The sequence below is a fragment of the Lontra canadensis genome, unplaced genomic scaffold (genome assembly GCF_010015895.1).
Source record: "Lontra canadensis isolate GAN:19392208 unplaced genomic scaffold, GSC_riverotter_1.0 scaffold93, whole genome shotgun sequence".
Lineage (NCBI taxonomy): Eukaryota > Metazoa > Chordata > Mammalia > Carnivora > Mustelidae > Lontra > Lontra canadensis.
Window position 1 is genome coordinate 2,647,074 of NW_022631087.1, and position 72,089 is coordinate 2,719,162.

The following is a 72,089-nucleotide window of genomic DNA, read 5'->3' on the forward strand; positions in this document are numbered from 1 at the left end:
ATGACTTCCTATATTCTTTTAGCTTTATCTGAAGACCTCCATGTTGGTTAGGCTAGAGGCTAATCTACCGTAACAGAGAAATTCAAAATGCAGCTCTTTAAACAATGTAGGAGTGCTTTTTTCTCTCATGTGAGGTCCAGAGTTGAGTGGACTTTACTGGCTCAGAAGTAAAGAGACGTGGGAGTTGCACTACTCATTACTGCTCACATGCCATTGTGTGCAGTGGACCCTTGGCTCACATTCTGAGCTCTGGCTGGGTGATTAGGTGCCCAGATAAAATTCTATGTGCTTGTGTGGGCGGGGGTGAGGGGAAGACAGCCTCGAGGGATTAGTTTCGGCTCCATCACTCCCCCCAGGAATATTTCTCTTCCTTCTGACTCTGAGTTTTATTATGAATCAGCATTCACCCACCAGGGGCCAGATTGCTATCTTGCCATTTGCTTTATATGTGGCTGAGAAATAGATGTTGTCTCTTGTTTTTTTTTATTTGTTTGTTTTAAGATCTCTTGTATTTGTATGAAAGAAGGGGGTATAAGAGAGAGCACAAGCAGGGGGAGGAGAGGGCACAGGCAGAGGGAGAGGGAGAAGACTCCCCACCAAGCAGGAAGCGTGGTGCAGTGATTAATCCTAGGGCCCTGAGATCATGACCTGAGCTGAAGGCAGATGCTTAACTGACTGAGCCACCCAGGCAAGACACTTAACCAACTGAGTCACCCAGGTACTCCATCTCTTACTTTTTACAAGTTCTCATCAGTTTCATTTCTTCTCTCTGTCCACAAAAGCAAAGTCATTATGTATATAGAAACTGGGAGCTGAAAATGGGTTTCTGATTTTACAGATGGAGAAATTGGAATTCATAGTGAATGGTTTGCATAGAGTCATTCCAATAATAGCAGAGGTGGGACTTGAACCTGGGTGTCCTGCTTCCATCCCACCACATGGATATAAGTCCCTCCTCACCTAAGCCCTTCCTTTGCCATTTTCCCACTGGAAGTCCATGCCAAGAAAATAAACAGCACATCTGGAAAGATCCAAAAGCTCTGAAGTTTCCCTTAGAAGATCATTAAAGGTGAGGCAAATCAAAACACAAAGTCTTCCATCCAGATAAAGCACAGTAATGCTCATTTAAACACTGGTAGAAGCACTCTAAAATCACTCCTAGCAATTTCCAGGCTTCCTATAAATCTTCCTGACACCCCTGAAAAGATCTCTCCTAACCAAACTTGTAACATTTTCTGTTCGTTGACATGGAAGTATTACTTATTACTTATTACTTATTACTTATTACCACTACTGGGTATTTACCCCGAAGACACAAATGTAGTGATCCAAAGGGGCACATGCACCTGAATGTTTATAGCAGCAATGTCCACAATAGCCAAACTATGGAAAGAACCTAGATGTCCATCAACAGATGAATGGACAAAGGAGATGTGGTATATATATACATACAACACACACACACACATATATACATACACATACATACATACACACACAATGGAATACTATGCAGCCATCAAAAGAAATGAAATCTTGCCATTTGCATGACATGGATGGAACTAGAGGGTATTATGCTAAGCAAAATAAGTCCATCAGAGAAAGACAATTACCATGTGATCTCACTGATATGAGGGATTTGAGAGGCAGGGCAGGGGCTCATGGGGGGAAGGGAGGGGAAAATGAAACAAGATGGACCAGGGAGGGAGACAAACCATAACAGACTCCTCTTAATCTCAGGAAACAAAATGAGGGTTGCTGGGGGGTGGCTGGGTGGTGGACATGGGGGAGGGTATGTGCTATGGTGAGTGCTGTGAATGGTGTAAGATGATGATTCACAGACCTGTACCCCTGAAACAAATAATAGATTATGTGTTAATACAAAAGAAATTAATAAATTAATTAAAAGAAAAAAAAAGGAGTTCCCAGTCCTGTTAACACCATGAGTATCCAGGACAATAAACATCGCTTTTTCTCCTTTTCTTTTAGCTCAAATTCAATGCTGCTTGAGGGGCTGGAGGAATTCCAGGAGCTCTAGAGTCTGGGTGAATTAGCCCCTCAACAGCATTGCAATCAACAGGTAGGCCATCAATAGATCTGCTCAGCCTGGTTTTCCAAAGGCTGGTTTTTCTTCACTGAGGAGGAGAGATGAAGAACAGAGGAGGGATGCAGAGGGCATCCCTTTTGTGTGGTGGGTACTTGTTTTAGGAATATGTGTCTGAAGGGATGCATGTGGAGGTAGGTAGGAGGGCTTGTGAGTGGATGCGGGTGTGACCTAGGTATATTGTCTGGAGGGAGAGGAAGAAGAGAGGAAAAAAGGAGAGGGGAGAGAGGATAAGAATTCTAGAATGTGTTTCCACCAAAGCAAAATTGAGGAGGAGGCAAGGTGGGTAGAGAAAATGAGACAGAGACCGAGAACATGTTAGAATGTGTGTTGGAAAGGAGGATAAAGCACAGGTGGAGAATTCTTGATGGGAAAGGAGTGACTTCAGAGCAAATACTCGTCCTTACTGGGTGTTTGTCAGTCCATCTGTCCCAGGGTCAGTCTCCGGCAGTATTGTACAGGCTGTAGGAAATTCAGATGTCTAGAGGTCATGGCCCCACCCACGAGGAGCTTATAAGGAGTTGGGGAGACGCAAGAGAAAGACCCAAGAACCTCAAGGAAGGGGGGGAAGTGAGAACCAGTAACTAGCTCTGTTTGCTGGGAGGCCTGACAGGGAGGGAGGAGGACCCTCGTCTATCACTGAGTTCAGCAAGAGGAGACTTCAATAAATTGTAATAGTCTACGACATAATGCACCACCAGGAACAAAGACTTAGATACATACTGACAGACAGGGAAAGAGATCTACAGCTTATTATGAAGTGGGAAAAAAGGAGGAAATAGTACATATGGTATGAGGCCATTTAAAAAAAATTACATATTTAGATATGTGAAAAAATGGGAGGGTATACATAAAATTGATAACGTGGTTATTTTTGGATAGGAGGATCTTGATTTCTTTATTTATTTTCCTCATTTTTTTTCTTCAGTGAGCATGTATTTCTTTTACAGTCAGGGAAAGAGGAATGAGAATGTGTGTCAAGAGAGCATGTGGGGATGTGAGCAAGACAGGAGCAAGCACGTTTACCAGTTCTGTCTTGGATGGCGCAAGAGGCTCTGCCTGGAATCCAGAAACTAAGAGTGACCACACGGGCTGCTCCCCGGGGGCTCCTCTCTCCCCCTCCCTGCCTTCATCTGCTCTTTTCCCCTTCCCGCCTCCCCTGTTTCTCCCCAGTCCTTGGCCAGCTGACCCTTGGGAAGCTTACCTCCTCCACCCCGGGCAGAGCTGAACTTGGCCAGAATGTGCGATTGACCCCAGAAGGGGCAGGAGGAGGAGAAGGGAAGAACAGTGGGGTTTCCATTCAGGTTTTCCCCTTTCCATTCCCCAGGCGGTAGAACTGAGTCAGGCCTGAGGGACAAGACCACACACGTTCTCTTGCTCAGATGGACTTGGAAGATGACTTTGTCTTGCCCCACGTGACACCCAGATTGGGAATTCTTTTTTTTTTTTTTAAAGATTTTATTTATTTATTTGACAGAGAGAGATCACAAGTAGACAGAGAGGCAGGCAGAGAGAGAGAGGGAAGCAGGCTCCCTGCTGAGCAGAGAGCCCGATGCGGGACTCGATCCCAGGACCCTGAGATCATGACCTGAGCCGAAGGCAGCGGCTTAACCCACTGAGCCACCCAGGCGCCCTCAGATTGGGAATTCTTATGGAGAAAACCTGAGGAGCTCCATCTTGGCAGCTGACTAATGCGATTCATACCCTGATAGATTCTTTTAAAGTATGGGTTTGAAGTTTGCTCACACTGCTGGGGCCACCTGCCACCTGAGCAGGGGTAGCTCAAAACAGGGAGATTGTGATCAATACCCTTCGGATTTAAAACAGATCGCAGCGGGTGGACTGAACATGGACTTTCTTAGTCAAGTCCATCTTGCTCAAGCCTGTTACTGGACCTGCTTCTCCATACAAGTGAGTTTTTATACATTATGCACATCAAAAAGAAAAATCAATGTAAACTACTATTTAAAACACAATTGCTGACAGCTGCTCTGCTCACAAACAGTGATATAATTTCTCTCTAGAGGAGATGGCTTTTTGTTCAGCACAATTCAGTTTAATTAGGTGCTTGAGCAACCATCCCTCCCTGTGCCCCCTCTCACCCCCTACCAAGGACGGTTGAGAAAGTGACAAGAAAGCAGAGAGTGCCAAACTCACTGATAACAAATGAATGGAAACTCTGGGGTTTGGAGAAAGGAAGGATTTTTTTCTTTTCTTCCCCCCCCCCCCCCCTTTTTTTTTTTTTTTTTTTTAAGGAAGGGTTTTTAAAAAGTAAGTGAAATGGTGGCAAGGGTAGAAGATCTAGAGAAACATGGATAGAAGGTCCTGGTGTCTTTGGTAGCTTAAGGACAACTAGAACAGACATTTTTATATTCAGTGGTTTTGTTTTGGGTTTTTAAATCAGTTCTGACACTCTGTGGCCCCCTCAATTACCTCATTATGACGATCATTATTCAAGAGGAAGAGTGTAGCATCCATGATTAGAAACCGGACTCTGGATCTGGCTGCCCAGTGGGACATGTGGGCTGCCCACATGGCACAGCTAGAACCTTGAAAAGGTTCCCTGATTTCTTTCTTTCTTTCTTTTTTTTTAAGATTTTATTTATTTGACAGAGAGAGATCACAAGTAGAGAGAGAGAGGGAGAGGAGGAAGCAGGCTCCCCGCCCAGCAGAGAGCCCGATGTGGGACTTGATCTCAGGACCCTGAGATCATGACCTGAGCTGAAGGCAGAGGTGTAACCCACTGAGCCACCCAGGCAGCCCCGGTTCCCTGATTTCCTGAAGTCTCTGTCCCTTCACCTGGAAAATGAAAGGAATGGTATTTGCAAGGATTAAATGTGTGAGAATTAAGTGAGATCAGCAGTATAAAGCACCTAGGACAAGCCACAGCCACAGCGGGAGGGCTCATGTCCCAGTAAAATGTTTATTAAGGGGCAATGATGTAAAGATGTAATGATGAGGGTGATGGTGATAACAATGACCATGGTAACACAGTAGCTCCAGCTGAGTTACATAGTATTTCATCTGCCAGTAAGTAATAGCAACAGACAAACCACAGAAAGGAAGATCTAGCTGAACGCTGGACTTAGACAAATTACTGTAGTGGTTCTCAAGTTGTGGTTCCCAGACCTTCGGCATCAGCATCACCTGGGAACTCATTAGAAATGCAGGTCCTAAGCCCCCTGCCAGATCTGCTGAATCAGAAACTCTGGGTGTTGACCCAGTAATCAGTATTCAGACCAGGCTCACAGAGGATTCTGATGCATGCTTTAAGTTTGACAACTACTGGATTAGTGCCTGCTGTTTTAGGATCTTGCAAGAAAGGCACCCTGTTGCTAGCGAGTTTGTCTTTTCACCCTTGCTCAAATGTAGGTAGTGTACCGTCATCACAACCTCGCTGCATATGATTACAAATAAATATATGGTGGAGTTAAAATTTATCCAGGTGTGACAAATGGGACTTTAGTTTTCTATAGCTGATCTCATCTTGATCTGGAGTTCCCACTCCCAGAGGGGAAAGTCTCTTTCGGTTTACCTCATCCGTTTATTTCATCCATTCTGAGTTCACACTCCTGTTGGGGGATTTTTTTTTTTCTTCTCCCACCACCTCCTTCCTAAGAAGGCATCTGGGTGTAGTGGGGAGTGGAGGCAGCCTCATGGGGTAGGGAGAGGTCTCTGCACAGCCTGGGTGTCCTCCCACTGTGGCTGTGGCTTGTCCTCCAGGCTCACAGCACTGACTCTGTGTGGAGAGGAGATACCCCACCCCTTGTTCTGTGCTCTGGCTCCTCCAACTTGGTCTTTTGGTGCCTGGTCCTGGAAACTGGGGTCCCCGGGACAGCTTCCCCACTGCAGCCTTCTCATCCTGGTTGTACTGTCTAGACCTTGGATGCTAGCAATTTGGACCACAGACCAGAGCCTAGACTGCTTCCAACCAGGGAGGAAGCAAAGGGAGCCCCAAGGGGAGGATGCCATTAGTAAGAAAGGACAAAACACCAATTTATCCCATAGCTGTTTGCTATACTTCCTTCCGTCCTTCCGTCCTTTTTTTTTTTTTTTTTCTTTAATGAAAAGCCAAAAGGGAAGATATCTGTCTTGGAAATTGAGATTTAATAAAAGCAGGTAACACTCTGGAAGCCCTGGTTGCTGCAATTGCTTAAATATTCAAGATTCTTCCTAGAACTCAAAGTCTAGGTTATATGATAAGACACATCAGGAATTAAATTTCTTTTTATTTTAGCTAGAACAAAAATTAAAGCCTCAGTGAATTTGGGCTTCATGTAAACCAGACTTTTTCTATTATTGGAGGCCACAGTCTCATTCTCTTCACTGCTTTCTAGAAAATACACTAGATTGAAATTTTTCATTTATTTAGCACTTCTTACAGGCAGTGAAAGCTTATAATGTACTATTTCATTTTTCTCGAGTCTTGCTTCTGTTATACTTGAATTGGAAGCCACTCAAGGATGATAATTATAATCATCATAGCTGATAATAATTTGAGAGATGACAGTGTAGCAAGCAGGTTTATCAGGCAGGGTGGAAGACTTGTGCAGCAATTATAAATGACCTGAGAATCTCAGTGCCTTACCACAACACAAGTTTCCTGCTGGCTCACCGTACTTATCCACTGGGATCATTGGGCAGCCTCTGCTCCACAGAGACTCCCAGGATCCAGACGACAAAGGGACCTGTGCCCCCACAGTCTTCCCAGCAGAGCAAAGGGGATGTGGCAGATTGCACAGCATCTCTTAAACCTGCTGCCCAGAAGTGACATCACCATTCAGGTCACATTCCATTGGCCAAAGCAAGTTGCATGGCCATATTTAACTTTACGTTGGCAAGATGCAATTCTATCATGTGCCTGGAAGGAGGAGACACAGAAATATCTGGGGAGTAGCACGAAGGGTTATACCAGGCATTGTGTTAAGTTCTTGACCCCCGTGGTCTCCATCTTTACAACTCCATGATGGAGAACCTGTATTAGACCCATTTTTTTAATAGTATGAGAAGCCAAGGTGTCACACTTTGTAAATTATCCATGGACCAGGATTGTGAGACCAGATGTGCTGGATTCCAGGATCTGTGCTTCTACCCAGAAAGCTAAACTGCTTCTTCAGGAAGAGTGACTTCACTTTTGTTGAGCTCCCAGACTACGGAGGCGCAAAATTTAAGTGTTTTATACCCTTTATCTAATATATTTTATCTTTTCTTAAAGTGGGCTCCACGCCCAGCATGGAGCCCAACACAGGGCTTGAACTCACAACCCTGAGATCAAGAGTTCGATGCTTAACCAACTGAACCACCCAGGTGCCCCACACTTTACCTCATTTAATCCTCACAACAACTTTGTGAGGTGGATTTGCTTATCAGCCGATGCTACAGGAAACCAAAGCTCAGAAAGGTTCTCATGAGGAGATCCGAGGCTTATCTAACTATCTTTGGAATTAGAGGGAACTCTAGTTTCAGGGAACTAAACTGCACTATACTTCAGTGTTTCTCAGTGTAAATGTTCTTCACGAGGCTATTCAGAGGCCAGATCCTGGACCCTAGGGGACCTACTGAGTCATCTTTCTGGGGAGGGCTTTGGGCATGACAGCTCTGGTGTTCACGAGAGTCTGGGATCCACGAGCCTGCTGTAACTCTCGCTGATGTCTGTCCCACTGCTCCTGGCTTAACGCCTTGCTTCTCTGGTGCTGACTCAGTAAGTCAAAAAACAAACAACAAAACCCCAGCTCACCACCAGCCCCCCCGCCGCCCCCCGCAAAGGTGATTATTTCTTTGTCACTTGGCCAGCACTTACAGGACAAGGTGAAGAAAGGAATACATTCAGTACCAGGTTCCTGAGCGAAATCCTTGCCATCAACATTTTTTTAAGACTTAGGGCAATCAGGGAAGGGGAAAACATCAAAATTATTTCTCACTGAAATTAACTCCACAATTTAAGTCATAATTATAGAACCCATTTCTTACCTGAAGCAAAATCCAAAGACATTAAGATTCTGGGAGTGTAGACAGCGGGTCCCTTCCTCCCTCTGTATCCCCCAAGAAAGCAGCTAGATTCTGATGCTCTGGATACAGAAAGGGCAGGTACATCACATACCACTGTGAGGCTGAGCAGGGCACCGTGAGGATACCACCCACACAGCCTGCGTTGTAACTGCGGTGAGGTGACGTCACAGAGAGGAGTCAAGGGATCTGAAAGCTTATGTGGCTTAGTCATGTCTCTTAACCTTTCTGGACCTTTCAAACGTCACAATTTTGTAAGGAGCATTATATGGAGATTTTATTGATTATCTCATTTATTGAATATTTTTATATGCCACAAGCCCTATTTTAAGTCATGTAAATTTCTTTTTTTTAAGATTTTATTTATTCATTTGACAGAGAGAGAGATCACAAGTAGGCAGAGTGGCAGGCAGGAGGGAGTGGGGGAGCAGGCGGGCGGAGCAGACTCCCCACTGAGCAGAGAGCCTGATGCAGGCTCGATTCCAGGACCCTGAGATCATGACCTAAGCCAAAGGCAGAGGCTTAACCCACTGAGCCACCCAGGTGCCCCAAGTCATGTAAATTTCAAAATAACCCTATAAAGTAGGTACTATTCTTTTTTTTTTTTTTAATTCCAGGAGGGAGACCACTTTTATTGCTGGCCCTGGACCAATGCCCAGTGTGGGTGGAGCAGGAGGGGTTAGGACCTGTCCAGGACAATGAGTGTGCCCTAAGCAGACGTGGGCCATGTTCCCAAGGAAGGGTATATTTATGCAGCTGGTGTCAAGCTGGTCCATCCTGAGTGTGGGTGGAAGGGAAGGTCCACATGGGAATGGGGCAGAGGGAGGCCATGTAGAGGACTGAGAAGTGCATCTTGAGAAGTAGGTAGACTTGTGGAAGGTGCAGAAGGGGCCCCCAAAGTGAGCATTGGACAGTGTCTTGGTGATGTACCTCAGTTCCTGCCTCTCCTGAAGTAGGTACTGTTCTTATCTCATTTTTATAGATGAGGAAATAGGCAGCGAGCTTCAGTTACCTGTGCAAGGCCACCCAGCTACTACGTGATCGGGACAGGATTCAAAAGTGGGTAGTCTGGCTTCCTAGCTTAATTCTTCACCCTGTGTGCCATATACTCTGTCCCATGGTACCTGAAGGCAGCAGGTATAACAGCAGGCCTCTGATATACCCAGGCTAGCCCTCCCACAGTCAGTGGTAGTTCTCAGCCCCGGATGGTCTACTTTAAAAGAGGCATAGGCAAATTGGAGGCATTTTGGAGAAGGCTGGTTAGTACAGTAAAAGGGGACAGAGCCTTGTCATTGTAATAAACTCCTACTTACTTGGGGCCTGGTGTATCAAGTGCTTTACCTGGATCGTTTGATTTATATAATGCCCCTATGGAATAAGTCTTAAAATTAGCCCCGTTTGATAGAGGGGCGCCTCGGTGGCCCGGTCGGTTAAGCAGCTGACTCTTGGTTTTGGCTCAGGTCCTGATCTCAGGGTCATGAGATCGAGCCCTGCATCAGGCTCCGTGCTCAGCTTAAGGTCTGCTTCAGATTCTCTCTCTCCCTGCCCCTCCTGCTTGTGCTCTCTCCCTCTCTTTCAAATAAGTTAATGTTCAAAAAAAAATTATCCCTATTTAATAGAAAGAGAAACTGGGGCACAGAGAATTTAAGTAATCTGTCCCCACACAGCTAATAAACATCAGGGTCAGAGTCCAAAGCCTGGGAGTGTAAATCCAGTCCACACTTCAAACCAGCGTGGTACACCAATCACCAGGAGATCTTGTTAAAACACAGATGCTGATTCAGTAGATCGGGGGTGAGTGTTTAAGAGTCTGCATTTCTCACAGCTCCCAGGTGATACTGCTGGTCCGTGAGTCACACTTCAAGCAGAAAGACTTCTAACCCCTCTACTCGACTGCCCCCAAGTGAGTGGTGTTGGGAAGAATGAAGTGTCTGGCCTCTAGGCAGCTCAGCATGGTGCAGCTGGAGAACACCATGCCTGTCCCCAGGTATTTAAAGGGCCTGCATGGGAAAAGCAAATCAGACTTGACTTCTAGAGCCCAAAGAACAGAACAACATAGCCTTGTCTCTATTTCCAGCCCTGACATTTCCCCCGAGCTTCAGATTTCCATATCTGCCTGCTGGGCCAGCCACTGGTTATGTTCCTCGGGCAACTCAACCTCAAACATCCAAGCACACATCCCCATTGTCAGTGCCCCAATTTCCACCACAGTCCCTCACATCAGGAACTTGGAACCATCCTAGACCATACTCAGTCACCCCAACATCCAGTCATTCCTCAAGACCTGCCCAATTGACCTTCTATTTGTTAGTTTTCAAAAACTTAAAAAATTGAGATGTAACTGACATATGACATTATATTTGTTTAAGGTGTACAACATAATGATTTGCTATGTATGTATTTTGTGAAATGTACACCATGATAAGTTTAAATTCCTTAACCACACGGAATTACTTATCTGTTTTCTTGCAAGGAGAATTTTAAGATCTATTCTCTTATCAACTTACGAATATGGCACACAGCAGTTTTAACTGTCATCACCGTGCTGTGCCTGACATCCCCAGGATTTAGTTGTCTTATAACTAGAAGTCTGTGCCTTTTGATCACTTTCACCGGGTCCCCCCACTCCCCCACGCTACTGGTGACCACCAATCTGTTCTCCGGATCTGTGGGTTTGAGATATTTTTTTACGATCCCATGGATAAGTGAGAACACACAGTATTTTTCTTTCTCTGACTTATTTCACTTAGGATGATGCCCTCGAGTTCCATCCTACCTTCTGTTTCCTGAATGCATCTTCCCTGTGTTTCTAGGCCTCCGTGTACTGTTAGCATTCATATGTCTTGGCATTTCTTCCCTGGATGACTCTTCAGCTTCCTCCTTGGCCTCTTTAGCCTCCAATCTGATCTTGACTCCTTCCTCCACACTTTGGCTGCCAGAATAATCTTTCGGAGACCCATATCTCACCATAGATCTCCTTGGTTTCATACCCATCTGTGGCTCTAACTGTCCTCAGGATAAAAAGCAAGGTCCTTAGAATGGCCATGACCCTTCTCAGCCTGATCTCTGCAGATTTTTCCAGCCTTGTTTTCTTCTATCTTCCACCTTGCAGGCTAACCTTCAGTGACACCCTAGTGTTGAGTGTTTTCCTCAACTCTGCCCTAAGTTTCCTACTTGCAGGTGTCAGGTAGGCTGGTCCCACCCCCAGAGAGAGCTTCACCTGTCCACCTCAGAGAGGCACTTCTCCCCCAAGAAGCCCTTTCTGCCCCTTTTCTGGGTTCCCAAGTATGTTCATTGTAACTTTTAGCCCAACTACAGTGTTTTTGATATATTGGGCCCTGATAGATTAAAATGCCCTGGGAACGTGTCTATCTCTCTTTCTGGGAAGTACATGAACCAAAGATAGGTATATCCCCATCATCTTATGCAAATATTTGCTGACGTCAGGTTGCTTGTTTAAAAGAACTTGGAGCTGTCTCAGGCTTTCCTCCCACTTCTCAGCTGCATGTAACCCAGCAAGTCCGGTTGCTTCTACCTTTACAATATATCCAGAATCCGATCACCTCTAACCCACTTGCTGGCTGGCGGACTATAGCCACCTTCCCAGCTGGTCTCGCTTCCCTCCGTCTCCTGTCTTCATGCAGCAGCCGGGTGATGCTTTGGAAACATCAGTCAGCTCATGTCACTCATCTGCTTGAAAGCTTCCGGTGGGTTCCCATCACACTTAGAGTGAAATCCAGGGTCCTTGGCATGGCCCTCAGGATCTCTACTGTCTGCCTTCATTGTCTTCCCTGACCTCTCACTCTTAGGTGTTTCTCTTCCGTACTCACTGCTCTCTGCCATTTCTGCCTTCGCACTTCTAGATACGCTGGGTGGGCCTCTGCTGCAAGACTTCCCCCTTGATGCCCCTCCATCTGGAATGTTCTTCTCTCAGATATTCACGAGGTGCTCTCACTCCAGGCAGGCCTCAAGGTCCCCCTCCTCCGGGTGGCCTTCCTTGACCAAATTTTTTTAAATTGTACTCTTCTCTGGGTAACTGGGTGGCTCAGTCAGTTAAGCATCTGACTCTTGACTTTGGCTCAGGTCATGACATCAGCGTTGTGGGACTGAGCCCCAGGTCAGGCTCCACACTAAGTCTGCTTAAGAGTCTCTCTCACTCCCCCCTGGCCCTCCCCCAACTCGTGTTCTCTCTCTTTCAAATAAATAAAATCTTTTAAAAAATAATTAATAGGGGCCCCTGGGTGGCTCAGTCAGTTAAGCAGCTGCCTTGGGCTCAGGTCACGATCCCAGGGTCCTAGGATTGAGTACCGCATTGGGCTCTCTGCTTGGTGGGGAGTCTGCTTCTCTCTCTTCCTCTGCCTGCTGCTCTGTCTACTTGTGCTCTCTATCTCTCTGTCAAATAAATAAAATCTTTAAAAATAAATAAATAAATAAATAAATAATAAATCCTTTAAAATAAATAAATAAATTAATCTTCTCACTCTCACTCCACATACCTTATTTTCTTCATAGCACTTAGTACTGTCTTTATGAGTGTATATATATGTATATATGTAAATGTCTATATAATATGTATATATGATGTGTGTGTGTGTGTATCTCTCTTCATAATTGTGCTTCTCCCTCATCAGAATCTAAGCTCCTTGGGAATAAGGACTTTATTTGTCTTGTTCTCTGTTGTATCCCAGGACCTAGAACAATGTGTGATCCATAGTAGGCACTTGATGAAGATTCATGAATATTTCCTGAGTAAGACTCACTCACTGTGTCCAGGGAGACACTTTTCAGTTCATTAGAAGAAAGACTTCCTGTCATTGGAACCTGAAGGTGGAAAGAACTAGCTCTGGATGGGATAAATCTGCCATGGAGCGACATTTAATTTACAGAAAAGCTGAACAACAGTTGTCTCACGGGCATGCCTACAGGAGGCTCTGAGCAGCTAGGCAACTGGAGGAGATGGTCTCTAATGCCTCTCAAGGCTTTGGCTGTATTCAGTTTCATGCACCTGCACATGATCTTCTGGAAACCCTGGGGGGAACTCTTGAACTTGGTTGAGGGATCCTGGATGCCAAAAAAAACCTCATAGTTAAATGCTTTTCCAACATAAAATTTATTTTTTCAGTTTTTCAATGAAATATGTGACCATTCAAAAAATTCAAAAAGAAGGAGAAGAAAACATACACACATAATCCCACCAGAGATGATCACTGTTAATATTTTGGGGCATATTTTTCCTTGTTTTTTAATATATTTTTTGCTGTTAGTAGATACAGTTATATATTTTACATACATATTTATTAGTTATCTATTACTGCAGAAGAGGTCACACCAAAACTCAGTGCCCTAGAATGGTAGTAGCCATTTTATCATCTGTGGGTCAGGGATTCTGGAATGGCTCACGTGGGAGTTTTGGCTGGGGTGGTTCATGTGATCGCCATTGGGCAGGGGCTAGATTCCTCTCAGTGGCTTCCACACTCTAGTCTGGTGCCTGGGCTTGAAGATCCAAGTAGCTGGGACTCCTCCAATATCTTTCGTTCTCTTGGTGATCTGGCCACATGCCTTCCCAGCATAGGCTTTGGGGACGTGGTGGACATCCATATATGGTGGCTCGGGATTTAAAAGCCACTTGCCTCAAGGTAGAGAACAAGGCAGGAGTCTTTCATGAGCCAGGCTTGGAGGTCAATAGCAGCATTTCTGTCACTTTTATTGATAGAGATAGTTACTAAGCTCCACCAAGGGAGAAGGGTCAATGTCATGTTGAGAGAAAAGTATCTGTTCATCCATTCATCTATCAAATGTCTGGCCACCATCCATCTCCAGCTTTGGAAAATCCAGTGCACCATAAGTTATAATCATAAAATATTTCAACCTATCTTTTAAAAAATTTATTGTAGATGACTCAGTCACCCACTGAGTCACTGTAGGTGACTCAGTTAAGTGTCTGCCTTCAGCTCAGATCATGACCTCAGGGTCCTGGGATCAAGTCCCATATCGGGCTCCCTGCTCATCAGGGAGTCTGCTTCTTCTACTCCCTCTGCCTCTCCTCCTGCTGGTGCTCTCTCTCTCTCTCTCTCACATGCTCAGTCTGCCCCCCTCTCTCAAATAAATAAATAAAATCTTTCAAAAATTCTTTAAAAAATTATTGTAATATAAGACTTGCCTCAAATTTTATACCCTTTAAACATTTTAATTGATAATATTTTGTTCTAATTAATTTTACCTGGTTTTGGACTTATGTTTATTTCTAGTTTTTTTTCCCTATTGTAAGTAATGGTATAGTGGTAAAATGAAGATATTTATTAATTATAAAGCTTTTTCCCTCTTTGTTTCAAGAATTGGGGATGTGTAACTCTTCTATGAAATTGCTGGTTTAAGGAATATGAACATTAAAAAGTTTCTCCTAAATAAGATAGAAATGTTTCTTTTAATATCTTCACTACATAATACCAAATTACTTTTCAAAAGTGTTGTGCCTACCAATTTATATTCCTGTTACAATGCATGCAAGTATCTTTTCACCTAACCTTAGAAATTACCATTAGGAATTACAGTTAAAATAAAATTGTTGCCAATTCAATAGGCCAAAAGGTATCTTTCTGTACATTTCTTGAATTACTAATAGGAATGAGCAGGTTTGCCTCTGTTTGATGACCTCCAACATTTGAACATTCTCTTTTTAAGAAATATTTAATAATTGAAAACATAAAGCATTCATGAAAGTAGAGAGAATTCTCTAGTGAACCTCTACATGTCCATCATCCAGCTTCATGACATCCAACTCATGGATGGATAGATTTCATCTATAACCTGCTTACTCTGTCTCCCACATTAGATTTAGGAAATCTCAGACATCACATCATTTTCCTCATGAATATTTCAGTATGTATCTGTGAAAGATAAACATTTTTATGAAACATAACAGAAAATCACTATAATACCTAAACTCTTCTTTAATATTAAATATCCAGTCATTGTTTGTTTTTCTAGTTGCTTTGTGATGTTGTTGTTTTTTTAAATCGGTTTGTTTGAAAGAGAATCTAAAGATCTGTAAGTGGAATTTTCTTGATGTGTATCTTAAGCTTCTTTTTAAATCTACAGATTTATCCTCCTTTCTTTTAGTTTTTGTGATTTATTCTTTTAAGGAAACCAGGTCGCTTGTCATATATAATCCCTATTTCCTGGATTTTGTTGATTGCATCCTTTCAATGCTCAACACATTCCTCTGTCCCATGTATTTTCTGTGACTTAGTAGTTATATCTAAAGAACTGGTCTGATTCAGGTTTGAGTTTTGGCAAAAAGTAACTTATAGATAGCATTGAATATTTCCACTAGGAGCTTTGATATCTAGTTGACTCTTTATGTGAAGATAACTGCTCTTGATGACCATTGCCTAGGACCATTATATCTTCATGGACCTTGTAAATTAGTGATTTTTAAAAATTATTTCATCCTTTCTTTATTAGATGGAATATATCCATTAAGAGAAACTTTTCCTCGTCAACTATTTGGTTACCCTGAGGTATGTCTTTCCTTTTACTTCCCAAATTTTGGAATGACTGAGCTGGTATATGAGTTTGCAGGGGCTGCCACAAAAAGTACCATAGACTGGGTAACTTAAGCAACAGAAAATAACTTGCTCATAGTTCTGGAAGTCCAAGATCAATGTGTTGGCAAGGCTGCTTTCTGCTAAGGCCTCTCTCTTTGGCTTGTAGGTGGCATCCTCTCCCTGTTTCTTCACATAGTCTTCCCTCTGTGTGTGTCTGTGTCCTAATCTCCTCTTCTCCTAAGGATATGAGTTATACTGGATTTGGATTCACCCCCAACAACCTTCTTTAACCTTAAAAACCTCTTCAAATGTCCTCTCTCCAAATTCAGTCACATTCTGAAATAGTGGGGGCTAGAGCTTCAACATGAAATTTAGGAGGACACAATTTAGCCCATAGCAGTTGGTTTCTTTGCATTCTCCAAAGATTACCAATGACGGATTTTTCCCCCTTAATATCATTATGAACTTATGGATTTTAACATATTTGATGTACTTTAACCTATCATGGTTTTTATTCTTACTGATGCTCAAATTGTCCCATCTTTGACTAGGGGGAGATTCTTAAAGTTGGCTTCTGCATCTTTTAGACATGGCACAGTTGTTTTTTGATAGATTCCTTGCTGTCCCAGGCTCATCTATATATTTCTTCCTCAAACATAGAATCAGCCATTTCTCCAAGTAGACTTGTTCCCTTTTCCTGGGAAATGACGATTAGCTCCCACAAGAGAAAAGTGAGGATGTTCAGTACTACTGGGTTGGTCATGAAATATTCATATTTTTAAAAGTAAAGTGCTGTATTTTTAATTTCCTAAGGAATCTCTAAACTGTTTTCCAAAGTGGCTGCACCAACTTGCATTCCCAACAACAGTGTAAGAGGGTTCCCCTTTCTCCACATCCTTTCCAACACTTGTTTACTGTCTTATTAATTTTGGCCATTCTAACTGGTGCAAGGTGGTTTTGATTTGAATCTCCCTGATGGCTAATGATGATGAACATTTTTTCATGTGTCTGTTAGCCATTTGTATGTCTTCTTTGGAGAAATGTCTGTTCATGTCTTCTGACCATTTTTGGACCTGATTATCTGCTTTTTGAGTGTTGAGTTTGAGGAGTTCTTGATAGATCTTAGTTATCAGCCCTTTTTTTAAAAGATTTTATTTATTTATTTGTCAGAGAGAGAGAGAGAGAGAGAGAGCACAGGCAGGCAGAGTGGCAGCAGAAGCAGAGGGAGAAGCAGGCTCCCTGATGATCAAGGAGCCTGATGTGGGACTCGATCCCAGGATGCTGGGATCATGACCTGAGCCGAAGGCAGCTGCTTAACCAACTGAGCCACCCAGGTTATCCCAAATACCAGCCCTTTGTCTGTAGTGTCATTTGCAAATACCTTCTCCCATTCCATGGGTTGCCTCCTTGTTTTGTTGACGTTTTCTTTGCTGTGCAGAAGCTTTTGATCTTGATGAAGTCCCAAAAGTTCATTTTCACTTTTGTTTCCTTTGCCTTAAGTCAAGCAGACAGAGTCAATTATATGGTTTCACTTATTTGTGGAGCATAAGGAATAACACAGAGGACATTAGAAGAAGGAAAGGAAAAGTGAATTGGGGGAAATTGGAGGGGGAGACAAAGCATGAGAGACTGTGGACTCTGAGAAACTGAGGGTTTGGGAGGGGAGAGGAGTGAGGGGATAGGTGAGCCTGGTGGTGGGTATGGAGGAGGACACGTATTGCATGGAGTACTGGGTGTGGTGCATAAACAATGACTCTTGGAACACTGAAAAAATAAAATTAAATTTAAAAAAGTAAGGTGTCAAAATATTGATGGGAGATGATAGTAATGGTACAGTAACCAAAAACTCAAACTCCTAGCAAGGGCAGGAGATAGTTTTTTACCTATAGTAGACCCACTTCACAGATTCATACTTTTATTGCCAGCAATTTCATTTAGACTCACATATATGAGCCAAATGATCACTATAGGTAGGGTACCTGCAGTGTGCAGAGAACCCAAAGATAAGTAAGACATGATTCCCTCTCCCCAGTTTTGTTTCAATCTAGTAAATGCACCTACATGGCATTATTTCAATGGGTAACAATTCAGTAACATTCAGGTACTTCAATATAGGTCTAACACTTGTTAGGCACTTCAAACCTTGGTTCACAGGTTTAAATGAATCAATCCATATTAAGTCCTCAGCCCAGTGCCTTTCTCATGGTAGAGATTGGTAAGTGTCAGCATTTGCTCTTAACCACCTGTTTATGTGCCCCTCTGTCCCTGCCCTTCCCATGCTCTGCTTTGTATTGAGGGAGCCACGTTTCCTGGGCCCCCTGACTCTATAGTTCCCAGGGAGCTTCAGCCATGGGAACTTCTAGTGGAAAACCAGGAAGCAGATTTGGGGAAAGGCCAGAGTATTTCTTCCCTTTTCTTCTGCATCTTGTGGCATCTCCTCCATGGCTCCAGCTCAGACCTCGCTAGGATTTCAGCTCCTGCAGGACAACCTCCTTCTCTCCTTCCCATCCTAACAGCATCCCACAGCCACTTTATAGGCACCTGTTTGGTGGTTCAGCTCTATTGTCTCCTGTATTTATTACCTATTTCCTATATTAAATTCCTTTTGGTTGAAAGACACAGAGGGGTCTGTGTTTCCTGACTGGCAGAGTTGGCTACTAATATTAATATCACTATCTCATTTAACTGTCTAGTAACTCTATCATGTAGATGCTATAATTATCTTCATTTTATGGATGAGGAGCCTGAGGCAGAGGAAGGTTAAAATGCCTTGTCTCGGCTCACAGACTTAGTAAGCAGTGGAGCTGGGCCAGGAGCCCAGATGTGTCTGTCTTCAGCCTGGATCCTGATGTGCACAGGCAGGTAAAGCAACCATCTATCCACTCACTGTGCTTTGAGAAGCACACTCTGTCTCTAGTTCCTAAGCTGAGGAGGGGTGCCTCTTCAAATCCTGGGGTTATTTCCCCTGTGGGAGTTTTTTGGGTCATTTTCTCACAAAACTCCTTTCTTTGGGAACTCCTGAATGAATAAAATGTCTGTGGTTCCTTTCTGCATTGTCCTGATTTAGTGATTTATTGATAATTTGGAAGGTTTTACTGTCTAATGTGCAGGCATATAATGGACAGCTGATTAAGTGCAGGGTTTGTGGTCGAGTCTATAAAACACGGAGTACTGGCCCTCGGAAGGAGTGTAACTCCACGTGATAAGACCGTTTTTCTGGTGTAGCCAGAGTGAAGTGACTTTTCTAAAAAGCCTCTGCAAGAGTCCCAGGAATCCCCATATTATACAAAAGACGCTCAAAATTTAGAAAAGCTGCCTTTGAATGGGATGAAAAGTGAAAGAAAGCTTTACAAAGTGGAAAATTACTATTGTTCCCTAGAGCCTTATATGAGAAATGGAACATCAGATTAATCTCACACATGAAATACAAAGTATTAAAAATCCCCTATAGTCCCAGAAAGGCATTAAACATGGACACCAATGAAAGATGACTTCAGTTCACAGAACGGGGGGCTATTCCCTTACAACAGATTTCGTTATTATTACCAAGAAGACATTTTACCTTTTTAATCATGAAGCCACTCTTGGGTTTTGCCACTTAGGCGAGATCCCTGTGTCCCCTTGGCCAGGCTAGCTGAACCGGTTATGTAATAGGGTTGCTGGGTTTATGAATTACCCCTTCCCAGGCCCCAGCTGTGAGAATCATTTCTGTCCAGCACTTCGGGTGACTTGAAGTTTGGTAACATATTGTCCAGTTTCGTGTTTCTACTGTAAACAATACTGAATTGAGATTCTTTAGTGAGGACTTTAGAAATGGGATAGTTGTGATAGAATGCTGGAGAGAGACATCCTTCAAGCTCTGCTTCCAGAAAACCAGCAGATCCTTTCTATATGGTCTTTTCTGGTTTCCCAATTCAGAGCATCCTCTGTCCACAATTATGCCAAAGCTGATGAGGCTCAAGGACACATCTAGATAGTAGGTTTAGGGAAATCACCCTGCAGTTTTAATTCCTTAATAATTTCTTTCCTGACTGCCATTCATGAGGGCCAGACACTGTAGTCACTTCACTCTCATTCAGAGAGAGCTCATCTCCTCTCTCTGTTGAGTTCTTTTCTGTGGGAGTTCCAAAGGAGCAAATCAAAACCAGTTCAAGCCCCAGACAAGTCTCATTAAATCCCAAACTCACCAAACTAGAATTGTGAGGCTGGGCGTGGTGTGCAAGCCCACGCAGGCATGAGGTCTATGAGGTGGCTGTGTTGACCTTTCAGATTCTCTGCCTCCTTATCAATAATGCAAACCACAGGCCTCACAGCCTAGAGCAGACACACAGCAGAGAACTCCTGGGGATCAGGATACATGTGTACTCCTATTCTGGAGACTAAATAGGGTGAGGGGCCAGCATGAGAGAGAGCCAGCTGCAGCCAGCACCTTGACTAAGGCCCACCCTGACAAGAGGGGAGGAATAATTAGTGGAGAGCAAAAAGAGATTATAAGCCTGTTTGCACCTTTCACAGTTTGACACCGTATGAATTTTTAGCATGAAGCAGAGAACTTTGCCAACTTATGATCATCAAATTCAGAAGAGAAGAGTCTCCAGGCTTCCAGCTTCTAGTCTCATCATACCCAGTGAGCCAAATTCTCTCTTTTTTTAAGATTGATTTATTTATTTGAGAGAGAGTGAGCTCAAGCTGGGGGAGGGGCAGAGGGAGAGGCAGAGAGAGAGAATCTCCAGCAGACTTCCTGCTGAGCACAGACCCTTATGGGGGGATGGGGAGCTCAATTCAGGACCCTGACATCATGACCCAAGCCTAAATCAAGGGCCAGATGCTCAGACAACTGAGCCACCCAGGCATCCCCCCAGTGAGCAAAATTCTTGAGGCCGTTGTGGAAATAAGACTTTACTGGAATAGTCAATGATTTAGTTAATAACTGTAAATCTCCTCTTTTCAAGAGATAAATTCAGAATGAATTAGAATCTTCTAGTACCAATTCTAAACACCAGGATATGGATTCTTCTTAGTTCAGCGTGAGTCATATTCTTAGTTGGCCAGTCAGCATTGGGCATGGCGATAGAGGCTTCATGCAATATACATGGTTGCCTAGAGGTCATTGTTGTGGGTAGAGAGGCAGACTAGGGTGCTTGTGAGTTGAGCAGAAGCTTCACATAGCACATACTATGATTGTCTTGCAAAGAAAGCCCTGGGTAGCAATTCCTGTTCTTTTTTTTTTTTTTTTTAAGATTTTATTTATTTATTTGACAGACAGAGATCACAAGTAGGCAGAGAGGGGGAGGGGAAGCAGGCTCCCCGCTGAGCAGAGAGCCCAATGCCTGGCTCGATCCCAGGACTCTGGGATCATGACCTGAGCCAAAGGCAGAGGCTTTAGCCCACTGAGCCACCCAGGCACCGCTCAATTCTTGTTCTTAAAATAGAAGGTCACGGGGCACCTGGGTGGCTCAGTGGGTTAAAGCCTCTGCCTTCGGCTCAGATCATGATCCCAGGGTCCTGGGATCGAGCCAGGCATTGGGCTCTCTGCTCAGCGGGGAGCCTGCTTCCCTCTCTCTGCCTGCCTCTCTGCCTACTTGTGATCTCTCTCTCTGTGTCTAATAAATAAATTAAAAAAAAATAGAAGGTCATTAATCTAACACTACACTCCTCTTTCAATTCTCCATTTTCTGATTCAATTGGACTTTCAAAATTTAGGACATCTACTGTTAGATGGTCACGGTGCTAAGGATCCCAGATCTTAGTTTTTGAATTTTGCAACATGGTTGCACACTTCTCTATATCTGTCGCTAGGCTCAATATTAGCTAGATCCACCAAAATGATAGCCACATTAGATGAATCACCAAACTGTAACACAGTTACTGAGATAGTCCAGACATTTTCAATCTCTCATCCTTTGTTCTTGCTGGCTTCTTAGACTGGGGTAGCCTTACATAATCCAGCTATTGAAATCCTATTCGTTATCCCTTAAGGCATAAGTCGAATGACAATTCCCCCCTGAAGTCTCCCTTGATCCTCTCAAGTTTAGAATTGCCAGATATAGCAAGTAAAAATACAGGATATTGAGTTTAATTTGAATTTCAGGTACACGAGAATGATTTCTAATACAGGCATGTCTAAAATACTTCATTGGACATATTTTAAATTCATTTGTTATTTATCTGAAAATAATATTTAATCAGCTGTTTTGTATTTCTATTCTGTATTTATTTTATTTTATTTTTTGAATTCAATTAATTAATATATAGTGTATTATTAGTTTCAGAGGTAGAGTTCGGGATTCATCAGTTGCATGTAACACCCCAGTGCTCATTGCATCACATGCCCACCTTAATGCCCATCACCCAGTTACCCCATCCCCCCACCACTACCCCTCCAGCAATCTTCAGTTTGTTTGCTATAGTTAAGAGTCTCCCATGGTTTGTCTCCCTCTCTGCTTTCATCTTATTTTATTTTTCCCTTCCTTCCCCTGTGATCCTTGGACTTGTTTCTTAAATTCCACGTATGAGTGAAACAATATGATAACTGTCTTTCTGTGATTGTCTTATTTGGCTCAGCATAATACCATCCAGTTCCATCCATGTCAATGTAAATGGTAAGTATTCATCCTTTCTGATGGCTGAGTAATATTCCATTGTATATATGAATCACATATTCCTTATCCATTCATCTGTGGATGGACTTCTGGGTTCCTTCCATAATTTGATTTTTGTGGACATTGCTGCTATGAACATTGGGGTGCACCATGCACCTTTGGATCACTACATTTGTATCCTTTGTGTAAATACCCAGTATTGTAATTGCCAGGTCATAGAACAGCTCTATTTTCAACTTTTTGAGGAGCCTTCATACTGTTGTCCATAGTGGCTGCACCAGCTTGGATTCCCACCAAGAGTGTAGAAGGGTTCCCCTTTCTCGGCATCCTTGCTAACATTTGTTGTTTCCTAGCTTGTTAATTTTAGTCATTCTGACAGGTGTGAGGTGGTATCTCATTGTGGTTTTGATTTGTATTTCCCTAATGCTGAGTGATGTTGAGCACTTTTTCAAGTGTCTGTTGGCCATTTGTATGTCTTCTTTGGAGAAATGTCTGTTCATGTCTTCTGCCCATTTCTTGACTGGGTTATTTGCTCTTTGGGTGTTGAGTTTGATAAATTCTTTATAGATGTTTTATACTAGCCCTTTACCTGAAAAGAAATTTTCAAATACCTTCTCCCATTTATCTCTTAGTTTTGTAAACTGCTTTCTTTGCTGTGCAAAATTTTTTTATCTTCATGAAGTGCCTATAGTCATTTTTGCTTTTGTTTCCCTTGCCTTTGGAGACAGGTCTAGCCAGAAGTTGCTGTGGCCAAGGTCAAAGAGGTTGCTGCCCATGTTCTCCTCTAAGACTTTGATGAATTCCTGTTCACCTTTGGGTCTTTCATCCATGTTGAGTTTATCTTTATGTATGGTCCAGTTTCATTCTTCTACAAGTGGTTGTCCAATTTTCCCAAAACCATTTGTTGAAGAGACTGTCTTTGTTTTCCATCAAAGTACCATCAGCATTTTTCACAGAGCTGGGACAAATAATCCTAAAATTTGTATAGGATCAGAAAAGACCCCAAATAGCCAGAGAAATTTTAGAAAAGAAAACCAAAACTGGTGGCATCACAATTCCAGACTCAAACTCTATTACAAAGCTGTAATTTCCAAGACAGTATGGTACTGGCACAAAAACAGACACATAGATCAGTGGAACAGAATAGAGAACCCAGAAATGGGCCTTATTCTGTATTTTTATCTCCAGTTGGAATAGAGTTGCTCCTAGCATTTGCCTACACTCTGTTTTGCATTTATTGTCTTCTGCCATGGATTAGTTGGTTGTCTCTGTTTCCTTCTTCTTTACTAAATTGTCAGACACTGCTGCACTTAAGTGCAGTATTGTTTCATTCTCCAAAGACCTTATTTTTTAGGATCAGTTTTAAGCTTATCATAAAATCAAGAGTAAAGTACAGAAATTTCCCCATGTAACTTCTGCCTTCACACAAGCCTACTGTCCTCCATTACCAACAACACTCACCAGAACAGAACATTTCCATCAAGGACGAACCTACATTGACACATCCTCATCACCTGAAGTCCCTGGTTTACATTAGGGTTCACTCTTTGTGTTGTGCATTCTGTGGGTTTAGACAAATGTATAATGACATGTATCCATCATCATAATATCAAACAGTGTGTGATAAGTCCTCTGATGAGGCACCTGGGTAGCTCAGTGGGTTGAGTCTCCGACTCTTAATTTCAGTTCAGGTCATGATCTCATGCCCTTTGGCTCTGTGCTCAGCAGAGAGTCTGCTGGAGATTCTCTTCCTCTCCCTCTGCCTTTTCACATACCCCTCAAATAAATAAATAAGTCTTTTTAAAAAATCCTCCGTGCTCTGCCTGTTCATCCATCTCCTTCCCTAACCCCCTAGCAACCACCAATCTTTTCACTATCTCCATAGTTTTGCCTTTTCCAGAATGTTACATGGTTGGAATCATACAGGATGTAGCCTTTTCAGATCTTTCACTTAGCAATACACACATTCAAGATTCTCCCATGTTTCTCATGTCTGGATGGATCATTTCTTTTGAACACTGAGTAATATTCCATAGTCTAGATGCACTACAGTTTATCCATTCACTTGCTAAAGGACATCTTGGTTGTTTCCAAGTTTTGGCAATTATTTATAAAGCTTCTATAAACAACTACAAGTAGGTTTTTGTGTGGCCATACATTTTCAATTTAGATAAATTCCAAGTAATGAGATTGTTGGAGCATATGGTAAGAGTATATTTAATTTTGTAAAAAATCCACCAAACTGTCTTCCAATGTCGCTGTACCATCTTGCATTCCCACCAGCAGCGTATGAGAGTTCTTATTGCTCCACATCCTCACCAGCATTTGGTGATGTCTTCAGTATTCTGGACTTTGGCCATTCTAATAGGTGTGTTGTAGTATCTCATTGTTTTAATTTGCATTTCTCTGATGACATATGATGTGAAGCATCTTTTCATGTGTTTATGTGCCATCTGTCTTTATTTTATGGTGAGGTGACTGTTAAGGTCTTTGAACCATTCTATAATCAGGTTGTTTGTTTGCTTACTGTTGAGTTTTAAGAGTTCTTTATATGTTTTGTATAACAGTCCTTTATCAGATGTATCTTTTTTCATATATTTTCTCCAAGTCTGTGGCTTGTCTTCTGATTCCCTTGAGATTGTGTTGCAAAGCAGAAGTTTTTAATTTTAATGAGGTCCTACTAATCAATTATTTCTTACATGGATCAGTCTTTGATGTTATATCTAAAAAGGCATCACCACACCCAACATCCTCTAGGTTTTTTCTTATGTTATCTTTTAGGAATTATATATTTTTGCATTTTACATTTAGGTCTATGATCCACTTCGAGTTGTTTTTTTGTGAAGGTGTAATGTCTGTATCTACATTCACTGTTCTGCAATGTGGATGTCTAGGTGTTCCAGCAGCTTTTTTTTTTTTTTTCTGAAAAGATTATCTTTACTCCACTGTATTACTTTTGTTCCTTTGTCAAAGATCAGTTGACTATATTTATGGGGATCTATTTCTTGGTTCTCTATTTTGTTACATTGATCTATTTGTCCATTCTTTCACCAATACCAGACTGTCTTAATTACTCTAGCTTTATAGTAAGTCTTGAAATCTGGTAACATTAGTCCTCAAAATTTGTTTTTCTCCTTTAATTTTGTGTTGGTTATTCTGGATCTTTTGCCTCTCCACAGCAAACTTCAGTTTGTTGATACCCATAAATTAACTGGCTGGTATTTTTATTTGGATTGCACTGTACTTATAGATCAAGTATTTTTCCCCATTTTAAAATTTAAATTAAACTAGCCAACATATAGTACATCATTAGTTTTTGATGTAGTGTTCAATGATTCAGTAGGTGCACACCCAGTGCTTATCACATCACATGCCTTCTTTAATGCCCATCACCCAGTTATCCCACCCCCCCATCCACCTCTCTTTTCACAACCCTCAATTTGTTTCCCAGAGTCAAGAATCTCTCATGGTTTGTCTCCATCTCTGATTTCTTCCCATTCAATTTTCTCTCCCTTCTTCTAAGGCCCTCTGATTTGTTTCTTATATTCCACATCTGAGTGAAACCATATGATAATTGTCTTTCTCTCACTGACTCATTTCCTTTAGCATAATACCCTTCAGTTCCATCCATGTTGATGTAAATAGTAGGTATTCATCTTTCCTATGGCTGAGTAATATTCCGTTGTAATATGAACCACATCTTCTTTATCCATTCATCTTTTGAAGGACATCTTGGCTCCTTCCACAGTTTGGCCATTGTGGACATTGCTGTTACGAACATTGGGGTGTAGGTGTCCCTTCTTTTCACTGCATCTGTATCTTTAGGGCAGATACCCAATAGTGCAGTTGCTGAATCATAGAGTAGCTCTATTTTTTTTTAAAGATTTTATTTATTTCACAGAGAGAGACACAGTGAGAGAGGGAACACAAGCAGGGGGAAGTGTGAAAGGGAGAAGCAGGCTTCCTGCCAAGCAGGGAGCCAGATGTGGGACTCGATCCCAGGACCCTGGGATTTGACCTGAGGCGAGGGCAGACGCTTAATGACTGAGCCACCCAGACGCCCCGAGTAGCTCTATTTTTAACTTCTTGAGGAACCTCCATACTGTTTTCCAGAGTGCCTCTGCCAGCTTGCACTCCCACCAACAGTGTAGAAGAGTTCTCCTTTCTCCACAACCTCCAAAACAACATTTGTTGTTTTGTCTTGTTAATTTTAGCCATTCTAACTGAATTGATTTCCCTATCTACATTCTACTTGAAGCCAGAAGCTTGCTTTTCCAGGCTTCTTGGTAGCCAAGATAGAGTCAATAGGATGCACCTGCTCCAGAAAATGAACTGGAAACTAGTGAAGCAGAAAAGCAGTTCTGGGGAGAATCCATTCTGATGAAAATGCTGGCAAACACTTTCAATTTACAAGAAGCAGCAGGGACAGAGTTTCCAGCAGTAGCATCTAGTGCCCAACATTGGTATGTAAACTGAAGGTGCTATGTTTAGGGGTAGCAGCAGTAGGGGCATCATAGCTAAATACCTATCTTAATTCTTCACTCTCTCCCTACAACGGAATTCATGCCCTTGGACATGTGACTTGCAGTGCCTCCCATGACAGTAGACAGAGACTACATTCCAGACCCACTGACCTTGAGCTTGGTTGTCAGATTTATTTTGAGATGTAGAAAGAAGACAGAAGGGATAGTGTCTTAGTTTTACCCAGGCAGAGGGTCTAAGAAGCAGGGCAAGTTTTCATTACTGGGAGTCTCCACCCTCACTGTGAGAACGTGCTCCACATAGCCATTGTCCCTTCAGCCTGGTCTTAGAATGAAGATACCCGAACTAGACCTAAACCTGGCCCAAACCCCAACTAAACTCAGCTGAGCCCAGGTAAGATGAGCCAAACCACAACCAACCCATGAAGGTAAAATAGGGTGTTCATTGTTAAGATAGAAGAATAATCTGTTGTTATGTGGCATATCAAAGAAGAAGCACGATTAATACAGTATTCCTATTGGAGTACTTCCAAGGTTGATTTGGGTAGGGCTGATATTCAGTGAGCTCACCCCAGCACAGATATAGAGGTTATTTGCCACTTTCCACTGTTCTGATTAACTGGACCCTGTGTCACACAGTTGTCAAATATTTGACAATTATCCCTGGGTCTGGTTGTCTGTAGCTACATGGCTATCAAACATTGTTCTGTAGTCTTTCTGGAGATTAGGTGATGCACCTGATATCCTTGAATACTTTAATTTTCTGCATAAAATAGGAGTAAGTATGTTTCAATTCATAAATTAAAACCCTAACTAAAAGAGATGAGAGTGCCAAGGTCAGGGCCAAGCAGAGGTTTCACTCTCTCCTCACTGACCACAGTACATTTTCAAATTTGCTTCGTAAAAGCATTTCAATACTTTCTATCTTTGGACTTTGGGTAAAAATGTAAATAACCTAAGAACTCTGATTCTACATTTTATAAATTTGGCATCAGTACTTAAGACTCTTCTCCTTGGTACCCCTGGGGCAGATTCTTTTTTCGGTCCAGTGGAAAGAAGACTTGGCCATGATCCAAGAGACCTGGGCTCCAATCCCAGTTGTGCCAGAAATCTGTGTGACCTTGAGAAAGTGACTTTATTTCTTTGGGTCATAGTTCTCCTGCATCCAGAATCCCAGGACACTGACATCTGCTTTCTTTTTTATGATGGTAGCCAGGGGAAAACGAAATGATGGGAACATGCCATGGAAAGCCACGAGATCTAAATATATACAAAGTGTATGGCATATATCTCTGTTTAATATGTAGTCTGGCATTAATTACGTACCAATGTATATATAAGCATGTGTAACAGTCTGGAAGGAAATGTGCCAAAATGCTATTTGTGGTTTTCTCGGGGCTCTGAGATTATGGGTGATTTAAATATCTTTTTAAAATGCCCCTGCATTTTCCACATTTTCTATAATGAGCATTCATTACTTTTATAATGGGAAGATTATTTTTTTAAAGAAAAGAAAGACTCTAATGTACTATGCTAATGTAGAGTATTTTTTATAAGAAGTTCTCTTGAAAGCACTTTGGCTCCAAGTAGTATTTCTCTTCAAGTAAAAGTAAACACAGGAAGAGGCAGGAGAAATGGGGAAGAAATGGTAGGAAGGAGGTGCCCCCACTGCAGTCAGGGCACTGACCCCTTGTAGGGATAAAGGTGAGGAGAGGGGTGTGGAGTAGGGGTCCCCCTTCTAAGCCCAGGGAGCCCCATTGTGATGTGGCAGTTTGAGTCGTGGGATCATTCATCACCAGTTAAGCCATGACCAGCAAATGCACAGGAAGTCAAGACGAAACCTGAGCCCCAGAGTGAGCCTGTAGGCGAACGTTGTTCCTGTCTCCCTAGCACAGGGCAATCAAGGATCTGATTACACACATCCTCAGGAAATCCTCAGGAAATAATCTGGGCACATGACCCCGGTGAAGATGGACCAAAAACTTTTTCTGGGCTTTGGGTTTTTTGAGATGTCTGCAGCAACCATCCTCCAATAAGATTTTCCCACTGTAGGTGGTATGCCTACGGAGTTGAGGGAAACTGAGGTTATCGGCTGAGGGTAGGCACAGAGGTTGCAGAGGTTGGTTGGTCTGTTTGTTACCTTCTGACACTGCCATCCTTACTATCCAAAACCTAACAAGACAACCCCGGTCCTGCCGACAACTACAAAAATGAGAGAGAAAAATCAGTGTCGATCCAGTCACTTCTCAAGGCTAAAGACAACTCTCTTCTCCCATCCTTCAATGTATGCCTCTTAAAAGTTGCCAGATTCATTCCACAAACCTTTTTGGAATACATAGTGTGTTCCAGGCCCAGGGTAAGGCTCAGAGTATGAGGCAGTGTCCTTAAGATTACAGCCTAGTGAGGGAGATGAAGAGACACACAGGTTTCAATACAGACTGGTAGGTCCTCTAAAATAGAATTAATAATCATAACTGCTAATATTTATTGAAGGTTCAGACATACCAGGCATGTGCTAGGCACTCTACATGAGCTATCTCATTTAAGTTTCACACCAACTATGAAGTAGCTACTACTATTGTTTCCATTTTACAGATGGGAAAAGCACAATTTGGGGAGTGTAAATAATTTGCTGAGGTCACGCAGATCACCAGCAGAGAAGCAAATGTGTGAATCTAATTCACCCCACTCCAGGCCCACCTGTTTAATCCCTCCTTTCTACAACATGGGAATCAGAGGAAGGGCAGTCCGCACTGCCTGGGGAAGATCAGAGAAAGCTTCATGGAGAGGGTGACTCTTGAGCTGGGTCTTAAAGGTTGAGCAGGAGTTTGCTGGAGGACAAGGAGGCAGGAAGGACATGCTAGGCATGGGGAGGAGAATATTCTGAGGCAAGGGGTAGAGACACAGTTTGGCTTCTCCTGGAAATACCGAGTATTCTGATGCAGCTAGAATGTAGGGGGCCAGCAAATGTAGGATATGAAGGATAGGAGCTTGTTAAGACCCTTGGATCAGCAACTCCTGTACCTGGTGGCTTCTCCTTAGGGTCCTCACCAACATGTGGAGACATCAGCAGGCAGGTTGTGAACCAGCAGTGGCCTCACAGGCCCTAGCTCTCCCAGCCCAGCTGGGGCTCCTTTCCAAGGAGCCGAGTTGAGTTTTTTCCAAGATACTCCCTCATGGATCTGAAGGCAGCCTGTCTCCGTGCCAGATCAGCAGCTGTGTTGGAATGTGAGAGTGAATGTTCTGGCAAGAAAGGACAGGAGAGTCTTTTACCTGAGAAGCATGGTGGTCAAGACTGCAGGCTTTGCCTACAGAATGGTGGATTTGAAGCCTCTTCCATTTATCTACTGTGAGACCTTGAGCACATCATAAACTGCTCTGCCCCTCGTGTGTCTTATGTAAATCTGGGTACCATTATAAGTATTTCTTAGGCTATTTGTGAAGATTAAATGAAGCAATTCACATCAAGTACTTAGCACAATGCCTTGCACAGAGCAAACACTCTGTTTATGGTGGTCTTTATTATAAGCAGTTATGGCTACTTCTTATTCAATGTTCATTCAGCAAAGACTTATTTACTGTTTCGTTATACCCAGCACTGGATTATAGCCATGAACAAGGAATACAAAGTTCTTGACTATCTGGAGTTTATATTCTAGGGAGGGGGACAAACAATAAATAATTAACACATTATAATAATTTCAGATAGTGATGTGCAGATAATAAAAGGTTAAAGAGTGAAGTGTGTGTGTGTGTGTGTGTGTGTGTTAAGATAATCAGGTAAGATCTCTTTGACAAGGTGACATTTGAACAAAGACCTGAATCAAAGGAAAATGAATCTCATAAAAATCATAGGAAATCTCATGATGACCCATGAAAATGTGGAACAAAAATATTTCAGGTAAAGGACACAAAAAGTGTAAAGGTCTGGGCAGGACAGAGCTTGACAGGAGCAAGAAATTATCAGAAAGCCAATGGCCTGGAAGGGAAGAGCGATAGGGCAGGAAGGTGGTAATGGTAATAATAGCAACAACAACAGCTTTTATTGGACACTGGCTTGGGTAGATGATTCACACTCATCTTCACAACTGCACACAACTTCACAACTGCTCCCCATGGAAGGGACTATTGGAGTCCCAGTTTACAACTGGGAAATCAAGGCTCAGGAGAACAAAGGAACTAGCCCAAGTTCACACAGCCAATACAGGGCAGCAGAGCCCCTTCATATCCCTGTCCTAGTCCACCTTCCCCAAGAAGGCCCTAGATTGTGAATCTAGCTTTGTGTCAGAGGAATATGCAAGTGTGTGTGCATGCACAGGAGCATGGGTGTGTGCGCGTGTGGGATCAGAGGAAGAGTACAGTGAGAATTACACATGTATCTCAGCCATTAGTTGTGGACAAGAGGAACACATAAGCAAGCACAGTGATTAATTCAAGATAACATTGTTGCATGACCAATTGTGTGGCACTGACCCCGATGCCTTAGGAACTGTCTAGGGAAAAGGAAACTGAGGAAGAGAAGAAAGGGAGACTCAGTACAGTTTGGTGAGGCCAAGTGAGGGCTCCAGACTAGACTGCTGAGGCTCAAATCCCACCTGTTCCACCTCTCAGTAATGTGATTTAGGAGCAAGTTACTTAACCTCCCCATGCCAGCTTCCTCATCTGTAAAATAGGAATGCTATAACAACAGTACCTACCATTCCAAGTCTGTTGTGAGGATTAAATGACCGCATGGACATAAAGCACTTAGAATAGCATTGAGCAGGGAGTGTTAGCCATTATTAAGCTTTTCTTCCCCCCTTTGACTATTTTTGTTCTAGATTTTTAAAAAGTTATTTTTGAAAGATTTATTTATTTCTTTACTTTAGAGAGAGATAACGCAAGGGAGAGGGGGCAGAAGGAAAGAGAATCCCAAGCAGACTCTCCACTGAGTGAGGAGCCTGACATGGGACATGATCTTATGACCCTGAGATCAAGACCTGTGCCTAAACTAAGATTCCAAAGTTTAACAGACTGAGCCATCCAGGCGCTGCTGTTCTAGATTTTTAAAATGACTTCACAATAAAACACAAATGTTCACTAATGGCCTCCTTATTTATAATCTAGAAGAGTAGTCCTACTACCTCTCAATGTTACAATTTCAATATGGATGATTCTCCCCTGCCCCGCATCTGACACCTTGGCGTTCAGTTCCTTGAACTTCTTCCCTCAGTGACCTTCTTCACACTCTCTCTGTCCTTGTCCCCCGTAGCCACATCCTAGAACTGCCCTCGATCCCTAATCTTGATTTCTTGTGTCTACTCTCTAGCCACTAAGGTCTTTTTCTGAAGTACTCCAACTCCCAACAATCCAGTCCCCACTGGTTTTTCCAGTTTATTGCTCCTACCATGTGACGATCCATGGCCAACCATTATAGCATTATAATAGATATATAGTGCTATATATATTATATACCACATACACACACCATATATATATATATATATATATATATATATATGCTATACATATATTACATACTATTATATATATTACAACCTTTATAGTATACATTATACACTGCCTCACAGGTATCTCTGATGCTCTTGTCCCCTCTAGCTATGTCAACTTCTCTTGACAAAAACAAAAACAAAAACAAAAAACAAGCCCTGGTTAAATCCAGCACCACTGACTCCATGTCCAAATCTGAGTGGTGAAACGTGGCTGGAGAAACATCACACAAACTTCTTGCTGGTTTCACTTGAAATTCATGACCACCGACTTCATGTGGTATTTCTCCAGTGAATTCATCTCTCACAGTGTAGATGAGCTTCCACCTCTCTCTGAAGGCAATCCCTCCTCTTGTTCACAGGACTGCATTCCTGCTACCAAATGATATCACTTCAGCGGGCCTCTCTTCTCTCTCCTGCGCTTTTCCCTCTGCAGGACCCCTCCCAACAGCATGTGAACCTGTTTTCTTTCTTTCTTTCTTTCTTTCTTTCTTTCTTTCTTTCTTTCTTTCTTTCTTTCTTTCTTTTTTTCTTTCTTTCCTTCTTTCTTCATAAACCTGTATCAGGCCCCACTGTACTCATTATCCATCGCTCCCTAACAAATTACTCCCCAAACTTAGCAGCTTAAGAAAACAAGCCTTATTACCTCCCACGTGTTGTGGGTCAGGAATCTGCACCTGGCCTTATTCGGTCTCTCTGGCTCAAGCTCCTTCCCAGGGCTGTGGTCAAGTTTGTCTTCCAGGAAGGTGATTATTTCAAGGCTCCATGGGGACATGGTCTACTTCAGGCACACACATGTGGCTGTTGTCAGGGCTCACATGCTTGTCAGCTGTTGGGTAGACACATGATTTCCTTGGCACGTGGGCCTCTCCATAGGAAAACTCACAACACTGTTGTCCTCCTTAGAGCCAGCAAACCAAGAAAGTACCCAAAACAAGCCTTTTTATAACCTAACATTAGAAGTGACAACCCATCACTTCTGTCTTATTCTCTCTGTTGGAAGCAAACCAGTAAGTCAGCAGAGGAGAAATCATGAACTGCCAGTGGAAATGTAAGCTGGTGCAACCACTGTAGAAAACAGTATGGTGGGTTCTCAAAAAATTAAGAACAGAATCACCATATGATCCAGCAACTCCACTTTTGGGCATATACGCAAAAGAATTGAAAGCAAGGGCTCAAACATATATTTATACATCTAGGTTCATAGCCACATTATTCACAACAGCCAAAATGTGCAAACAACCACTGATGGATAAACAGATAAACAAAACGTGGTCTATACACACAATGGACTATTTCTGAGCCTTAAAAAGGAATGAAATTCTGATCTCTGTTATAACATGAATGAACCTTGAAGATATTATGCTGAATGAAATAAGCCAGTAACAAAAGAATATTGTATGATTCCATTTATATGAAGTATTTGGAATAATCAAACTCATGGAATGGGGAGTTAGTTTTTAATGGGCACAGAGTTTCATTTTTGGAAGATGAAAAAGTTCTGGAAATAGTGTTGATGGTTGCACAACAATGTGAATATATATGTATATATATATGTATATACATATATACATTTATTTATTTGAGAGAGTGTGAGCACAAACAGGGGACCAGCAAGCAGAGGGAAAGGGAGAAGCAGGCTCTCCAATAAGCAGGAACCTGACATGGGGCTCAATCCCAGGACCCTGGGATCGTGACCTGAGCTGAAGGCAGACACTTAACCTACTGAGCCCCCCAGGCAACCCACAATGTGAACATACTTAATGCCATTGAGCTATATACTTAAAATGATCAATTTTATGTTAAGTGTAGTTTACAACAATTTTTTAAAATGATAGGGGAAAAAAAGTCAGCCTACCCTCAAGAGAGGGCACAAATATATGAACACAAGGTGTGAACACCGGGACACAGCTCTAACTGATGGGTTGTTAGGGCTGGGGTGTATATTCTCAGTGGGAACAGTATGACTCAACCAGGTAAAAGTTAATTCCTGGTGGGAGGGAGGACCGAAAAAAAAGCTTACCTGTATTTTATGTATAAATCACAGACCTACACACAACACTTACGCAGTTGGATAGTATATTCATATTATGAATGTCTCAGGGGAATCTACTCAGAAAAAAATTTTTTGAATTCTCCTTAGATAGGGCCATAGTAACAGTGGGTTAGGACATAAAGCTGGCCTCTTCTGGCCACAGTAAGGTGTGAGGTGGGTTAGAGGCAATCCTTGACATTGATCTTCCTCCATAGAATTTACCAAAGGCTTCCTCCATAGAATTTACCAAAGGCTTTCATATACAGCAGGCATTCTTAGCTCTACTAGATCTGAGGTCATTTAAGTGATGGCATATGAGCTTTGGGTGGAGGAGTCTGTGACCCTGCTGAATTGTAGGCACACCACAGGCACCCTTATATGAAGAACACTGAAGCATAGCCATTAAATCTGAGTTTGAGTCAGATGACCTGGCTTCAGATTCTGACCTTGCTGCTTCCTACGTGACTTGGGCAGGTTAATGAACCCAAGTTAGTACCAGCCTAGGTTTGTTGTGATGATTATATAAACAAAGTTTCTAGATCAGTGACCGGAACACAGGAAGTGTTAGAAAATGTTAGCTATCATTATTATGCTACGTTAATATTTCTGGGAAGAGAGTATATAGATTTCAAACAGTTCTCCAAAGGGATCCAGGACTCCCATAATGCTGGGAATCTCAGCGATGCAAGCACTATTCTCACCCAAAGCCAAGAAGGTAATATACCATCTTCACCCAAATACCTCGCATCCAAAGAGCCACCATGATCTGGCTATTCAACTGCTTTATCTACTACCTTAGCCCAATCACTCACCATCTTACACATGGATGACCTCAACAACCACCTCCTCCACGCCTCCCACCCAGCACTTCATCTCTTTGTCTCCCACCTTGCCCTCTTTATTTATTGATTTGCTTGTTTGTTTGACAGAGAGAGAGACACAGCGAGAGAGGGAACACAAGCAGAGGCAGTGGCAGAGGGAGAAGCAGGCTTCCTGCTAAGCTGGGAACAGGATGCAGGGCTCGATCCCAGGACCTTGGAATCATGACCTGAGCCGAAGGCAGACACTTAAGTATTGAGCCACCCAGGCACCCCTTGCCCTCTTTCAATTATCTGGAATTGTTTTTGTTGTTTGTTGGTTGGATTTTTTAATCCTTCAAGCCTTGTCCATCTCTCATACTGAAAATCCTTCAGTGGTTCACTATGACTTTTTTTTTTTTAAAGATTTTATTTATTTATTTGACAGAGAGAGACAGCAAGAGAGAGAACATAAGCAGGAGGAGTGTGAGAGGGAAAAGTAGGCTCACCACTGAGCAGGGAGCCTGATGCAGGGCTTGATCCCAGGACCCCGAGATCATGACCTGAGCCGAAGGCAGACACTTAACAATGGAGCCACCCAGGCACCCCTCACCATGACTTTTAGAACCAAGACTGAAATTGCATAACATAGTTCATGATCTGGCCCTGTCCACCTGCCTTATGGGCCCACTCCCCACCTCACACACTATGCTAGAGTTGTCCAACTCCTGCCTTCGTGCCTTTGTGGATGCTCTTCTCCATCTGGAATGCCCTTGTCTCTAGCAGTAACTCTCAAGCTCAAAGCGTTGCTTGATGTTTCCAGACAGACTTATGTGCTTTCTCTATACACCCCTTGAATTTTAAAACAGTTTTTTCATTATTTTTGTAGTTTTCCCCCCATTTTTGTCTCCCCAGAGGTCCTTAAAAACAAAGATCAAATAGTCCCATCTTTCTTCCTTGGGTGCCAAGTTCAGGATCTTGCACTTGAATGACTGAATGAATGAATAAATGAAAGAATGAAGAGACTGTTTAATAATTTGCCCAGGCTTAAATGTTAGGAAGTAAAACAGCCAAATCTAGAATCCAGTTCACTTTTTTTTTTCATTTTATTTTACCTAATTTCTTTCCAGTGTTCCAGAATTCATTGTGTATGCACCACACCCAGTGCTCCATGCAATACATGCCCTCCACAATACCCACTCTGTTTGGTCATATGAGACAATAAAACCTTATGTTGGCCTAGCTTAATCAATGAGAGCAAATAGGACCCAAGCTTGGAAGTCCCAGGGGTGGGATTCAGTCTAGGTACAGCTGGCCAGGGGCCCCAGCATTTTGTCTTTGCCTCTCTACCCCTCAGTTCTGTTTGCTTCTCAACTCTTCATTCTTCCGTAGGTTCCATCCACTAAAGATGGCCTCTATTGGCAGTAAGCTAGAACATCTTTTGAGCTCTGTTCTTCTAGAAAAAACAGAGAGCTACTCCCTCTCTTAGTTACCATAGATCAAATTACTTGAAGGGGCCCTGATTAGCCTGCTTTGGTCCTGTGTCTTCCCCCTCCTCCATTATACCAACAGTTGTAACAAAATAGGGTGTTACTGTTGGCCAAGCCTGAATCACATGTCCACTTCCATAGTCAGAGGAAAAGCAAGGCAATGTGATTGACAGTCCATTGGCACCAGAAGAGATGGAATCTGTACAGTGACAATGGAAAAAAGGGTGCAGGGAGGACAGAAGCTGTGCCTTTTCATTTTAACTAGTTATTCCCTTCACTAAGCCATGGGGCCCTTTCAGCCAATGGCAGGCAGAGCAAGAAACATTTGTTTTTATTTGCATGGGTTCATTAAGGGTGTGGTTGAAGGGAATCATAGTCATTGTTCCTTCTAGCCAGTTTTCTTTGTTTAAATGTGACTGGTTTGAGGAGTTTCAGCTCTTTCAGGGGATAAGCACATAACAATTTTATTTATTCTCTTCACTGTCCTCGGCTATACTGTGTTAAATCTTTCTTCCCTACTGGGTAGTAGATCCCTCATCGAGTGCATGAGCTGATCCAAAAATTTGCTTGACATATTGGATGATTGAAATTCTGTTCAGTCCATTTTAAAACTCTTGTTCTAAATGTCCATTTCTAACTCTCTGGATGCCCCTTCCCAGACAGAGGATGGTGAGCTGCTGCTTTTCCTTTTTCTTTGCACTGTGGGAATTGTGGAGTTGGTTGGGGAAAAAAAGGAGGAGGGCTTGAGCAGCATCTAGTTCACTCCTTCCCCCCTCTTCTCTGGGACTCTTCCCTGTAGGATATTGAGAATCAGGGAGAAGAGATGAGCTGGTGGGGGCGGGGAGATGCCCTTAGTCTCCTCTATTTGATGAGGTACTCTCTGTACACTTGGCTAGGGGCCATCCTGAACTTCATCTAGACACCTGCAGTCCCTGACCCTCTAATCCCCTGATATTGGCTCCTCACTTTGTGGGACATCCCTTCTCTTGGCACCCTTGGACCATCCACATCTTCTGCCCCTTCCTCGGAACCCCTGCTGCCTGACTTGGAGCCCTGGGAATCTCTGACTTCCTCTTTGACACTCTCAGATGGCCACAGGGAGCTGGGCTGGGGCAGATGATGTATCATTTTCTTCCTAAGGACATTATCCATGAGCCTTTTCTCCCTCCTGTCAAGACTACCCCAGCCAGCCTCCCCACTTCACAAATCTCCAGGTGAGAAGCCCCTGGGTACATGCATGTCCCCACCCAGAGCTGCCACTGAATACACAGTCTGCCTCCCTAAAAAGGCACCCTCTTTGAGGTCTGGTTCTCCCTCTGCCCCTCCCCTTGCTCCTCTCACTCTCATACTCTCTCTTGCTCAGTCTCTGTCTCTCAAAATAAATAAATAAAATCTTTTTTTAAAAAAACGCACCCTTTTTGAGTGGACCAGTTACCAGAAAGTTCCCCTTTCTCGCTGCTCCTCAGCCCTAGTCACCCCCTCCACCAGGCATCCTAATGCAAGGCAAAAATGCACAGTCCTATGCTGTGGCTCCCCCCAGATTCCAGGGGACACATGTCAGGATCGCCCTAGAATCCCATCAAGGTAGGTATAGTGGCTACAATGCTGCAAACATCTAGAGAGAGGATCAGTCTTCTCTTGTAAGCAACCCCCTTTCTGGGAGTTTGACCTCCTCCCAATTGGCTAAGACGGTAGTTCTTACAGTGTGGCCTGTGAACTCCTGGGGTCTTTAAGACCTTTTCAAGGAAGCCACAAGGTCAAAATTATTTTCACAACAAAATGTTATTTGCCTTTTTCAATGTGTTGACATTTGCACTGATGGTGCAAAAATAATTGGTGGGTAGAACTGCTGGTGGTTCCTGAATGTGTGAGAATGTACTAGCGGTCATTGGGCTCTTCACCACCGCATACACCCCAGTAGAAACAAGTTCTAGTGTCACTTAAGAGTGTCTTGATGAAGCACTAAAAATGATTAAATTGAGTAAACCTCTACCCTTGATATATATCTTTATAATAATATTCTGGGCACCAAAGTGGGAAGTACACACAAAGTCCATCTGCTACCTGCTGAACTATGATGGTTGTCTTCAGAAAATAACACTTCAGCAACTGAGTCATGAGTTGAATTAGCTCCTTCTTTCATGGAACACCATTTTTACTTAAAAGATTGACTGGTGGGGCCCCCAGTTGGTGCAGTTGGTTAAGTATCTGACTCTTGGTTTCGGCTCAAGTCGTGATCTCAGGGTCATGAGATTGAGCCCCACGTGGGACTCAAGGCTCAGCACCAAGTCTGCTTGAGATTCTCTCCCCTTCTCCCTCTGCCCTTCCCCTTGTGTTCACTCTCTCTCTGAAATAAAGAAAAAAATCTTTAAAAAAAAATGACTGACGTACAGACAATTGTTATCCTGACTTGGGTAGCTGGCAGCTCTTGAAAATGTACCAAGAGAGCCAGTTACTTCCAGGAAAAATTGCTGACAGGATTTATTGCCAGTGACAAAATTTGAGTTTTCAAGCAGAAATTGGAATTATGCAAGACTTACACCTGAAACTATGAGTTTGGTAGTTTCTTATAGTTAAAGACTTTTCTAATGGCATTATGGGTGGTGATAACAAATGTGATTTTTGACTAGTATGATAGAGTAGGTTGATTTGAAATATCTGCTTAACTCAGTGAACTAATATTTCCAAATGGCCAATAAAGGAATGATGTTACAAGAAATGACTAAAAAATCTGTTCTGAGTACAAGATAGACTAATGGATTTTAATATAACAAAGTACAAAATAATTTTTTTAAAACACTGACTTGGTTTCAGATTCCATATTGCAAATAATCCTTAAGAAATTACCACTTGTTAAAAAAAAGAAAGAAAGAAAGAAATGACCACTTGTTGAGATTTGGTGTAATATCAAAGAATATTCCCAGTTATGTGAAAGGCTATTAGAATAGTCCTTTTTTTGCCAACTGCATAATTGTGTGAGGCCAGATTTTCTTCATGTTCTTTGATCAAAGCAACTTAATGCAACAGATAGGATACAGAAGCAGACCTGAGCTTAGACCTAGCTCTATCCTATTAAATTGTACATTAAAGAAATTTTCAAAAGTGTAGAACACTGGTACTATTCTCATTAAATTTTTTTTTGGGAAAATGTATTTTTCATTAACATTTTATTTATGCTAACATGTAATGGGTTTATTATTATTTTTAAATGAATTAGTAGGGAAATAACAAGAATTTATAGTTTTTATTTCTGATACTGTGAATATTCATAGATAGAACTTACATAAGCATAAGCTCTTCAGGGTTATCAATAATTTTTTAAGAATTTAAAGGGGTCCTGAGACTAAAAATTTTGGGAACTGCTATGCTATGAAATGGGGAAGCACCCCTCTCATCCACTATGGAAGATAAAGGCTCTGACCCCAAATGCAATAGGACCCACTAGGCGTGTAACTACCCAGAACCCCCACACCTCTCTTCTCCTGATACAGAGCTAGTCCTTCTGCTGCTTTTATGAAGTACCAGGTAGATAGATGGCCCAGTTGCTTATGGCTCTATTTGGAAAGTTGGGTATTTGGAACCTTCTTTCTTAGTTGTCAATTCCAGGAAGCAGAGAATTTCCCACTTAATAACTTGTCATATGGTTAATAGTCTGACAGTATTTATTTTGTTTCTCTGTGGGAGAATAGTTTCTCTGTTATAAAGCAGATTCAATCTCATCTTAATAATATTCATTACCATTTTGGTGTGACAATGAAGTGAAGTTAGAAGATAGGGTGGACTATGGACTCTGAAAAACAATCTGAAGGGTTTGAAGAGGTGGGGGGGTGGGAGGTTGGGGGAACCAAGTGGTGGGTATTAGAGAGGGCATGGACTGCATGGAGCACTGGGTGTGGTACAAAAACAATGAATACTGTTATGCTGAAAATTTAAAAAAAGATTATAAAAAAAGAAGAAGATAGGGTGGTATTTTGAAAAGAGCATGGGCTTGGGTTAGAATCATAGCTTTGCCACTTACAGAGTAATTGCGGGCCAATTATGTAACTTTTCTAACCTCTTGTTTCTCATCTGTAAAATTAGAAGAAAAAGACCTGCTTTTCAGATTGCTTAGAGATAATGTGTACAACCCATCTGACACACAAAAGCCAATCAAATGAACTATCATCATCATCCCCATCATCATACTAGGACAGGAGTTGAGAGAATTTCTGTTGGAATCCTGAGACAAGCAGCCTAAACCCTTTTTGGTGTCCTTGCTAAGTTCTTACTGGCCTCTTACTTCTTTTTTCCTGAGAAACTCAAGTTTTCTCTCTGAATACCAGGGAACAGCAGATCCACTGGACAAGATGAGTACCTGTCTCCCTCTTCCTTGTTCTGTCCTGACAAAGAGGAGTTTTTCCCACCCTGGTTGAATGGTCCAGGTTCAACTTGGCTGAATGGTTGGCCTTTAACATGGTTGAAGGTCATTCTCCCTAACAACACTTTTCTTCTTGCCTCCAGTGCCGTCCTAGGTGAACACCTTTCTATGGGCTTTTCCTGAAGTCTAGACTGCAGTGTGAACTACTAGAATGGAACAAAAGAACCCCCCACTGGATACCATGATTGGCCAAGAGTGGGAAAAATAAACAGCTGGATACATTTTGTGAGGTGAGATTTGCTAAATAAAAACCTAGGTGTGGCTACAGAGACTTATTCCTTGAGTATTTTTATTTATTTTTTTTTTTAGGTAAGTGCTCCAAGAGGGGATTTTTGTGGAATCATGTGTGAAAATGGTGCACTCCCTCATGCTGCTGAAATGGAAGCCATGGGTCTCTTTCCTAGCTGAGGGGGGCAGATTAATGAGTTGGGGGATGTGGCTGCTGCGTCTCAGCAGCTGGCTCAATTACCTCACAGCTCAAGCTGTGCTTTGGGCCTCAGAACACAAGCCGGGTGGAATACTGACCTTGCTAGAGGACTTCGTTTCTTCACTGAGGCTGCCTACTTAGAGCCAGAATGTGTCCTTCTCTAGGTAGGTTTCCTGGAGCCATGGGTGTGAGGGAGTTGTCCAGTGAGTGTCTTTTTAAAAACAAGGAAATAAATGGAATCTTGGGGGAAGTTAACCAATCAGAAGCTCTGGGAAGAAAAGCAGTATCTATCTGGGGTAAAAGATAATATTGCATTTTACTCTAATGAAGCATTTTGGAGGAAAAGGTGGCTTGTCGGGAGAGCCTGGTCAGAAATCATTCGAGTCTAAGTGACAGTAACCCATCCAGATTAGTTCAAGTAAAATGTGAATTTAATGTAAGGCATTAGGCCCACCTAAAGACTCCAGGGTGACTATTAGCAAATCAAATCCAGCCACATCGTAAAAAGATAGGATGTTGCATCCAAGTTAGATATACTTCAGGAGCGAATGCTAGATATAACATTAGAAAAGTAATCAGTGTAATTTGCTACATTCACAGAATAAAGGGGGAAAAGTCATAGGAGCATCAAATGGATACCGAGGGAGTCTTTGCTAAAACATCCAGAAGTATATAGAGGTTCTGAGAGACATGAAATTAATACATTTACTTTTTTCTTTTTTTCTTAAGTAGACTCCATGCCCAACATGGGGCTTGAGCTCATGAACCCAAGATTAAGAGTCACAATGCTCTACCGACTAAGTCAGCCAGTGGCCCCCAATTTCTAATATATTCATTAAAATTATGCACAATTACCAATGCAGAATACAAAAGGCATGGCAATGAATTCAGTATAAGAAATCCCAGTAAGTTACAAATTGCATAAAGCTGACAAATTCCACAGGATCCTAAAACCCGAAATAATAACAAATTACTTTTATTACTTGTCTGTCCTAACTCAGTAATATTTTTCCTTATATTTTTTGGCTGAATAAATCTTTAGTCACTATTTTTTCTGACAATAATTTTTTTGCAATACTTTCTATAGACAGAATGAAAAGATAATTTGGTCTTTTTTCTAGCATGATTTTTTAAAATGTTATTAAATATTTAGAAATATATTAATAAAATTTTAAAAATTTTATTAGCTATTTAGAAATACATTGGAAAAATATATTTTATCTTTGCCACTTGTTATTGGAAATGAAATGTAAACATTTAGGATTATTGTCAATTTAGGGGAAATCTATCAAATTTCTTTTGTACATGAACTCTAACATTTCAAAGCCTATAAAATTTTCTTGTGTAGTGGCTATCTGTAAGTAACCTTTGAATTTTGGTGACACTCATTAATTAATAGGAGTATTTGTGAAAGTCATTCCTACAATAAGAAAGCAGGCAGTAACTTAACTCTTCAGAGACATGACTGAAAACTACATAAGTATATCCCACCAAGAATGAAGCTAAACATATCCCCAATTCAGTTACTTTCATTAGATCCCCCCAAGATGCTCATGGCCACATACACGCTACCTGACATATAATCAGAGTACGCTAGAATGGAAAAGCACACTGATCTTACTTGACTATAGTATCTGTTCATGTAAACACATTGTTAGGGCTTCTCCCAGAGCCTTGAAGAGGGTCCTTGGAAGTGAGGCATCCTGAAGATGAAGCCTCATTAGCTGAACTAGAAATTTGCTTCTGCACACTATTCACATTAAAAACTCTTAACAAAGTAGGGTTAGAAGATGTTTTACCAACTACTGTTCAATAACCACTAACCATAAAATACTAGTGATATAAAACATAAAGCACTTATTTCTTGTTCATACCTCTGCAGGTTGAGTGGAGCAGCTATGGTTGAAATTATGGGTCCACGCATTGGCTGGGATGTCTCTGCTCCTCTTGTCACCTTCTACAGCTCAGGCTACCCAGGTATGCTCTTCTCACGGTGATGGCAGAAGTACAGGAATGCAAGCTCACAGCCCAAGCCCATCTCAAGTCTCTGACTATGACACATCCACTAACATCCCATTTGTCAAGGCACCCCATGTGGCCAACCCCAAGCATGTCACATGCTCAACCCCAACTCCAAGAGCAGTGGAAATGCACTCTGTTCTACTTGAGACAATAGCGAAAGTACGGATTCTGCCACATTCATTTGCCACGTGAGTAAATAACTGGGAACATATATCATGAAAGTTAACATCCCAAATCTGATAAAGATATCCATAAAAAAAAAACCTCTCCACAAACATCATACTTAATGATGAATTATTGAAAGCTTTGCCCCTGAGATCAAGAATGAAACAAGGATGTTCCCTATCACCACTCTTATTCAACACATCCTACAAGTCTAGTAAAAGAGAAAAAAACAAATGTATAAAATAAAGAAAAGAAAAAAAATACATAAAAATGTAAGGATTGGAAAGAAAGAAACTGTCATATTCATAGATGGCAAGATTATGAACATAGGAAGTCTGAAAAATCTACAGATAACCTCCTAGAATTAACAAATGAATTTAGCAAGTTCACTGAATGTAATAAATATAATATAACATAAGTATAATATAAATTATATTTCTATATACTGTACTACATATAAAAATTACTGTTTAAAATTCTATTTACAATGGAAACAAAATATAGCCAATACTAAGGATAAAGTAAGGGAAGAAGTACAAGACCTCTCTGCTGTAAAGTACAAATTATTACTGAAAGAGAGTAAACAATGCCCCAATAGCTCATTTTTTTAAGACGTTATCCATTTATTTGAGAGAGAGAGAGAATGAGAGAAAGACCACAGGGAGGAGAAGGGGAAGAGGGAGAGGGAGAAGACTCCCCGCTGAGCAGAGAGCCAGATGTGGGGCTTGATCCCAGGACCCTGAGATCATGACCTGAGTAAAAGGCAGATGTTTAACCGACTGAGCCATCCAGGCATCCCTGTAGGCTCATTCTTATAAAGATGCCAGTTCTCTGAAAATCAATCAACAGGGTCAATGCAATCCCAATCAAAACCTCAGAAGGGTGTACTTTTTTTCTTTCTGGAATTTGACAAGCTGACTCTGAATTTATGTGGAAATGTAAAGTGTTCACCATGGTCAAGATAATAATCTTGAAGAAGAACAACATTGATATAACCAGGCTTATTTTAAAGCTACAGTAACTAAGACAGTATGATAATTGGCACAGGGATAGACAAATGAACTAATGAAAGAGGGAAAAAATGATCCAGAACACATCTACACTTGTGTGGGTGTTTGATTTATGGCAAAGGTGGGATTGCAGAGCAGTGGGGAGAGGAAGGGCTTTTTAATAAATGGTCAAGCTCTGTCAAGGAGTTTTGCATATGAAAAATCTTGGGCTTCCACTTCACACAAAAATCAATTACAGGTGGGTTATAGATCTCAATACAGAAGCTAAAACAAAGCGTTTAGATCTTAATAGTCTTTATGGGCAAAAGTTTTTTGAACAGTGCGCAAAAGGCACTAACCATAAAGGAAAAGATTAATAAATTGAACTATTTTGAAATAAACAATTTTTATTTATCTAAAGACACCATTGGGACACCTGGGTGGCTCAGTGGGTTAAGCCTGTGCCTTCGGCCCAGGTCATGATCTAAGGTCCTGGGATTGAGCCCCGCATTCGGCTCTCTGCTTGGCGGGAAGCTTGCTTCCCCCCCTCTCTCTGCATGCCTCTCTGCCTGCTTGTGATCTCTCTCTCTGTCAAATAAATAAATAAAATTTGAAAAAAAATAAAAAATAATTAAAAAAGACACCATTAAGAGAGTGAAATATAAGCCAAAGAATAGGAAACGATATTTGTATTAGATACAATCAACAATGTACTTGTTGTCTGGGAATACATAAGGAACTACAGATCAAAAAGTAAAAGGCACAGAACCCAATTTTTTAAACTGACACTTTACAAAAGAAGTGGATATCCAAATAGCTACTGAATATACAAAAACATCATTATTACATATTTATTAATAATATTAACAATAATATTCACAAAAGAAATGCAAATGAAGACCACAACAAAATATCCCTATATACCCACCAAAATGCCTAAAATGAAAAAACCTAATTATATCAAGTAATTGGCAAGAATATGGAGCAATCAGAACTCTCATACATTGTAGATAAGGATGGAAATTGGTACAATTTCTTGGGAAAATTTTTTGCCATATCTAGTAAACCTGAATCTGTACTACCCTAAGACCCTGCAACCCCACTCCTAGGAGTACATACTCAGCACAGATGAGTCTACATGGAAACCAAAAGACACGAACAAGAATGGTCATAGCAGCATTATTCTTAGCACTTCTGAGTGAAAACAATCCAGATGTCCATCCACAATAGGATGAGCACACGGGGGTGTATATTCATTCAGTGGAGCTCTAGAGAACAATGAAAATGAATGATCTAGTCCTACATGCAGTAACATGTTTGAATACCATCAAGATAATATTGAAGGAAAGAAGCCAGACGTAAAAGAATACATATGATTCCATTTATATAAAGTTCAATTAGAGGCAAAAGTAAGGCAGGATATTGGTTACCTTTGGGAAGGAGGGAGAGAGTAGTCATTGGAAGGGGACATAGAAGTTGCTAGTGTTCTGTGTCTTTTTTTTAAATTTAATTTCTTTTCAGTGTAACAGAATTCATTGTTTATGCACCACACCCAATGCAATACATGCCCTCCATAATACCCACCACCAGGCTCCCCCACCCTCCCACCCTCCACCCCTTCAAAACCCTCAGATTGTTTTTCAGAGTCCATAGTCTCTCATGGTTCATCTCCCCCTCCAATTTCCCTCAACTCTCTTCTCTCCATCTCCCCATGTCCTCCGTGTTATTTCTTATGCTCCACAAATAATTGAAACCATATGATAATTGACTTTCTCTGCTTGACTTATTTCACTCAGCATAATCTCTTCTAGTCCCGTCCATGTTGACACAAAAGTTGGGTATTCATCCTTTCTGATGGAGGCATAATACCCCATAGTGTATATGGACCACATCTTCCTTATCCATTCGTCCGTTGAAGGGCATCTTGGTTCTTTCCACAGTTTGGCAACTGTGGCCATTGCTGCTATTAGTGTTCTGTGTTTTGATCAGTTTCTTGTTACAAGGATGTGTTTACCTATGATGGCACACTTTTGTGTATGTTTGTTACACTTCAGTAAGACTTGGAAGTATGTTATGTTTCAACAAGAATTTTATTTATTTTTTTAGTGAAGCAGAGTTGACACTTCAGTAAAAAATAGCAAATGGAATACTTCCAAAGCTGTGTAACATTAGCTTAACAATTTTATTTTTAAAAGGTTAGCTGCTATCGTTATTATAAGGGAGGGGTGAAGGAAAGCCATGAGAAACCAAAGCCGCTTGGGTGGATTCATACCTCAGACGTGTTCCCTCAGACTTTCCCCTAATATTGGAGGGGCCTGGAATAAAGCTACATACGGAGGCCCAAACACCATTTATATAAATATTTAAAAGTAATAAATCAGGCTAAGAGACTATTAACTAGAATATGTTCTATTTCCTGCTCTGAGAAATCCACCTTTATACAGCCTGGAACTCAGGTTAGAATTTAGATTTCTCCATTGTCTCCAAACTTAGAACCGCCAGGTAATGGCCTGGAGAAAGGCAGCTCCCAGCCCCCAGCGTGTGGCCCACCCCACCTCTCTCAGCATCTCTGGATCTCTGTGAGGGACCTTACGCACTCCCATGGACATGCTAGCCTGTGCGAGCTAGCTCCTTCCACACCCCAGGAAACAGCTGCCCCCCGGCTCTCCGGCATGTGGTCTGGCTTAGGGAGGACAGGTCTGGAGGAGAAGACGCAGGGCTCTGGGAATGGGCTCTGGGACATTGCAGTAGGGAATGTGGGTCAACAGTGACAAGTGCCTGGGTTGGGAGGGTGGCATGAAGCCTCTGAGTGAATGTAGGTTCTTAGCCTCATGGACTCCTCACTCTGTGTAGGCGGGCAGAGGCAGAGGAGGGGCAGAACAGGACCCTCAAATGTGTGGGCCAATGGTAGAGTCACCCTGTCCAGTTTTAAGGAAAATACTCTATTTTCTTAGAAAAAGCCAACCATGCATTTTTTTAGCCATTAGAGAAAGAGACAGAGACATATTTTTAAGTAGAGTGAGGAATTCCACTCAATGAGCACTTGTCCTCATGCAAATCCCCCATCAGGGATGAGGGCAGGGATTCTGTTTTGTTTCTCTCACCACCAGCCCCTGAGCCTGGCGCCTAGTAGGTCTCAGTATTTGACCAAAAATTGGCTCTGCGGTTCCCTCTGCTGTCATCAGAAGCTGCAAACAGCTCCTGGTGTTGGCGTCCTGCTGATGGCTGGTGTTGAAAGATACAGCATGTGTGGCTTTGGTGATTTTTTTTCTCCCCCCTAGTTTAAACATTGTATTTTGGTGTCTATTTGTTAGATCAACTGAGTCTGTAAACTTTTTTTTTTATTTAAATTCAACTAGCCAACAAATGGCCAAAGGACACATGAAAAAATGCTTCATATCACTTGCATCAGGGAAATACAAATCAAAACCAATGAGATACCACCTCACACCAGTCAGAATGGCTAAAATTAACAAGTCAGGAAATGACAGATGCTGGCGAAGATGTGGAGAAAGGGGAACCATCCTACACTCTTGATGGGAATGCAAACTGGTGCAGTCACTCTGGAAAACAGCATGGAGGTTCCTCAAAAAGTGGAAAATAGAGCTAGCCTATGACCCAGAAATCACACTACTGGGTATTTAACCTAAAGATACAGATGTAATGAAAAGAAGGGGCACCTGCATCCCAATGTTCATAGCAGCAACATTCAAAATAGCCAAACTGTGGAAAGAGCCAAGATGTCCATCGACAGATGAATGGATAAAGATGTGGTACATATATACAAGGAAGTATTACTCAGCCATCAGAAAGGATGAATACTTTCCTTTTACATCTATGTGGATGGAACTGGTGGGTATTATGCTGAGCAAAATAAGTAAATCAGAGAAAGACAATTACTATATGGTTTCACTTATATGTGGAATATAAGAAACAATGCAGAGGATCAGAGGGGAAGGAAGGGAAACCTGAGTGGGAAGTCATTAGAGAGGGAGACAAACCATGAGGGACTCTTAACTATAGGAAACAAACTGAGGGTTGCTGAGGGCGGTAACTGGGTGACGGGCATTAAGGAGGGCATGTGATGTGATAAACATGTGTGTTTTGAATCATTGTGGCCCAGGGCTCCTCCCTAGAAGGGGCTGAAGAGTTTAAGATTATGGACCTCAAAGTCAGAATAATCTCCTTTAGGCCAGCATTTTAGGGAGTCCAAGCAGATATATATTTTAGGGAGTCCAAGCAGAACCCATATGCAGATATATGAGTGTGGGACAATGTCATTTTCCTGGGGAGATGTCCAGAGTTCTCAATGAGAATTTCAAAGGTGCCCATGACTTCCAGAACGTTAGAAGCTAAGCTCTTGAGGAAACCTCTTATTTTCACAGATGGTGGGTCTGTGGCACAGGAGATGCAGTAAGTCAAAGTCACCCGGAGCTCTACTTAAATCTACTGATTCCTGAAGCTTCTTTTTTACTGCTGCAAAGCAGAACTCACAGCCTCAGGTGGGGTGGGATGAGAGGAATGGTTCAGCTCTCCTTTCCAACCATTCTCAAATGTAGCCTCACATCAGAATTGGGGATTTCTGGTGAGCACCGTGGTTCCAATGTGCAACTGGGGTTGAGAATCCCTGGACTAGAATATTACATGAAGGAGGGTCTTGATTGACCATAGTAACCTTACTCATTAATGAAATGTGGCCTAATCAACCTCTCAAGTTTATCAGATTAGCAATTACTTTCCCATTAGTTGGAGGATGCATGGGGTGGAGTGGTGGGAAGGTGGGAATTGGAAAAGAAAGAGGTGCTCTGGCATCCTAACCGAACCCAGTTCTGTCTGCCCAGTGCTCAGCAAAGCCAATCACTGAGATATCAGCTATGCAGCAAGGAAGGAATTTATTCAAGAGGTAGCCAAAGGAGGAGACAGAAGGGCAAGCCTCAAATCCGCCACCTCAAAGAGGACAAGAACAAGTGTTTTCTAGTCGTGGAGGTTGAGATTACATACATATTGATGAAAAGTGCAGGAAACATAACTTCTCATGAAGAAGGATAATGCACATACCTTGAACAAACATATATGTGACATACATCCCATGTTCAGTTTAGGGTAGAGGCCTAACATCAAAATGAGGCAAAATTCAGCCCCTGACCTCAGGAAGTCATCTTAGGACAAGGAGAAGGGGCTATGAACATACACCAAGAACCACTATAAATTGGATGGGGTCTTGGACTCAGTATCTCTGGTACGGAATGCAGGGCTGTGCTTGTTCATAGTCTGGAACTACATCAGTTGACTTGAGTCCAGACTACTGCAGAGACAGCTAGTGGATCTGTCAGTTGGGTTTGAAGAGACACAATTGCTGATTAGGGAAAAATAGTCCTCTGAACATCAAGCTTTAATTTTTCTGCGAGTCTCCACTTCACTAACCTGGGGCGGAGGGGCATGGTTTCAGCATGGGAGCGAGAACATCTCACCTCATCAGCAAAGAGACAATCACAACACAGAGGGATGAGAGTTGAGGTCAGACTCTCCTGAGTCACAGAGGAAATAGCTTACCTGCATGGGGCAGATAGTTGGTGGCCAAGACAGCTCGTTGGGGGAGGTGACTCCTCAGCTGAATCCTGAAGGAAGAATCGTTGTTTTCCAGATGGGCGGGCAGAAGGAAACGAATTTTCACACATATTATGGCATGGAGGTTGGAGTAATATGGTATTTGAGAGGATTGGAAGAGTTGAGTCTGACTAGAATATAGACTACACGAAGAAGGTGTATTTTTCATGGGCCATTAAAATATAAGAATTAGACATGGCTACCACGGAGTGAATATTGCTTAGAATGAATGAACCCACACTAAGGAAATTCTTAATCTTCTTGGTTTGGAAAAATTCCACTAATTTTAACCAGCTTCTCTTCATTCATTAGACTCTGGATATTCTTGGAGGACAAGAGTGCTTTAAATTTGACTGATTAAGAGTAACAGGGTCTAAGTTTTCATAAGTTCTGAATTAGTGTATTTTAAGTAAGCTTTCTAGGTCACCTCAGGAGAATCTCAGAATTAGTGAAAGTTATTGAACAGGCCTGTGAATAAACACAGCATACTATTTAGAGTTGAGATGTTTGGTGCAGTTTTCAGAGAAAGTGTTCTTGTGATCAGCTGCTGATTGTGACACAGTCAAAGTTCCCTCAGGATGGTGTGTGGTGAAGTCAAAGGTCTTTGGAGGCTGACAGGCCTGGGTTCTGATCCCAGTTTAATCACTTACTAAGCTGAATGCTTACACAAGTAATATTGCCTCTTTAAGTCTTGGTAGCCATATTAATAATTGGAAATAATACCTATCTCATTGAATTGTTGTGAGGATTCCCTGGGGAAAATGTTTGTGAACAGACTGTCCTAGTAAAGGCTCTTTTTATTACAAGGAACAAGAAACCATTTACATTGGTTTGGCTGAAATCAAGAAATAGGAAATAAAATACAGAGTTTTCAGGAGGGGGAATGAGGAATGGGATTGTCAGAACCCAGGTACATGCTTCATCTCCAGGAGCCACCGAATCTGTCAACAGTGTCCCAGCTTTTCCTCTGTGCATATTCTCCCCCTCGTTGCTCTCCATAGACTGGTTTCCTTAGCTTTCCTCAGATCCCTTCCATCTCTATTTTCCTTTCCTCTTGACCTTTCTATATAACAGCTTTGTCACAGAAAGTCCTGTTCAGTTTTCCTGTGTCCAATATTGTGTTTCTGCAAGGAAAAACTGGATTGACTGAGTTTAGGTTCAGTGTCCACCCTTGATCCAGTTGTCTGTGACCAAGGTGTGAGCCCGTGGTAGGCACACCCCCTCAGCTCTGTCTGGGGGTGATTCCTAAAGCAAGGCCCTGTAGGAGTGCAGACACCAAACATCTCTGTTACAAACACTCAGCACACATAGGAGCACAACTAATATTAACCTGCATCCCTTTTCCTTGTTCCTACTCTACCAGGAGAGGTTTCCATAGTGAGTCCCACACAAAATTATGATCATCTTTAAGTTTTTGCTTTTGCTTGGGCTAATACCTCTTAAGAATGTCCTACTTCATTCACCCATCCATCCACTTATCCATCCATCCATCATCCATCCATCTGTCCATCTCAATCTTCCCTTTTCTGATCTATGTCTTATTCACCCTTGCAGGCCCACTTCCTCCAGGAAGTCTTCCCCAGTATCTTCAACCCCTCCTGTTCCTCCTCATTTCAGTCGATTCCTTATAGTCTTTAACACATCATTTAGCACTAAATTATACAATGACTTGGATTTTTCTCTCAATCACTTTGAAGATGTTAATCTTATTGTTTCAACTTCATTCAGAACAGAGAGGGCCACAGTGTCAGGCACATAGAGGCACCAAAAGTATATTCTCAAGGAATGGAGAAAATTGCAGCACAGTAAATATTCTATAGCTGGAAGGGATCACAAAAATAATTGAGTCTAATCTCCTTGATTTCAGAACTGAGATCAAAATAGATGTAGTCCTTTTGGTTGACTGAATATAAAAAATAACATGATGATGAAATATTATTTATGTAACAAAAGAATCCTCTATAATTGTACTAGGGAAGAGCATTTGAAGAATCACAATACATTTGACTTGGAAGAGAAGTGAGAAGTGATCTAGGACATGCTGTTAAGGCCCACTGATGAGGAAACTCTTTCATAGGAAAGGAAGTGATTTGTCCAAGCTCACCTGAGTATTTAGTGGCAGAGCTGGGACCAGGCTCCACATTCTTCTGCTCTCGTGACTATCCCCTACGCTCCACCGTCATCAAATCTTTGCCTGTGATCTTAGGGATTTCTGTCCCTTCCCTTTACCACATACCTGACACTGTGTAATAGGTGAGTACCAGGCTCCTTTGCCCTTCACAGCCTTTGTTCTGTATTCCCTGCTCTGGCCCATTCCTTGTAGAGTATTTCTTCTTAGCCTCTTCTTCCCCTTGTCTGTTTTTACCTGTGTTTACTTTGTATTTTTTTTTTTTTTGCCTTGCCTTGCCCTGAGGACTAAATGCTATAATTTTGACTCTGCTCCTGACCTCTGGCTGGTGGAAGTGCCCTTCCCAGTGCTGCCTGGCCTCAGGATTGGGTATTGCCCACTATTGGCTAATTTATGTGTTGATTTAACACACATTTACCATGCATGTCCTCTGTGAAATGTTCTGAATTCTGAGGGATTCAGAGATGAATAATAAGATCACAGTCACCTCAATAAGCTCACAATCTAGTTATGAGAGACTGACATTTTAAAAAAAAGATGACAGAATATTCATCAAACTGAGCCCACAGTGGTGGGAAGGTGACAGCCAGGGAAGATGTCCTGGATGAGGTATTTCTTGAGATGAGGCATTATGGACAGATAATGGGTAAGCATTAGCTGATGAAGCAGTGTGTTGGGGGTGAGTGGATATGCCACAGAAGGAATAACATAATCAAAGGCATAAAAGCACGAAATGCAAGAAATATGAAAGAAATGACAAGCAACCTGATGTTCTTGGAGGATAGAAAGGAGGGCAGGAGGTAGTGTGGGAAGAGGCTGACAAGGTGGGTAAACCAAATTGAGAAGATCTTGTCTGTAAGTAAGATCGTTCAGCTGGGATTTAGGGAACTAATAGATGACACCTTGTTCCCTGCCCACATTCCTAATTAATTGAGAAAAAACCCCAAGGAGTCAGGCAGATGCAGTTTTACTGCTGATAAAACAATAAGCATGGCTTAGATCTGGTCAAATTGCTTGCTCTGCTTCCAGTACTGAACCCAATTCCCCAAACGTAGGTCTCTCCTGCAGGTATAGATCTGCTTAGAGCTGATGAGAATGTTCTGTGAGCATCTGGTCCCCAAAGAGAGAGAGAGAGATGAAACTGAAGATGCTCACTTCAGCTTAAATTCACCAATCAGGTAAGGCACTCCTCTAGGGAAAGAGGACAAAAGTTTTATTGTAATGGCGATCCCTCCACTTGGAAACTTGAAGCAAAGGGGAAAGGAGGTCTTCACTTAACACTTATCTAACATTCGCTGAGACACGCAGAATGCCTTCATTCCACAAGCTGGAACTGGACAGAATCTGAAGTGGTTTGGGAAGATTCTCTAGTGGAAAGGGTAAAAGACATGGAAACCCTTACCCTAGAACATCATGACTGGGAGAAACCCTAAAACTCATTGAATCTTGTTTTCCATTAATGCTTGGAAATATCTATAGCATCTTCTTCCTGCCAAATGGCCGTTAACTCTCTGCTTGGATATGTCATTGAAAAGAAGCTTACCATCTCCTGTTGCACAGACATAGCAGAGAAAATGGCTGCCACTAACTTAGATGATGTTGAGCTCTCTGTGAGATTTTGCTCATACTCTTTGTGGTAGTTCTATTTTTATATCTTCTCAAACTCGTAGGCACTTGACAGACATTTGTTGAATGATCACATGAATAAATAATCTTTCGGTGTTCATATTTGATAGGACTACAGATATGGGTGTCATGGTTAATTAATCTGTATTGGTCAGAAATCTTTCCCTGCAAGTAACAGAAACTCATTTCAAACTCATTTAAGAAAAATTTTAAAGCATGGGGTGGGGAAGGATATGGAATCTGGCCCTGCCTGATCAAGGAGATGGATGGGTTGGCCTCCAGGACATTTGTCATAAGGGATCGCAAATGCTGTCATGTCTCTCTACTCCTTGTTCTGCTATCTCTCCTTTTGTGGGCTTTATTCTCTGGTGGGGTAGCTAGCCACCAGCAGTTCCAGGTTGATACAAATCTATGACTAGAATGGAAGGAGCTGAGCGGTGATTGGCTCAGCTGAGGCCACATGCTCATTCATTCAATCAATCACTATGATCAGAAGAAATTGACCCTCTTATTGGTCCATCTTGCCTGACCTTGGCAACCCCAAAGGTCAGAGTATGGAACATGGCTGATAGTATACACCAAGGGTGATTCCCCCAAAAGATGAGAGGAAAAGTTACCAGTTGAACAAGGGGGAGCTGTGGAGACCTCAAATCCCATCAGATGCGAACTACAGAGCTCAGTCTCCAATGTCTAAGTGTTTTTGCTGTAAGGCATCCCTTCCAATTATGAGAGCTCCTTCTTATCATGGAGGCAATGGTTCAGAAATTGGGTGGCTAATTCTTTGCAGGAGCAGAAGTTGACACAAAGCATATTAATAAAGACACAGAGAATATGTGCTGGGGGCTGATTCAAGGAGTCTAAAGCGAGGTGGAAAATTCTGAAGGAAGGCAATGGCTGAGTCACCCTTGATAAGAAGCCAGAGGAAAATGCCAGAAGAAAAGACAATGAATCTGTTTAGTAAGAGAGCAGAAAGACCGAGAGCTGTGATCTTCTTTTATTCGCAAAACTCATCAAGCCCAGTAACTCATCAGCTTGTGAGTAGGCTAAAGGGCCGTGGAGGTATTTGTACCTGTGGAGGTTTTCAAGGTGTGCAAGTCTTGCTGGAATCATTAATCCTCCCTCTAAGAAGTCATTAAGCATTCCTTAAGCCCAACTCCCACCCTATCCCCAAGCAGAAGCCCAAAGATATTGAACAATTAGGCGAAGGCCACATAGGATGTACCTTTGCTTTTAGGCAAATTATTCAAGTATCTGTGGCTTCAACGGTGGTTCTTTATGTGGGCAATTTTCCTCTCAGCTGTCAGCCCCTTCAGGCATTATTCCAGCTAAGTACCACTTTTCCCAGGTAACCCACATGCAATAACAAATCCACGTGGGGGTGTAAAAGGTTCTGATTGTCTTGACCTATCTTGGTACAGCTATGAAGGCTAGTCTGTATCCACAACGCCCCCGGGGTTCAACTGAGGCTGCTGTTGGGCCTATATCACAGTTCAACTTGTCTCTGCCCGACCTGCTTCTTTTCCTCCTCCTCTCTCACAGCTGAGAGGTCCTAAGACACTCCGTAATAAACAACCTTGCATGCAAACCTTCTGGGTTCCTGCTTCCTAGGAGCCCAGCCTGTGGCATCCTGCCTATAAAGCTATGACCCAGCACCTGTCTCCCTCTCTGGTATCATATCTCATGAATCTCCCTTTTCCTGAGTCCACTTTGGCCATGTGGACCTTCTTTTGATGCATCAGGGTCTTCTCACTTCTGTTTCCTGTCTGTGAAGCCTTGCCCCTCATCCTTCAGGAGCAGCTTAAACACAAATCTGGAGATGCTTTTCCATGACTACCTGGACCTCTGTCTAAATGAAAATGGAAAAAGCCCTTTCATTGTCCTCTGCTTTTTCTTTATGGTGCTTAGATCCTTAAGATGCTTTGGCTGTAATGAACAGAACACCTGACTGAAAGTAACTTAACTAATAGAGGTTTATGAGTCTCATTTCATAGGGGGATTGAAGGCAATTCAATCTTTCTTTCCCTTTGTTCTCTCTGTCCTTGGGGAGGAAGAGTAGCTTATCTGTTTGGTAAATTGGCCAATCTCCTCTTAGGGCTCAGCATGCCACATGCAGGATTCAGCTGCTGCCACTACGGGTGTGATCTGTAACTAGTGCCAAGTCTGCCTAACTTGGGGGCTCCAACCCTACTGGCTCTCCCATTAAGTTACATCCCAAAGCTGGAACTTAGCAGCAGCCAAGATATTTTTCCCTTCATCTTTCTCCATGATCTGATTTCTCAATCTGTTCAAACTCAGAATGGGAAAAAGGAAGCTACTCATCTGGCTTCTTGAGAAACTCCAACAGATGCCAGCAGGAACCCAAGTATGGCTGCTCCACCATCATCCCTATGTCAACAATGTGTCCCTTAGTGTCACAAGATGACTGCCACAACTGCAAATACCACATTGTCACACGACTGCATCCCAAGCAGGAAGGGCAGGAAAATGGGCAAAAGGGCTGTTCTTCTATCAGGGAAGAAAATATTTTCCAGAAGTCACCAGTAGACTCCTCCTCACAGCCTATTGGCCAGAACTGGGTCACATGCCCACTCCAGACCAACGAGTGGCCAAGGGAAATAGAGGTATTCTGACAGTTTAGTTCAACCCGTCTACATTTGGTTGAGTTACTTGTGACTGGAGATATGGCTCCTAAACAAATTCAGGGTTGTGTTAGCCAAAGAAAGAAGGGGGTTGGTCCCTAATAGTCAGTGACTAGTGTTTGTTTTGCTGCATTACTTGCTGTTCACAATTTGTGGTTGGGTTTCTCTTGGTTTGGTGATGCATTAACAATCAGACTCTCCTTTCCACCTTTCTAATTTAAGTCCCACGAGGCAAGATAGGTGGCTATGTTTTCAGTGCTGTGCCCTCAGCACCTACTACAGAGCCTTCTTCAGGATAGGAAGTCACTTCGTGTTCATGTAAATGGATCAACAATTGCCCGTGCAAAACCATGGGGTGCTGTAGTAAGTGAGAGATATCAGACATACCCCTTGTTTTCAAAGAGTTTATGGTGCAGATGAGGCAAGACTAACATATTTAAATCATTCTCTGTCAGTGTCTTCCTTCCTTCGTCCACATAATATTTATTGAGTCTCTACTATGTGCAGACACAATGGTAGGTGCTAGGGATGGGACCAAGACCTGGATCCTGTCACTAATGGTGAAAGGGAAAACCATCATAATAAAGATAAGTTGGGAGGCTGCTGGGACAGGAGAGGGGAGGTGCTGTGTTTCCTCTTTACCCTCAAATTCATAGGATCCATCCCAGGGCCTGGCACCATATAAGCCCTCAAAAAATAGTGGATGTTGTCTCAAGGAAAAGAATATTCCCTCTCTCCCTCTCACACACACACACAACTTACCAAACATTCAGAGCAGGCATTGTTGGTTCCACTTTGCAGATCAGAAAAATGAGACCAAGAAAAGCTAAGTGACCTTCCACAAATAGTGAGGGTCTGTCTTCTGGACAAGAACCCAGCTCTGCTGATGGCTTGTTCCTTTTTTCTGCTCCTCCTTCCCTTCCTGGTGAGGTGACCAACGACATCAGATTCTTAATCTTGGGAATTGTGTTTTTTTTAAATTTTTTATTTTTTCAGTGTAACAGTATTCATTATTTTTGCACCACACTCAGTGCTCCATACAATCCACAATCCGTGCCCTCTCCAATACCCACCACCTGGATCCCCCAACCTCCCATCCCCCGCCCCTTCAAAACCCTCAGATTGTTTTTCAGAGTCCATAGTCTCTCATGGTTCACCTCCCCTTCCAATTTCCCTCAACTCCCTTCTCCTCTCCATCTCCCCTTGTCCCTCATCACTAGCCATCAGGGAGATTCAAATTAAAACCACATTGAGATACCACCTTACACCAGTTAGAATGGCCAAAATTAGCAAGACAGGAAACAACATGTGTTGGAGAGGATGTGGAGAAAGGGGAATCCTCTTACACTGTTGGTGGGAATGCAAGTTGGTGCAGCCTCTTTGGACAGCAGTGCGGAGATTCCTCAAGAAATTAAAAATAGAGATTCCTTATGACCCTGCCATTGCACTACTGGGTATTTACCCCAAAGATACAGATGTAGTGAAAAGAAGGGCCATCTGTACCCCAATGTTTATAGCAGCAATGGCCACAGTCGCCAAACTGTGGAAAGAACCAAGGTGCCCTTCAACAGACGAATGGATAAGGAAGATGTGGTCCATATACACTATGGAGTATTATGCTTCCATCAGAAAGGATGAATACCCAACTTTTGTAGCAACATGGAGAGGACTGGAAGAGATTATGCTGAGTGAAATAAGTCTAGCAGAGAAAGTCAATTATCATATGGTTTCACTTATTTGTGGAGCATAACAAATAGCATGGAGGACAAGGGGAGATGGAGAGGAGAAGGGAGTTGAGGGAAATTGGAAGGGGAGGTGAACTATGAGAGACTATTGACTCTGAAAAACAATCTTTCTTATACACTAACAATGAAAATACAGAAAGGGAAATTAGAGAATCAATTCCATTTACTATAGCACCAAGAACCATAAGATACCTGGGAATAAACCTAACCAAAGAGGTAAAGGAACTGTACTCGAGGAACTACAGAACACTCATGAAAGAAATTGAAGAAGGCACAAAAAGATGGAAGACCATTCCATGCTCTTAGATCGGAAGAATAAACATTGTTAAAATGTCTATACTGCCTAGAGCAATCTATACTTTTAATGCCATTGCAATCAAAATTCCACCGGTATTTTTCAAAGAGCTGAAGCAAATAATCCTAAAATTTGTATGGAATCAGAAGAGACCCCGAATCACTAAGGAAATGTTGAAAAACAAAAATAAAACTGGGGGCATCACATTACCTGATTTCAAGCTTTACTACAAAGCCGTGATCACCAAGACAGCATGGTACTGGCATAAAAACAGACACATAGACCAGTGGAACAGAGTAGAGAGCCCAGATATGGACCCTCAACTCTATGGTCAAATAATCTTCAACAAAATAGGAAAAAATATACAGTGGAAAAAAGACAGTCTCTTCAATAAATGGTGCTGGGAAAACTGGACAGCTATATGCAGAAGAATGAAACTCGACCATTCTCTTACACCGTACACAAAGATAAACTCAAAATGGATAAAAGATCTCAATGAGAGACAGGAATCCATCAGAATCCTAGAGGAGAACATAGGCAGTAACCTCTTCGATATCAGCCACAGCAACTTCTTTCAAGATATGTCTCCAAAGGCAAAGGAAACAAAAGGAAGATGAACTTTTGGGAATTGTTTTATGTCTGGTGTCCTCACTTGACCCACAAACATTTAAATCCATCTCCTCACATGTAGTGTGGAAATCAACATGTCCCTTCTGTCCTTCAGCTAGCAATCCCAGCATAAGCGAATGAATATAGCCAGTGCTGGGAGACCAAGGTCTAAACACATACGATTTATTTTCTCCTTTTCTTTTAATGATGGTATGTCTTTTGTATTTAAGCACTAATTATAATTAGTTACTTCCTAGAAAGTGTGCAAACATCACAGCACAGCGGGGAGCCTGCATAATTTAAACATTATTGCTAATTTAACTTCACAGTCTGGGATTGTGTGGGTTTTACAAAAGAGCCCTCAAACTCTGTAAGGTACGGGGAAAGGTTCTTGATTTTATTATCAGCATCTCTACCCTAGTGCTCTGTGCAGACCTTTGTATGGATCTGTAAGGTTTCATATGAAAATGGTAATAATGTCCTCAAAATATTGAAATATTATTATTATATGAAGCTTTCAAAGAGCCTTGGTTTGCCAATTCCCAGCTACAGTTTCCATGGTTTAATGAGTGTGAATAACTGTTCTCTAACTCACATATATAGGAAATAGCATTTTCTTTATTTCTTTTAAATCATCTTAATTATGACCATAGGCCCTTACCCAATGTGGGAAATTTAGTCTCCAACTGGAATGGGGCCTCCTTCAGGACCTGTGGGAGCCTCAACTGGTCAAATGTTCTCACTCTCCCAGACTGAGGGGACTCTGATGTCCAGAGCTACTTGTTTCTGGACCATTTTCAGGGTTTGGGGATCTTGCTAGATGAGCCCAGGGTCGGTCTGTCTCAGGGACCCTGAACAACTGTCCTCCCTGAAGTTCTTCCATCTTCTCAGACTTGATCACAGAGCAGTGTATGGGGTTCTGCTGTACTCAGTTATCAGTGTTCCTCTTCCTGGCTGGCTAAGTCTTCCTCTCTCAAAAGTCTCTCTTCCCTCCCTTTTTTTGGGGGGAGGGGTGGTAAGACTGACATTTTCCCCTTCACATGGCTCAGATTTGAACAAAAGATGGAAAAAACTAGCTCTGGTTGGCTTCAAATCTTCTACCCTGTAAGCAGACACGTGAAGTCCATCCAGCTCCCTGCTCCAGCTGCAGGAAGGGAAAGATTTAGAAGGAACAGATACAAATCAATCTTTTAACATATTATCCTTCCAGTTAGTCCATCCTTACCAACCAGTGGGATTCTTTCCAACCTAGAGAGATTAACTTATAGGCATACCCTCTACATTTATTGAAGCAACATTCATTTCAAATCTCTGATGTAGAATGAAGTACACCAGCTACTGCAGATACAGCCACAGGAAACACGGCATTATTCACTCCTCCCTGTGTTTGTGCCCTATGCTGTCTGTCTTTGCAGTACCCTGCGAGAGGCAAAGTGTGTTTTCCCACTCCACTAAGGTCAGACTTGGCCATATGTCTCACCTTAGTCATAGAGTGTGGACTGAGGTAGCCAGATCTAAGACCAGGACTTAAGCAACTTTGCTTTCACTGCCTCTCACACTTCTGTCTTTGCCATGAGAAAAATGTGACAGTGGCTCTAAAGAATAAAAACACTGTCATCTTGGGGTCAACTTCAGTGAAGATGAACTTCAGTCAATCAGACTCCAGCTGATCTGTGAATATGTAAGTGATCATAAATAGTTGTTGTTGAAAGTGACTAAGTCTGGGTATTGTTTGTTACACAGCATTAGCTGACTAATACAAGTGGTAAACAAAAAACATGACTATTTGTTTTAATGTTTATTTATTTGAGAGAGAGAGAGAGAAGGTGGGGGAGGGCTGGAGGGAGAAAATCTTTTAGGCAGACTCCCCACTGGACACGGAGCCCAATGTGGGGCTTGATTCCATCACCCATGAGATCATGACCTGAGCTGAAACAAAGAGTTGGACACCTAACCTACTGACCCACCCAGGCACCCTAAAAAGGCATGATTTTTGCCTTCATGGAGTTTACAGTCTAGAGAGAAAGACAGACATTAAACCAAAGATTACTCAAGTGATTTTAAAATTGTAATTGTGACGATGTTATGAGAATACAGAGTAATGAGAGAGTGTGCAGCAGGATCACATGGTCAAGTTTTTTGTTTTTGTTTTTGTTCTTGCTTTTGCCTTTTTTTTTCTTTTGATGGGAAGGTAGTTCTGAAAAGAATAACACTGAGGTTTCCTACCTGCAGCTAACTAATTTTACTCTTAAATTCTATCATATAACTGACACTGCCACATTCATATGAAACTTTAAGCTACCTTAACTCTGAGAAATTAAGCAACCAAAATACATGAATAGTGCTGATAAGTATGGAAATATGAGATTCACTGTGCTCTCAAGAAACTGGGTGGGGAGGGGAAACAATATATAAGCTACTCAATGAATCAAAGTAGCATACCTTTAGTCTGAGAGTGCCCCAGGTAAATCTTGATGGACAGGTGTAGTACACATCACTTGTGGCCCACTCCTTTATTTTTTTTATCCTAGAAGAAAGCCATCTGTGCCTCTTTGGGAAAGTTCAAATATTTAAGAGGTGAAGGCCTTTTTAGGCAAAATCCTACAGGGATAAGCCAACATTTTCCAGATGCAAGTGGCCTTCTGGGAGTGGACAGGTCACAATCATAGATGCAAAAAGGACCAAATGGAGTAATGAAAAAAGAACATCAGGGCCAGGCCAGGCCAGGTGGAGGCCCAGCTCCACCACATAGACCTTGGTCAAGTGATGTAACTTCTTGGAATCTTGTTTTCCTTGGCAGGGAAATGGGAATGACTGCTATGGTGGGCACTGCTAGGGTTCATCAGTCTGGCTCCCCTCTTCTTCCTGAGCACAATGCCTGACTATATTTGCGGTTAGGTACTGCCACATGACTGAGTTGTGGTCCATAGAACAGGAGAAGAAATGATGGGAGCCTCTTCTAGATCTGGTTGATGAATATCTCCTATGTGCAATTCTTGTTCTTTTCCCCATCTTCCAGCTGAAGAGAGAGAATCCGTAGATCCCAGAGGAGGGTCCAGCCACAAGGTGGAAGGATCCTTGGTCCCCAAAGAACCCCAAAGAACCCCAGAGATCCCCCACCCAACCCAAACCACACTGGATTGTGAGGTGAGCAAGAAATAAACTTTCCTCACATTCAACCACTGGGATTTCAGGGGTTGTCTTGTTATAACCATTAACTTCCCTAGCAATTTGTGCAATTATCTACTTTGCAGGATTTTTGTGACAATTCAGCAAATTTGTCAAATGCCTAACTTAGGGGCTTAATACATAGTCATTGGTACCATCAAGTATTAATAATTCCTATAAAAATGGTGCAAAACAGATGCTCTGGGACTCTGAGGGAATGTGGTGGTTTCTTAGATAAGGAGCCCTCAGCTCCCTGAGTCTGGACCCTGCCAAACCACTGAGGTTGTATGAAGTCTGAAGGGCTGGGAGAGCTGAACTTGCAGTTCTCTGATACCTGCCCAGAGGCCAGCAGAGTGATCGCTCAGTGCAAGAGACTGAGGGGAAGTGTGCACAGGCTTGCAAATAGATGCAGTCATTAAAAAAAAAAAAAAAAAAAGGCAATGTAGTTGTCTCTAGAATACAGACAAGCAGAGGGATTCAGCTCTCAGAAAGCTCTTCTGTTTTCCCTGATGATGACTGATGTTGGAAATGAGATGCCTAGACATGGCAAAGCCACAAAGTGCCTTCTGAATCAACCATGGAGCCAGCCTTAAATGCATTGTAAGATGCTTTAATTCTTGGAGAGCCAGCTGTCTTTGATGGGGTATATTGTATCTGGTAAGTCAATTAACAAGTGTTTTCACTTAAACAGGATATAGAGTTCTCCAACCCAGAACTTGCAAATTGGAAACCCCACTGTTAAAAAACTGAGCTAGTTGCCAACTTTTAAAAACTGGAAGATTTTACAGTATTTGTGTTTCTAATATCTCTCTGATAATCAAATGACCTGTCACGCTGGGCCCATACTTCCAACTGCCAATGATTGCCTGGTGCCCCCATTAGATGTGGCAGATATTGTAACATTTGCCTCTGGACTTAACCAAGCCTGTTTTACCATCTACACTACTTGTCTGACGCTGATAGACTTTTGAGTTTGCAACGCCTCGGTTAACTAGTATCATAAATGTGACTTCAGGATGTGGTATAACTGTTAGTGGTTATGATTTATAGCTATCATCTTTATGCCAATGATATTTTGAAATATACGCATTTATTTGTTCAAAAATGCGAGTTGCTATGTGCAATGCTCTGGGCAGAGTATTTATGGTGATACGTAGATGAGTTTTGCTCTCAAGAAGTCCTCAGTCCAAGAAGAGAGATATAATATGTGCAAAAACTATACAAAAATGTTCCAAAATATCAATTTCCAGGGAAGGAGAAGAGAAAGATTTATTTCTCCTGAGAAGATAAAATAAAGCTTCGTGAAGGAGGAAGTATTTACACGGATCTGTAAAGATTTGGTATGATTCAGGGCTGTAAAAATTGCAGAGATGGACTAGGAAAGGGAAACAGCCCAAGCAAAGGCATGGAGGTATTCAAGTATTCCGTATGTACAAGGAATGACCAATAATTAAGTTTGATGAGAGCATAGGATTCATGATTGAGAATGGTAGGAAATTAAAAAAAAAAAACAAACCTGGATGAGACCAAAGCATTAAGGTTTGTGAAACAACTGAGAGAGTTTAAACTTTCTGTGGACAATGGGGACCCACTGAGAGATTTGGAGCAAGAGAGAGCCAGGCTCAGAGCTATGATTCAGAGGGTAGAGCCCAGAAATGCTATAGGATGCAAAGAGAGAGACCAGAGATTACTGTAATTTTCTAAATCAAAGGTGATAGGTATCAAAACCAAGGTCATAGCCATTAGGACAACAAGGGGCATATTAAGGATGTAAAGTCTCTGACATTTTATGAGCATTGGTTGCTGGCGGCCAAGAAACAACTTGAACTGAATGCTTCTGAGAAGTAAGGGCGTAAGTGAAGGGTTGCGGAGTGGGAAGTGTAGACAACTGTGTAGAAGGTGGTAACAAAGGCAGGAGTGGGGAGAGCATGGTAGAAGAGATGACTTCAGAATAGGGAGGCTTGAGCATGTTCATATTCTACTTTGTATTCTAAGAAGGATACAGTATCAGGCAGGGCTTTGAGGGGCAAGAAAGAGAGGAATAAATGAGGCAAGGCCTCCTAGGAGGGAGGAGGTGGGATCAGAGCACAGGAGGGGGAACTACCCCTGACCAGGGAGAGCCATCTGTTTTGTTTTGTTTTTAAGATTTTATTTATTTATTTGACAGACAGAGATCACAAGTAGGCAGAGAGGCAGGCGGGGTGGGGGGAAGCAGGCTCCCTGCTGAGCAGAGAGCCCGATGTGGGGCTCGGGATCATGACCTAAGCTGAAAGTAGAGGGTTGTTTTTTTTTTAAGATTTTATTTATTTCTTTGACACAGAGAGAGAGATCACAAGTAGGCAGAGAGGCAGGCAGAGAGAGAGGGAGAAGCAGGCTCCCTGCTGAGCAGAGAGCCTGATGTGGGGCTTGATCCCAGGACCCCGAGATCATGACCCGAGCTGAAGTCAGAGGCTTAAACCACTGAGCCACCCAGGCGCTCCGAAAGTAGAGGTTTTAACCCACTGAGCCACCCAGGTGCCCCTGGGGAGAGCCATCTTTACCTGAATTTGCCACTGTCAGCCTCAGGACCTTGTTTAATAGGTAGGACACCTTGACCATTTATATCCACTGAATAGAATATCACTGGGCAGTGCCAGCCCAGGAGGTACCCTCTGGGCTTCTGGTAACACTAGCTTCTTTCTTAGCTTCTGGTTATCCTTTTGAATCCATCACCTGAAAAGTGACTTACAACCAAAAGGTTTTATACCCCAGATAACACTATACCCTGGTCCTTCCCTACAACAGATTCAACTTACTAACCACAACACACTTTTATGTCTCTTCCCATACCATGCTTTCCATTTTCTTTTTCCTTTTATTCTCTCTTCACCATCCATGAAGACAATGATAATGACTAAGAGTTGCAGAGAGAATATTTAATCTCTGCAAAGTGTTTTCTCACTGGATTCCTCTAACGGTCTTATGGGGTAGGTAGAATCTTTAAACCCATCCTACAGATAAGGAAACTGAAACCCAGGGAAGTGAAATATCTTGTGCAAGCATTGACAGGCAATAAACAGCAGAGCTGAGATGTGAGTCTAAGGTTCCTGATGGAAAATTCAGAGTTCATGCTGGAAGGAGTTAAGCCATTCAAGTATTGCTTCTGAACTATCAATTTTGAGATTTCAGGAATTTACAGTTAAGCAGTTTGAGTTTGATGTGTATGTCAGTTACCTACTGCCACTATTAGGTTGTGTAACAAACAACCATGAAACCTCGGTGATCTATAACAATAAACACTTATTAGTTCCTCGTGGTCCATGTATTCCAGACTGGGCTGATCTTGGCTGGGCTCACCTGTGCCTATGATCAGTTGTATTTGGAATTATCAGTTCAGCTGACTTACTTATGCTTACTCACAGGTAAAGGAGTTGACTTGTTGAGGCCAGGATGACCTCAAATGACATGGCTGGGTCTCAGCTCTGGTCCATATCTTTCTTCTCTCAGGGAGGTCAGATATGATTTATGGTGATGGCAGAGGAAGTAGAAACCTGCTAGTGCTTTTTCAACTTACTGTTCTATCACATTTGCTTACAGTCTTTTGGCCAATGTAAGTCACCCATCTAGTTCAGGTTCTAGGTGAATCTTTACTGAGAAGAATTGGAAAAGGTCATGGCAAAAGACATGGATATAGAGAGGGGTGAAGAATAGGGACCCATAACGCAGTCAGCCTATCATTTGGAGATGAACATCCAAATTGGGATCTTCTTACTTTAACAGATTGACTATTCCATTAAAATACAATTAGAAGGCAATGGTTTTCAGTTTCAGTGACCGCCCATGGCACTTAGAGTAAAAACCCAAACTCCTCCCCATGACTACCAGGCCCTCCATTAGTGGGACCCTAACAACTTCTTCAAACTCAACTCTGACTACTCTTTCCAGCTCTCCCTTTTCTCCAGCCTCACGGGCCATCTTAGTACCTCCAGCAAGTCCAACTTGCCTCTCTCAGGACTTGGCAGATGCTGTTTGCTTTACCTGGACCGCTTCCCCATCCCTACTCTTCACCTTTTGTTTGGCTGTATCCTCCTCATCCTTTAGAAGTAGGATTCAATGTCACCTCCTCAGAGGGGTCTCCCTGGAACTCTTGACCCAAAGTTTTGTCCCTATCTCAACTTCTTATTTGGACTCCTATTTAATCCTCATCACCTTTTGCAGTAATATTCTTTATCTGTTTGCCTGTTTTCTCCACTGGAATGTAAGGTCCAGGAAAAGAGGAACCATAGCTGTATTGTATTTTATCTTGCATTGTATCCCTGCACCCCACACAGCATTTGACACATAGTGCATATCAATTCACATATGAATGAATGAATGAATGAATGATCTGGGACAGAGTGTTTTCTTGCAAGTAAACTAAAAGTAGAGCTCTCTGGATTTGGAATTCTTGGTCTGGCATCCTCAGAGATATCCCCATGACCCTAGAATTTCTAGATGTTTGGCTTATTGGTAAGAACAACATCACAGAATGTTCTTCTTCTTGCTTGGAGAGGGGTGGGCAGTAGAAGCAGAGCAGGACCAGGGAAGCCCTCCCAAAGCCTTGGGAGAGCCATGGACTCTGTGATGGGGGAGGAGTCACAGACCATTAGAGATGGATTCAGGGAATTGGGGCTCTAAAATTTCTCTGCCATTGTCTTGCCATGTATCCTTGGGCAAGTTCCTGGAATCCGTGTGCCTCAGTTTCCTCATCTTTGAAATAGGATAATGATTTCCGGCTTACAGGATTGTTGTGAGGGTGAAATGTCCATGGCATGAATACACCTCTCAGAAGACCCAGTGCAGGGCCAGTTCAATAAAGATGGGCTCCCCATTATTTCCTCTTTCCCAATCAGGATGCAGGTGCTTGTCTTTCCTACACTCCTCTGGAACGCTCATCACTCCAGGCCATTCCTAGCAGCACAGGGTTGCCAGATACTCTCATTTCAGACCAGGGATCTGTATCTAATGCCAAGGGTTGAAATCATCTCGGAACAAGAGTAGGTTGCTACTCAGCATCGTCCCTAAGCCAATGGCCAGAGCAGGAAATGGTGCGAACATTAGCAAACTGGCAAACAAGGCCTTCAACATTGCCTAACTCATCATTCCATGTTCAACAAGCTGGTGGGGGAGAGTTCAGCGTATTGGGCACTCGCTGGGGCCTGACCCTCTGCCAGGCACTTTCACAAACATTTCTTAACGGAGGTCTCACAGTAATCATGGTATTATCCCCATGTTACAGATCAAGAAACTGAGGCTCAGGGCCATGAAGTGTCCTTCCTCAGTGTCTGACTTAACAAATGAGCAACTGGCAATGAGTGTATAAGTCACATGTTGTAAGTGATGAAGGAGGGGAGGCTTCTTTGTTATGAAGAATTTACAGTGGAATTCCTACTTATGCATCACCTTTGATGATGTGGTTCCATGCTTCATGTTTTCTCATTTTGTTCTTTGCCTTCACAAATGAATATGATTGGCCAGATTATATCAGTAAGTGTCCATCTCAACTTAAAAATTGACAGAATGTCTGCTCCCTGTTCTCCCTCTTGGTTCTTAACAGCGTTACATTTCTGAGAGCTATATCTCTTAGTACTAATATCAATGTTATCAATTTTCTATTTTCCACTCATTTTTATAGAACAATGAAGGGAAAATAAAAGAAAATAACTAACATTCATTAAGTGCGTACTATTTTGTGCAGTACTCATAAAAAATGTGTGGTGCGTTCTCAGTCGTGTATGCTGCATAATCAAGTGTTTTCCTGAAAAGAGAGAAATTCTGTTTTGATTAGGCATGGATGAGAACCCAATCCTCCACTTAGGAATTTACATGTCTGATGCTTAAAGGAATTTTCCACAGACAGGTTCTGTTTCCCTACTTCTTAAACCTTGTTTCTCCCTCTCCACCCACTTTCCTCTAGAGCGTGGGACACTTTGATAGCACTGTGCCTTCTCTAGCCCTGCACCTTCAGTTTACAGCGATGGCTGAGTGTCACAGTGGGTTCTAGGAGTGCTCTGGAAACCACTTCCACAATGGGTGGCAAGCAACAGCCAAACAGACACATTGCTGACTGTGAACAGCATAAACATCCCACTAGATCCAAACCAAATGGCTCCTCTTAGCCCAGATCTCCAAAATGCCCATGACCACTTCCATGCCACTGGACATGAAGAAAACTAGGAAGGAGAGGAAGTGTTATTGAAAAATCTTTCTTAGGCAAATGAATTATTAATTAATTAATTCATTCATTCATTCATTTATATGCAGTCCCATTGCTAGGGGCCCATCCAGAGCCTTAGAAGAAACCAGTACAAGTGAGCCTATGTAACTGAAGCCTCAGGAACCTTATGGCAAACCACCCGTGCTGCCACAGCTAATCTGGAGTCAGCCAACTACCCTGGCATCTGTATGTCACTGGCAATGGGCATTGCAGAGCAGGGGTGGTAGCAAGCATGGGTCACTAATAGATGTAAGTGATGATGACGTGGTAAAAGGGTCAGCAAACTATGGCCCACAGGCCAAGTCAGGCCCACTGCCTGTGTTTGCAAATAAAGTTTTATTTGAACACAGCTGCCCTCACTCATTTACATATTGTCTGCGGTGGGTTTTGTGCTGCAAGGGCAGAGTGGAGTAGTAATTGTCACAGCTACAGTCTGGCTTATGAAGCTAAAAATATTTATGATCTGGCTTTGTATATAAAGTTGGGAGAGATTGCGAAGGTCTCAAGAAGAGGAAGAATGAGGCAAGAAAAAGCTCATGCTAGATCCACACTATTGGGATTTGATCTGGTTCCACCATTTCCTGACTGTGTGCCTTTGAGCAACTCAACTTTTCTGGTCCTCGATTGCCTCATCTGTTCATGGGGATACGAGTTCTTCTATCGTAAATTTGCTATGCGGATTACTTGAAATGCTCTGTGTAAAGTGCTGGCACCATGCCTGGCATAAAGCCAGGGCTCAATTCATGTCCTAGGCCATCATTACCTATAGTCATCAAGATAACAGTTTTTTGGTTAAAGTACTGTTGGCTCAGGTAGAAGGATTTTATGTGTGCCGTGAAACCCTGTGGTTCGATGCTAGTGCTTTGTCCCCTGAGACATTCTCGTTGTATTCCACACTGATACAACAGTTCCGATGTGACTGAGTACCTCCCTTTGCCTCTCCAGTGACTCACAGCTCCAGATCACAACCAAAGTCTCAAACATTTTCCTTTTTGTCAGGACGCTCACCGTTTTCCCACAGTCAAGTGTATTCTCTAACTTGATCACTCATTCACTTATGTCTGCTTAGAAGAATTTCTGGATTTTCTCAGGAAACATCAGCTGTGGAGACCCCGTTGCTAAGGTTGCTATGTCATCTCCTTTCTTTTCTCATCCCAGATCACATTTCATCATCTAGTGTATAACGTGGGATGGGATTGACAAAAGAAACCTTTTCAGAAATAAATCTGAAATCAGTGAAAATACTTTTGACTGCAAGTCAGAGAAAATCCAACTAAATTTGGCTTAAAGAATAAGGACATTTATTCATTCATTAGCTCTCATAACCTTAAATCTAGAAGTAGGGTGGTTCCAGAGTTGGGGACTCAGGCAGCTTGGTAATGTTAGTGGAACCATCAATGGTTCCAACCATTGTGTTGGCTCATGATCCCAGAATGGCTGCCCCAGCTCCAGTCATCTCATGCTGATGGCAACCTCAAAAGCAGAGGAAAGTTTCCGTGAAGCTAATGAAATTTGAGCTTCAAGGTCTCTCACTTTCACGGGCCCTTTCAAGGCCTGGCAATGTGCTCAGGTGGCCGTATACCTTTGTGAAATTTTTGGAAAGAAACTATGTGCATTTTCTTAATTAAAGAAGGTACTTCAAATTATATAAGTGTTATGCCCCACAAAATCCGGATCCACCCCTTGTCCTGAGGCAGCAAAGAAACAAACAAAACAATAGCAATGACAACAAAAACCTGTCCTAACCTGGGTCCCTTTTCTAAGACTATAGAAGCTTCCTAGAAGCTCCCCTCCCCACACTCCCCTTTACATCTCATTGGCCAAATTGTATGTAACACATGCTCATGATTTAATAGTTACTTGGTGTGTTGGGTCCAGGTTCTCTAAGAAGCAGATGTTGGGTTAGGATTGAACATGCTAGAAAGGTAGTAGGGGAAATGTCTGACAGAAAATGGGAAGGAGCTAGAAGGGACGGGATAGCCAGCAGACAGTAACATGGGTCTGACCCTGAGTGAAAGAGAGAGAGCAGGAGGAAGGCTGGGTGAAGAAGGCACTGCAGTGCAGCCTAAGGATGTTCTGCAAGGCCCTTGGCAAAACAGGGCAGTCACCTGTGGGAGGAGTCCCCCGTCTCCCAGAAATAAGTCTGCCTCAGTATCCCTGCCACTCTCTGCCACTGGCTGGGAGCAGTCCATGGGAAACGTGAGTCATGGCCAAGGCTGGGATGGATTTTTGAGCATAGCCCCTGGGCTGACTTCCAGTTACACTCCCTACAGTAGGGGACCTCAGAGGCACATTTTCATGGCCACTACATATAGCAACCATAGTTGGCAGAGACCAATAAGGATTCACCCCTGGGGTGGGGAAGGGCTTGTCTGGGGACTTGGCCACTCAGAGCAGGGAGAACGAAGGCGAGGAGTCTTCTCAGTGGAAGGAAGGAAGGAATGGTGATGGGGAAGCCACAGCAGTGTCAGTCAACCTCCTCCCCCTCTCCACCCAACATGGCTCTTGTACCGACAGGTGGCTGTTGAGCGTGTCCGTCTCAGCCAGACCTGAATCAGACATGGCTGCTTTTTTTCATGAGCCTTCCCTGTCCCCAACGCCAACCTAATATGTGCATTAGACAGGAGGAAAATAACTTCTCCATTATGGCTGTCTGAATGTCAGTGTTTGTGATGAGACTGTTTTACCATGAAGTCAACAGAATGCCCCGGTCCCAGGTCTGATTCCCTGCAGATCACATGAGCTGGGGCTGGGCTGCTCCTGGTTTCGATTTTTGTGCCTGTGTGAGCCTTGGTGTCCTGTGTCTCTTCCAGTCTAGCTGATTTCATGTTGCCTATTTAAAATCTCCCCCCACTGTTTCAATTAGATACAAAGTTCTTCATGTTCTGCTTGGCAAGTCAGGTTGCCAAGCACTTGGGGTCCTCCCCTCAGGAGGGAAGGTGGGCATCATTAATTCCGCACAAGGGATGGCAGGTGGAATAAATCATTTGAGGAACACTGTCATACTCTCGCCGATGACTGGGAAACCAAGGGAATATTTTATGTGACACAAGCCTGGACTGTGGCTGTCCTCTCTGAACTGGTCTCCCAGCTTTCCCTTGTGCCCTCTACCCTTAATTTTTATTCTCTACCCAACACCCGAGTGATCCTGTTAAGATGTGTTTCAGACCATGTCACTCCCATACTCAAAGCCTTCCAAGAGCTAATCAATTACTTCTAGTAAAGGTCCTAGTCCTCACACCGATTTACATGGCCCTGCATTAGGGTTCTGCAAACTATGACCCTTGGGCCAAACCCAGCTGCCCGCTGCCGTTGCAAAGAAAGTTCTGGAACCACCACACCCTTTGTTGACATGATGTCTTTGGCTGCTTTCTTGAGCAGTTAAGCCATTACAGTAGAGACTACATGGCCTGCAAAGGCTCAGATCTCTTGGCTCTTTACAGGAAAAGCTTGTTGACCCCTGCTC